The 69,725-nt window shown below is 49.6% G+C and overlaps 5 protein-coding genes across 8 annotated transcripts; 1 reads left to right on the forward strand and 4 right to left on the reverse strand.

The window, feature by feature from the left end:
• Window positions 1-3,141: 3,141 nt before the first annotated feature.
• LOC122369105 (ribosome biogenesis protein NSA2 homolog) lies at window positions 3,142-11,094 on the forward strand. Its single transcript, XM_043343539.1, has 6 exons — window positions 3,142-3,155; window positions 7,269-7,294; window positions 8,388-9,211; window positions 10,012-10,144; window positions 10,465-10,646; window positions 10,912-11,094. Exons 2-6 carry the CDS (start codon window positions 7,282-7,284, stop codon window positions 11,059-11,061), a joined length of 1,302 nt encoding a protein of 433 aa, XP_043199474.1. The 5' UTR covers window positions 3,142-3,155; window positions 7,269-7,281; the 3' UTR covers window positions 11,062-11,094.
• A 299-nt stretch (window positions 11,095-11,393) lies between these two features.
• Window positions 11,394-19,628, reverse strand: LOC122369102 (innexin inx2-like). Its single transcript, XM_043343533.1, has 6 exons — window positions 19,473-19,628; window positions 18,169-18,364; window positions 17,873-18,010; window positions 17,344-17,561; window positions 16,790-16,941; window positions 11,394-16,379 (listed from the first exon to the last, which is right to left on the reverse strand). Exon 6 carries the CDS (start codon window positions 15,284-15,286, stop codon window positions 13,793-13,795), a length of 1,494 nt encoding a protein of 497 aa, XP_043199468.1. The 5' UTR covers window positions 15,287-16,379; window positions 16,790-16,941; window positions 17,344-17,561; window positions 17,873-18,010; window positions 18,169-18,364; window positions 19,473-19,628; the 3' UTR covers window positions 11,394-13,792.
• LOC122369106 (androgen-induced gene 1 protein-like) lies at window positions 16,330-18,178 on the reverse strand. Its single transcript, XM_043343540.1, has 5 exons — window positions 18,169-18,178; window positions 17,873-17,979; window positions 17,344-17,561; window positions 16,790-16,941; window positions 16,330-16,379 (listed from the first exon to the last, which is right to left on the reverse strand). The coding sequence occupies exons 1-5, from the start codon at window positions 18,176-18,178 to the stop codon at window positions 16,330-16,332; spliced, it is 537 nt and encodes a 178-aa protein (XP_043199475.1).
• An 8,887-nt stretch (window positions 19,629-28,515) lies between the features above and the next one.
• Window positions 28,516-31,202, reverse strand: LOC122369107 (serine/arginine repetitive matrix protein 1-like). The gene is made up of 5 exons (XM_043343541.1): window positions 31,185-31,202; window positions 30,768-30,817; window positions 30,295-30,544; window positions 29,742-29,899; window positions 28,516-29,469 (listed from the first exon to the last, which is right to left on the reverse strand). Exons 1-5 carry the CDS (start codon window positions 31,200-31,202, stop codon window positions 29,223-29,225), a joined length of 723 nt encoding a protein of 240 aa, XP_043199476.1. The 3' UTR covers window positions 28,516-29,222.
• A 34-nt stretch (window positions 31,203-31,236) lies between these two features.
• LOC122369101 (serine/threonine-protein kinase VRK1-like) lies at window positions 31,237-35,972 on the reverse strand. 4 transcript variants are annotated; one of them, XM_043343530.1, is made up of 6 exons: window positions 35,812-35,972; window positions 33,251-33,763; window positions 32,812-32,910; window positions 32,211-32,526; window positions 31,720-31,886; window positions 31,237-31,635 (listed from the first exon to the last, which is right to left on the reverse strand). In XM_043343530.1, the coding sequence occupies exons 2-6, from the start codon at window positions 33,746-33,748 to the stop codon at window positions 31,438-31,440; spliced, it is 1,278 nt and encodes a 425-aa protein (XP_043199465.1). In that variant the 5' UTR covers window positions 33,749-33,763; window positions 35,812-35,972; the 3' UTR covers window positions 31,237-31,437. The 4 variants fall into 4 exon arrangements, with proteins under 4 accessions (XP_043199465.1, XP_043199466.1, XP_043199464.1 ...); XM_043343532.1 differs by having other exon boundaries at window positions 31,583-31,779; window positions 31,853-31,886; XM_043343531.1 differs by having other exon boundaries at window positions 31,237-31,886; window positions 33,251-33,616.
• Window positions 35,973-69,725: the final 33,753 nt, after the last annotated feature.

The raw sequence follows: 69,725 nt of genomic DNA on the forward strand, positions 1-69,725 counted from the left end.
CTCTAGCGGGAAAAGTATTAGGTGTAGGGTTTAACGAATTGCACCACGCGACTCTACGCCCCAAGTTACCCCTATATAGGGATTTTCAGCGGATTCCTAGGGGTCCGGCGAATCTGTCGCTGGAACTTTGCTGCCCTCTAGCGGGAAAAGTATTAGGTGTAGGGTTTAACGGATTGCACCACGCGACTCTACGCCCCAAGTTACCCCTATGTAGGGATTTTCAGCGGAATCCTAGGGGTCCGCGAATCTGTCGCTGAACGTCAATGTCAATAATTCGCTAAGTATACAGACGTTTCGAGGAGTCAGCTCCCCGGCATACAGTAAATTAAATACAAAATCTCCTGAAACGGAGGATCCCGCAATTTGTACCCAAGGGAAAATGCCCCCTTCCTCATTAAACCTCAGCCCACACAAGTTCTGGTTGCTGGGGCGTTTTTGCGGGTGAGTCTAACGAACGTCCCCATGTGACTGTGGCGAGCCTCAGCAGTGCCAGTTGGCTACAATTACGAGCCATTTCAGACGGGAGATCTCGCCGCGCGTGCGGCCAGTCCAGGCACCGATAAGGACTGATGCAGGTGGACCACGGTGACCATATTTGGTGATAAATGTGTGAAATTGGTGTGACAATATGTGATCCAAATTTGAAATGCCTACGTTTACAAATTTCTAAGCTACGGCGTTCTGAATGCAAATATGTATTTTGTCCCAATTTATCTGCCCAACCCTGTATATATGTTGTGGACGCTGAGTAATGAGTACTTACCAGGAACGTTATCAGGTAAGCAAATCGTTGTCAGTCAGACGAACTTGACCCTGGCGTCTAAAGGGTCTGTCCTTGACACTTCAGGCTTGTCAGGGGCACCAAAGTCCTTCCAGGGACACCACAAACCTGTCAGGGGCACCTACGGCCTTGTAGGGGCGCCACAGGCCCGCCAGGGGCACCACAGGCCTGCCAGGAAGCAGGGGCACCACAGGTCTAGCAAGTATACACGACAGGCCTGTCAGGGGCACAACGGGCCTGTTGGGCCCATGAGCACCCCTAGGGGCAGGGGCACCACAGTCCTTCCAGGGGCACCGCAGGCCTGTGAGGGGCACCAGCGGCCTAGCAGGGGCACCAGTCAACACAGGCCTGCCAGGGGCACCACAGACCTGCCAGGGGCACCAGAGGCCTGCCAGGAGCACCACCGACCTCGCAGGGGTAACTTGGGCCTGTCAGGGCCCAGGGGCACCACGGGCCTGTCGAGAGGCACTTCAGGCTTTTCAGGGGCACCATAGTCCTCTCAGGGCGCAGGGGTAGCAGGGGCACCAGAGGCCTGCCAGGGGCACTACAGGCCTAGCAAGGGCACCACTGGTCTATCAGGGGCACCACGAGCCTGTCATAGCCAGGCATCTCAGGCTTGTCAAGGCCCAGCGGCACCACAGGTCTGTGAGGGGCACCAGCGACCTAGCAGGGGCACCATTCAACACAGGTCTGCCAGGGGCGCCACAGACCTGCCAGGGGCACCACAGACCTGCCAGGGGCACCAGAGGCCTGCCAGGGGCACCAGAGGCCTGCCAGGGGCACCACCGGCCTCGCAGGGGCACCTTGGGCATGTCAGGGGCACGACGGGCCTGCCGAGGGGCACTTCAGACTTTTCAGGGGCACCAGTCCTCTCCGGGCGCAGGGGCACCAGAGGCCTGCCAGGGGCACCAGCGGCCTAGCAAGGGCACCAGAGGCCTGCCAGGGGCACCAGCGGCCTAGCAAGGGCACCAGAGGCCTGCCAGGGGCACCACAGGCCTAACAAGGGCACCACGGGCCTGTCAGGGGCACCTCAGGCTTGTCAGGGCCCAGGGACACCACAGTCCTTCCAAGGGCACCGCAAGCCTGTCAGGGGCACCAGAGGCCTGCCAGGGGCACCACAGGCCTAGCAAGGGCACCTCTGGCCTGTCAGGGGCACCTCAGGCTTGTCAGGGCCCAGGGGCACCACAGCCCTTCCAGGGGCATTACAAGCCTGTCAGGGGCACCAGAGGCCTAGCAAGGGCACCACAGGCCTGCCATGGACACCACAGGCCTGCCAGGGGCACCACCGGCCTTGCAGGGGCGCCTCAGGCCTGTCAGGGGCACCACGTGCCTGCCGGGGACACTTCAGGCTTGTCAGGGGCGTTACAGTCCTGTCAGGGCCCAGGGGCACCAGGCCCGTGGTGTCCCTGCTAGGCCTGTGGTGCCCCTGGCGGTCCTGTGGTGCCCCTGTCAGGACTGTGATACCCCTGATAGGCCGGTGGTGCCCCTGGAAGGTCTTTGGGCCCCCGGGCCTCAAGGGGGGGCCATGACCCATGTGACCCCCCCCCCTTGGATCCGCCCCTGTACACAGTCAGGAATGAGATGCATGTTCATTGTCCACAACAGCAACGCAGTTATAGCCGATTTAAGAAACTCACTAAAATGAGACCGATGTCAGACACGACACGGTGCATCTTTTTTTAGTTGGTTTTTCACTATACCTACCTAGTAGGTACCTACCTATACCTACTACCTATGATAGAGAAAGATTTTGAGCGAGAGGAGGGTTGCGTGCTGCCTTTGCTTGCTAGCCGACAGCAAATGTTGCTTGGGCCTTGATGTTCCTGGGAGGGGATCGGAGGAAAATGGCAGCTCTGCCTCTGACACGGTGGTGTTTAAGTACCGATCTCGCGATATCGACATATTTTTGGTTTGTTTTAGTAGGGATGAAAACTAACTTTTGATCTTCCTGGATTTTCCCGAGGCTGCAGAGCGATTATCGGGCTCGCTCTTCTGGAAAGAGAAGTCCGTACCAAATTTAGGTAGATAGAGTTTTCACAGATATACCCAAGTAAAACATTATAGTGACATATCAGTGTTTTACTACATTCCATGAAAAGATATTTACTTAATTTTCATGCAAAGGAGGTGTTTTTATTTTTTTAATTTCAATTCTAAATTAAATAAATTAAATTTTCCAGTTTTTTACAAATATAGCATATATGACTAAAAATCCCTAGCGAAAAAAAAATAAATAGAAATATATTACTACACTTGCTAACTCTGGAAACAGGCCGTCAACTTCCTTTTACGATTGTGGTGGTCCAGGAGAGGTATGTTCCTCATGAATTTGTCCGTTTATTTATTGTTGAAGACGCCTTCAGCCGTTTTTTCCGTGTATTAGTCTTATGATGTTTTATTCTTTCTCTTCGATTCGGTTAGGCACACGTTTTTACATCTAGCTGGGACAAACTACAGACTACCGAATCAGTCGGGCGCACTGTGGTATCTCCGATTCATTTATGGAGACGTTTCTATTATTGGAAACGTTTCCAATTTTGACTACTCTTCTGTTCCAAAAATGGAAACGCTCGTTCCATAAATAGAAACGCTAACATATCCGCACATATTTTCTTGCCAAGGGTGGCTGGATTCGATGTATAACAACTGTTTCGCGTAAAACAAGCTCAGATACACCAAAAGCACTTGTCTTCTTGCATGGAAAGCTGTCGTATGCATTAAAATTCACGTCTTTAAAATGCTCCTGAATCGTATCCATTTATGGAGACTTAGTTTCCAAAAATGGAAACGCCGATGTTCCAAAAATAGAAACGCTGAAGTTCAAATGTGTGCAAACTGAGCTTAAATGTGGGTCATACCGGCCACCCGTCCCGGTTCAGACATTAGTTAATTCCTATAATATAGACATCATTCTATAGAGAACCTCGCGTTTAGTAACAATACTGTGTCATGCAGTTAATCTGACCAACAATTTCCAGCTATAACTAACTTACCGTGATCTCACCACGATTTCCACCCGCAGTTTGTTTTCAACATGTCAGCTGTCGTGAGAACCTGCAGTCAGCTGTTGCGAAACATCTACGCAGAAATATAGTACCCTTTTTTTAGCCCAACATACTAGGGGAAATGTGGGAAATCGGGGTTTTGGGTGGGGGGAGGGGGGAATGTTTTCACATGGCGGTGATATTTGAAAAGAAAAATATTTTTGTTATAAACAACAATTGAACTTTTCCATTTAATGAGGTAGTACTGGTCAAGTACTGACAGTCCTGGTAGTACTGGTACCTATTTTTAGCCCAACACACTAGGGGAAATGTGGGGAATCGGGGTTTTGGGTGGGGGAGGGGGATTATTTTCACATGATTGTGATATTTCAAGAAAAAATTGTTATGAGCAACATTTCAACTTTTGCATTTAATGAGGTAGTACTGGTCAAGTACTGGTAGTTTCTGGTAGTGCTGGTAGGACTGTTTGATAATTGATATTCATAGCGAAGCTAAGTATTTTTTAGGCTCATTATAGCTATGATAATATTGATGAAGAAATAAACCTATATTTTTATGAGGTTTCAATCAGTCATCAGCACTTTGTGCCGGTTCCTTAGTATTTTTTTCGGGATTTTGCAGCACCTTAAAATGTCTGCTTTTGTACTAAATTTGCTCAGTTCGCATCATAAGTGGCATTTCTGGTTATATTATGCTACTTCAGCCTTCAATATTCCGTGGTAGGAAGAAAACAGTGGTAAAGGTTGTAGACTATCGGATATATAATGTCTGAATGTAACATTTTTGGAGGAAAATGGTGTTCTAGCGCAACCTGTAAGGTTAAGTATTGCCTCGTGCTCGGAGCGAAGCAGTGCATTGCCGTAGGCAATGCCTTAGGAGAGATTACAGGCAATAGTAAATCAAATATTTTTAGGTTAAGTGGTTGTGTATCTGGCTTCAGGCCGAAGGCCTGAAGCCTGATGCATAACCACTTAACCTGAAAATATTTGATTTACTATTGCTTGCAATCTATTCCTGCAAGTAACTTTCTCTCTCCCGGAAGGCAAAAATCAGTAGGTTAGGTTAGGTTAGGTTAGGTTTATTTATGCCCGCGGTAGGCAAAAATCAGTAGGTTAGGTTAGGTTAGGTTAGGTTAGGTTTATTTATGCCCGGTAGGCAAAAATCAGTAGGTTAGGTTAGGTTAGGTTAGGTTAGGTTAGGTTAGGTTAGGTTTATTTATGCCTGTAGGCAAAAATCAGTAGGTTAGGTTAGGTTAGGATCTTCGGTAGGCAAAAATCAGTAGGTAAGGTTAGGTTAGGTTAGGTTAGGTTTATTTATGCCCGGTAGGCAAAAATCAGTAGGTTAGGTTAGGTTAGGTTAGGTTAGGATCTTCGGTAGGCAAGAATCAGTAGGTTAGGTTAGGTTAGGTTAGGTTTCTTTATGCCTGGTAGGCAAAAATCAGCAGGTTAGGTTAGGTTTCTTTAAGCTCGGTAGGCAAAAATCAGGTTAGGTTAGGTTAGGTTAAATTTATATGTGCCCGGGAGGCAAAAATCAGTAGGTTAGGTAAGATTTGGTTAGGCTAAGTACTGTAAAACTGCATTGAACTTGACAACCAACTATTTTTTTCGTCGCTAAAATTTGCTTAAATTTGACAACATGGTCTGCTGCAAAACAATCAGCTAACAATTTAACATAAGGGACATTATTTTAGCTAATACGATGCCCTTACATATAATATATAATTCATATAAAAACGATGTGTGGTAAACCACAAAAAAACAACACCAAATGTCAAAGTATTTACATGTATACATATATTTTTAATTTCGTGGCCACCACTCATTGCCACATTTTGCTGTGTTTTGTATTCGCTGCGCAGCAATTGTCCACATGGCGGAGGCTGACCACTTGAAAGTAGATCGTAATGGCGCGGGTTCGTGTGCTCTGAGGCAGTCGGTTTTGCATCGATTTTTCTAGTGTTTAAAGGTAAGATTTTGCAGGAAACTTGGTGTAAATGTGAAGAGTAAGTGTTTTGTAAGATAGCATGACACTAATCAGATTGAATTAACTACAATGAAAACGCTTGGTTATGATGGCCTCTCCGACCTAAATGTGTTTTTAAAATTCACATGCAACTAAAAATTTGATGTTTTGGGACTGGCTTAGCATCTCGGCTCTCGGCAGTTACCTTGGACGTCGGGTTCGATAATAATACCTTACGAGCCGCAACTTGAGCACATTCAAAAGTCAACTAAAACTAAGATTTCCCAGAAACTACTGGACAGATGTGGTCCAAAGTGGGCAATACATAAAGCGTAGATATCATTTCAATATATAAAATTAATATCCATGTTACACATGAGCTAGAATGAATAAATTCATCGTCAGAATGCAATGGTATTTGGTGTGACGACGGTGCAGACCTTATTTCCATCCTGCTTTTTACGTATTTGCACGGAGATTTACGTTGATCCGAGCCTACGATCATATTCAGCACATTTGAAATATCATAAAATGCCCACTTAAGTCTCCAAATAGGGCTTTGCAACAACTTTCATGCGATTTAATCAAAGATTGACGACCACCAGGCCGCTGGTACACCGAAAACGCAGCGTGATAATGAATGAAAAACTGAAGTTCCCGGTGATGTGGTTGTTCCAATCAATGGGTCAGTCTTTCAGTAGTCTGTTAAAAAACGTTATTTTTGTTCAAAACATTCATAAATGTTATTATTTTCGATTAGAAAAACGTGTGAATTTTTTATCACGTCAACATGTTATAAGCATCGCCTCGTTAGTCAACTTTCGGTTTTCTGATCGGAAAGTCGGAGAACAGGAACATAAACTAGAATGCTGGCTGTCGATTGGTGGCATCCTGCGCATGCCAAATTGCACCAATCAATGCCCAGTTTGCTTTAAAGGTAGCGATGCACACAGCGTCTCCATTTATGGAACAGATCGTTTCTATTTTTGGAAACGGCGTATCCATTTTTGGAACATTGTTCCAAAAATGGAAACGTTTCCATAAATGGATCGGAAATACCACAGTGTGCCCGACTGGAATAGAAGGAATCATTTTAAGCAATTAAATTGGAATTCTTGAGGTGGAAATTAATCGTAGTTGATATTAGCAAGTTAGTAGAATGCTATCAAAAGATAGGGAATCAGGGCTTTGCAATATCAAGTCTTGAAGTCTTGGATATATGGAAAAAGGTGTACTGCCTGTAAAGGCCTGGCTACACTATGCGTTTTCTGCATGTGTTTTTTGCGAGTGCGTGATTTGTGGAATATCGTTGTAGAAAGAATTGACATTACGTTTTTGTTATGTTTTTCATATAAAGTTTTAATTGATATACACGTTTTATTAACTTGTATATAGATATTTAAGGTTTATTTATAATAACTTTTTCTCGAACGATATTCTGCAAAACATGCAAATTCGCGAAAAACACATGCAGAAAACGCATGGTGTAGTCAGGCTGTAACTTCCATTATTCCTTACTGATTGAGTGGGTATATGGCAGAGCTAGGTAAGGATAATTGTGGGATAATTCGATTCAATAATTCAATAATTCAATTCAATATGCAGTTTGAAAACAAGCAAACCTAATTTGTGGATGGCTTCCTTTTTTTGCTGGGCATTTTTTTTTGTAGCATCTCATTTTTCCATGCCCTTTTCCCTTTACAATGCTCAAATTATCAGTAAATGTGATAACTTCATGGTTAACAGTTTTTGTCCTAGACGCCTTGCACACAAATAGGCTGGCCATGCTGGCACTAGGTATGGTCTGATTCATGTTTGCTATACTAATGCCAGTGCCAAATCAGGGAGCAGTGCTGCAGATAGTCTGTTCCAGTTTGGAGCTGGATACATTTTTAATAGTTTTTGGTGAATCTTCTGCAAAGCAACTGATCAGTGGTTCTTAAGTTGCACTATGAAAGGATAAGCATTATGTTTTGATGCCTATGCTCAGATTTATGATCTCTCAAATCTCAATGGTTGATGGAGGGGCTTACGTTTATATGCAACCACATAGCATGGGCTCAGGAGATAGATGACATCATGGGATGTCAAGGTTTTGTCGATCTAAAAGACATTTCTGTGCAGCCAATGATCTTTTTTAGGCTCTAAAGAAGCCCAAAGGTTAATATCAAACTGCCTTAGAGGCTAAAATCCTCAAAGACAAGTATTGGCGAAGATTGCCAGACACCCGGCTGTTGTCATCTATACGGCCTTGGGTTGATGTGGTGTTTTGTAATTTGTAGTTGTGTGATATTGTGATGAAATTTTGATTTAAACACTTCCTGCAAGATGCTAGCTGAATCAATAAATTTTAACTGGCTTTTGGTTATGGATCTTGGGACAAATCACTCATTCAAAAATAATTGTCTGGCATCTTCTTATCATACCTAGCAGACTGTAGTACCAACTACATCAGCTTCTGTTTAATTTCCTTCCTCCATGAAATTGAAACATACTTTTGCTGATTGAGCAATACCTATCCTCATATGCCAGCACTGAAAATGTGAACAAATGAGTTTGGTGTGTAGTCCGTGTTTCAGCTGCCCGCGCGCGCACACTGGCCGTCTGCCTGCTCTGACACGGGCGTCACCCTGTTGCAGGGGCAGCTGGTGTGTGCGCGCGCGGGCAGCCGAAACACGCTGCCGCCATGCCGCAGAACGAGCACATCGAGCTGCACCGGAAGCGCCATGGCTACCGGCTCGACTACCACGAGCGGCTGCGCAAGAAGGAGGCGCGAGAGCCGCGCGAGCGCTCCAAGAAGGCGCAGAAACTGCGCGGCCTCAAGGCCAAGCTGTACAACAAGGAGCGCATGTCTGAGAAGATCCAGATGAAGAAGACGCTCAAGGCGCACCAGGAGAAGAAGACCAAGAAGAAGGATCCGGAGAAGACGCCCGACGGTGCTGTGCCGGCATACCTGCTCGACCGAGAGGGCCAGAGCCACGCCAAGGTGCTCAGCAACATGATCAAACAGAAGCGGAAAGAGAAGGCCGGCAAGTGGGAGGTGCCGCTGCCGAAGGTGAAGGCACAGTCCGAGGCGGAGGTGTTCAAGGTCATCAAGACGGGCAAGCGGAAGAACAAGGCGTGGAAGCGGATGGTGACCAAGGTGACGTTCGTCGGTGAGGGATTCACGCGGAAGCCGCCCAAGTTCGAGCGCTTCATCCGGCCGATGGCGCTGCGCTTCAAGAAGGCGCACGTGACGCACCCGGAGCTGAAGGCCACCTTCTGTCTGCCCATCATCGGCGTGAAGAAGAACCCGAGCAGTGTCATGTACACGGGCCTGGGCGTCATCACCAAGGGCACCGTGATCGAGGTCAACATCTCAGAGCTCGGTCTGGTGACGCAGGGCGGCAAGGTGGTCTGGGGCAAGTATGCCCAGGTGACCAACAACCCCGAGAACGACGGCTGCATCAACGCCGTGCTGCTCGTGTGATCGTGTCCGATGTCATGTGTCGTCAGCTAAATATACATTATCGAACTGGAACGCCCCGGATCGCTGGTGTTCTTTCCCGTCGGTCCGGTCCGGTGGCCGTCTTTCCACCATTCTCGCTCATCGTCTTACGTCACGGCGTAGTCACAGTCACGCGCTGTTGATGGATTCAAGATCTCTAAGCTTCGCGATCTTGACAGCATGTCAGTGGTTGACGCTCGTCAGCAGCGTCCTGCTGCACTGGGGCTGCTGGTTTGGCCCAATCGGCGTTCACCTATTGTGACTGGTTGTGTACCTGATAACATCAGCTGAAGGGTTCTTTTGATGTGAGCCATCATGCACATCTGAAATAAATGGATATAATATATCTGGGGCTATTTGGGTTGTGGACAAATGTAGAGGGGTTGCCATCACTTCTGTAACAGCCAAAGTGCTCAAGATTAATGACGACAATAATTCCTAGCAAGAAAGTTTGCCTTGCTAAGAAACTCGCCATGTCACAATCACCAGAATCTTGCGAATGAAATGCTTCGCCTCCTGTAGAATCGGCGAAACGTCCGTTTTGATCCACGTAATTACACTGCACACTCACCTCAATGAATTATGGCACGAATTTTGTGCTGGTACAAGTGCATATTGCATGAACTGACAGAACGCATTTAGCTGGTTACGGAATGGAACAGGCTAAATCAAATCGCATACTGGTGTTCGCTAGTAAATCTTAGTAAAACGTCGCATTCAGCTGTGATTCCAGGGCTCACTGGTGTTGGTCGTCCCGTTTCAGACCGAAGATGCAGATATTCGTGCAGAACCTAGACAATGCGACGTCGACGCTCGAGCTCGACGCGTCGGCGTCGGTGCTGTCGGTGAAGCAGCTGCTGGAGGCGAGGGAGAACATCCCCGCCGAGGACCAGCTGCTCTCCTACGCCGGTGAGTGCACGATCTGGCACCGAGAGCTCGAAGGCGCCAGCTGTCGCCAAACACTGGTTTACTAGCTGGGCGCCCCTGGACGCTGTATTTGTAAAGGAGGAGGGATCCCAACTCGTTGCCGCGATCCCCGTCGATGGAAAAGAGGGGATGGGGTGGGGGTTATTGTTTATTTTTTTAGAAAATGCATCTATCTTATACATCTTGTCGAACAATAGTTCTCATGTCACTCTTTTTTTTTTAATTTGACATCACTCCTTGCCCGGCCGCTACCGCACTCCGCTCCGCCCTTCGACTGACTCCGGTCCGCTGCGCCCACCCAGGCCACCAGCTGGAGGATGACTGCACCCTGGCCGACTACGACGTCCAAAAGGAGTCGACCCTCTACCTCTCGCTGAGGCTGCTCGGTGGTGGCAAGAAGCGCAAGAAGAAGAACTACACCACCCCCAAGAAGATCAAGCACAAGCATAAGAAGGTCAAGCTGGCCGTGCTGAAGTACTACAAGGTTCGTATAGGAAGCGCTGTGTCAATTTCCAGGGTTGCATTTTTATCGTAGCTTGATGCTTACCGTAGTCGTTTTCCGCCTCAGAAATTTTATGAATGGGTATCAAGCTGCGTTTCTTGCTGGTAAAGCTGTGTTAACACCGATAAAGACATTCTTTACACTAGCGGATTCTTTCGGCAAAAAGAGTGGGAAACATTCAGTATGAAATCGGATAGGAAAATTAGATTGTCTCCGACCGCTGACGTTAACCTTTTTCTCGCTCCAGGTGGACGAGAACGGCAAGATCGCCCGCCTGCGCCGTGAGTGTCCGTCCGAGACGTGCGGCGCCGGCGTCTTCATGGCCTCCATGCACGACCGCCAGTACTGCGGCAAGTGCTACACCACGCTCGTCTACAAGCAGCCCGAGGACAAGTGATGCGTGACGTACAATACACGATCTGAGGCGAGCGCCGGCGTGTGTCAGTGTGAGGACGGAACGGAAGTCGCAGACGCCATGTTCCCGAGCACTGTCCGGCCGCGCGCTGACGGCCCGCCGGCCCCGGATCGGTCACCGACGGTCACGGCCGCAGGGTACGGCTAGAGGTCACCGCCGCCGCTCAGCAGGGCGCCAGCAAACTATGGTTAGCTGGCGTAACTTTCCATAAAACGTCAATTATTTTATCGTTTACCGAGGTGCGCGATGCTCTCTTTCAAATTTGTGTGAAGTAATTGTTTTCTTTATATTCCCAAAGTGTGTTTATTATTCCAAAATCTACCTTTTAAATCGTCAAGAGGGAATACCAAAACGTTCTGTTTGTTGGTTCGCTAATGGGCACCAACAAGTACTATCATATCCATGCTGAGCAGCGGCTAGCCTCGTGTCCTGCCGGTCGCGGCTGTCGGCCGATGCGGGGGCTGCGGTGCTGAGCGCGGCCGGACAGCCGCGGTGTCCCTCCTCTCCGCCTTCAGAGGCGACTAGAGGAGGGGACCGCGGTGTGTCACTGTTGAAACTGGAGATGTGGCAGCCGGCTGCCGATGGCGGATGGTTGTAGGTGGCGCTCCGAGCGCACTTCTTGTAGGCAGGTGGCACCACTGGCGACCGGTTCCGGATATCTACTCCATTGCTCCGTATGACCACGGATCACATGACGAAATCTTCTCGCGATCACACGCACACGTTTCCAGGCAAGACAGTAAGACTTCTGGGAAACTTAAGGGCCGCTGGTGATACGTTATCTATTTGGAGAGGGGATCGTTTTCCCAGCAGCTGACCGTCTGGCCTAGTGGTGAAGACGCTTGTTTCGAAAGATTTTCCCAGCACTGGTGAGTGCCGAGTGGTGCAAGCCATACCAAAACAGGCGCAAAGGATCTGGATAAGTGGGAACACCGTTCCCGACTAAAACTACCGATAAGCAATGTAATGAATTTATGCATCTTTCAGGGGTTGGTAATAGAGTTGCAAAGTTTTCCCAATGGGCTGCTACCGGCACCGCCCCGCCCCACAACAATTTTCTGGGATACCGGCATGCTACCACGCCCCAAGCCAAAAAAACCGCCAAATTACCGGCATACCGGTAATTTGGCGGTAATTTTAATACGGCATATGGAACTTTTACCACAAAATGTATTTTGCAGTGGCTAAGATTGCTGTTATTACAATTCAATAGCCTCTTAGTGTCCAAAGTTTGAATCATATGCTGATAATTTTTTTGTGTGCAAAATCAAAAATACCGGCATGCTACCGGCAAGACATGCCAGATACCACGAAAAAACCTGCGGTAGTGAAAAATTACCGGCATGCCGGTAGTGCGGTAGGGAAATTTTGCAACTCTAGTTGGTAACTAACTCCAAGACCAATGGTTTGATGGTTATTGCAGGTGGTAGGAATCAATTTGAGCCATTAATTTGATCAAAACCGAAGCCAGTGCGCTTTGTTTTCAGTAGCACTGCGTGTCTCGTGCAATTTATGGGGATTTCATGCCGTAGGTCCCTATCCACTAAGTTCTTGATGCGATTCAGTCGTTGTTTTGTTCGTATTTATTGTTCAATCGAAGTTGGGGCTCTGCAACCGTTGAGGAATTGAGGGGCGCACTCTTCATTTTCCAACACCCACACTTCCATAATCAGCCACACCACACACTAGATTAAATTGTTACAAGCTCATGTGGCCTATCGTCGCTCACTGGTTTCGTCATTCACGGTAACTCGTTGCTGATCAGTGATCACACTCAATGCGGACTGGTGACCTGCGAGGACCTCTGCCCGAGCGGCTGTCGGCGGCACCGGACTTCGAGCACCACTCGACGCTTATCTGAAGGACCGGAGACGGCGTCTGCGGAACGGACCCTCGCACACAGGTAAGGAAGACGAGAGAACACTCGAAACTATCGTGAGTTAGAGTAAATAAGAGGAATATGTACTGAAGTAGTTCTTCAGTACATGCTTTTTACTAACTTTCATATTGCCTTGCACTCATTCTGTTCGAACTTTGGTCAATACAAGAAGTACCTGCAAACACTTGTTTTTATTCTCGCTGACGGTTATCGTCGAGGGACCTGCGAAGGCGCCTACGGCCTATGGAGCTGCCGCTGAATAAGACTACTCTCCGCCGAGCCGAGCCATGTGTTTTTCCTATATTCCCGGGGTCGGGTCTAATGCTGTCACAGAAGAACGAGAAACGCGGATGACGCCACTAATGTCATGTGTTGGGAATTAAATCAGGAACACTTGTCTGCCACACCATTTCATCTATCCGCTACTCCAAAGTCAAATCTAGAAGTTTAATTTGGTCCCTTGGTGGGTGGAGCGCTGAGCGGTCTGTTCAGAACTTCAGACGTTCAGTTTGGCCCCGGTTAGTTTGGTCTGATGATACGTAGAGCGCCGCTGACCGGTCACTATGGTCGGTCAGCCAGTCAGTTTGGTCTGGTGGTCGGTGGACCGCCGGTGGCCGGTCAGCTTGGTCAGCCGGTCAGCTTGGTCTGGTGGTCGGTCAGCCGGTCAGCTTGGTCTGGTGGTCGGTGGACCGCCGGTGACCGATCAGTTAGGGTAGATCAGCCAGTCAGTTTGGTCTGGTGGTCGGTGGACCGCCGGTCGGTTAGATCAGCCGGTTAGTTTGGTCTGGTGGTCGGTGGACCGCCGGTGGCCGGTCAGCTTGGTCTGGTGGTCGGTCAGCCGGTTAGTTTGGTCTGGTGGTCGGTGGACCGCCGGTGGCCGTCCGACCACTGCGACGCGCGCCGGGAGAGCGCCACGCTGATGGCCGGCAGCAGCAGCTCCTGGTGACTGGCGGCCAGGTGGCGCACCAGCTCGCTGAAGGCCAGCGCGTCCATGTGCCGGCCGATCTGACAGAGCAGGAACCAGTCGGCCACTGTGCACTGCTCGAACACCTGGCGGCCGTGGTCGCGCAGCTCGGGCACCAGCCGCGCCAGCAGCAGGTTCCGGCGCACCTTGGGCACCGCCAGCGTGACCGCCCGGAACAGCACGTACACGACCGTCAGAGCCGCCAGCAGCGCCGTCCACACCCACACGAACACGAACAGCTTCTCGTTGAACACGTTGTGCGGCAGCACGCAAACGGCGTCCACCCGCTCCAGGGTGCCCGAGGCGCCGAACTTGGCGAACGTGCACTTGGCGAGCGGCGGGAACACGAGGTCGGGCTCGGGCGGTGTGCCGGTGAGCAGGGCGGCTGCGCGGGATACGCAGTACCGGCCGAAATCCACACCCAGAAACAGGTCAATGAGGAACAGATTACCGATGACGTTCAGTAGACACGCGAGCTCGACGAAAAAGAACGTCTTGACGATGCTTTGGTTGACCTTGCCCATGCGTGCCGAGAGATAGCCGGCGAACGACATCAGTTTGGTGGAACTAGCATGCATGGTCGTGTCAGGCTGGTCTACCTGAAAGGCCAGGCAGTCGCGGAGCACGCTGCCTGTGCTGTGCTTCCACAGCGCGTACGGCAGGTAGAAGGCCAGCGCCTGCAGGCAGAACATGAACGGCACCCACTGGTAGTAGGAGTGTTTCCTCACCGTGCCCTCTCCTCCTCCGCCGAGGCCGGCCGGCGCCTCCCCGCCTCTTCCGCCGGTGACGCTGAACGTGGCCGTCACGAAGCAGTAGCTGTTCATGAGCTGACGCGGCACGCGCGCGTCCGTGGAGCACTCGATGGGCTCGCCGGCCAGGCTGCGCGTGCTCACGACAAAGGCAGCGACCAGCAGGAGCCGGGCGGTGGCGCGGTGGTGCAGGCGCATCACGAGCGTGTCCAGCTGGTGGTCCGTCTCGCGCGTGTGCAGGAGCGCGCTCAGCTTGGAGAAGGCCGGCAGCACGGCGCCGGCCATCCTGGCGGCGCTGGCACGCCGGCCGGCCGCGCTGCCGCGCTCTGTACGACCGGCCAGCCTGAGCGGCCGACGCCGGGCGCGCGCGCCGACCTCCGCGCCTTGGACGCGAGATGGACAGGTCGGCCGCTGAGACACGGAGGGACCGCGAGGCCGCACTGGAGCTCTCCGAGAGCGCAGCTGTGAAGCGGTTTGGCAGAGCTGGGCTCGCAGCCCCCGGTGCTGAGTACTCTGCCGAACCGCGTCAGCTCTGCCTCTGAGCTCCCTCCGAGAACTGCTGCCCGCAGGGGCGCACACCAGGCGCCTGACTGCCATCCGCCGGTCACGGCACATTTCGTCCGTGTCCGGTGTCGTGCTAAGGGAGATTCGGGCACCCTCCTGACATCCGGTACCGTGCTAAGGATATCGTCACAGAGCCCGGCCCCCTGGACGAGGGCGATGTGCTATCAGAGACGCTTCCTCGCTTAGTATCGGCCACGACAAGGCGCATGGTTAACCCGCACGCGATCAGATTGCGTTGAAGTTGGTAGGTCGAGGTTCGTAAGCGACGGACTGGGCTCCGCTGCCGATTCACGCTCGATTTAGTGTCTTAGAGAGTAGAGCACAAACGGCTGGCAGATTTATACTGCACCCTGCATCCCTCAAAAATCATCCAGCTTGGATGTGTTAAGGATTTATTGCTGTACCAGTGCAATATCGACAATCACCTATATCAAATATGTAACGATTATGAAATCAAATCGACTTCATCAGGCAACAATAAATCACGATGTGATTGTGATCACTTGTGCGTAGAACAATTAAGTTGATCGTTGTATATCTGACTAGTGGACGGCATACCGTCCGGACGCGTAATAGACAAACAAACTTAGGTCCACAGTTGCATGACGCGCACAAACTGAAACAGTAGCCAAACGACAGGGAGTCAACACCACCAGCATACACAACGCGTGCTACTGTGGTTTCGCTACGCCATATGAATCGGGGCTCGTTGCATCTGCAGCTATCCAAAGAACATCGCCAATCCTAAACGGCACGTATCGCCGGTGCATAATAATCATGCAATGATCTTATCCTTGAGTGAAATAATCTATCCGCTACCATCGAATTATAATCTCGCTAAATCAAAATCACTGTGCAGACTGCGGCCGGCCGTGCTCGGCAACAGACGTGCGACACCAGCACGATAATTCCACCTTCGCTTCGTCATCAGCCAGCGCAACTCAGCATGAGCAGGCGAAAACGCCGAAGGGTGACGCGACACATTTACCGACGAGTGTTCCTTTCACTATGGCTATCTCCGGCGCCCCGGCAGAAGGCTTACGGTATTAGCTGGCAGGGACCTTACCGACCAGAGGCGGAGAGAGAACGACAGATCAGCGCCGCTTTTTGGTCGAGTCGACCTGCGCCAGCGCCTTCTCGTTACCTGCGGGGACAGACGGGAATAAGTGTTACCGTGTTAGTTCTGGAGAGACCGAAAAACTGGGGAGAACACGACGTGACTTTACAGTTTACTCTATAGTGCTGTGTAGTCGCTAAGATTGCGTGAGTGTCGATAGCCATATTGTTGTGAACATTGATGTTGATCTTATTGACGTACAGTGACTTTACTTTGCGAACACGCTTATTCCACGAGCTATCAGCGGACAGGGTGACAATATGATCCCGAGCACATAGACACGTGCCGAGCTTTATCACGTCCGACACAAAAGGCAAGTCATCACTCAGCTAACGAACACGGCCCACAAATACATTTGTATCGCATATCAGGTACCGTTCACCCGATAGGCGCTATCGCCCCGCCCCACCATTCAGCCGCGCCGTCGGCCAACTCACCCCAGACGAAGTTATCGAATCCCTTGCCGAGGAAGAAGAGACAGACTCCGATGAGCAGATTCACACCCATAAACGCCACGCGCATGGGCCAGCTCAGCACGCGCAGGATGCCGTACACCCAGAGATTCTCCACCAGCGCCAAATGCAGCGTCCTGTCCATAAACAGATATGGGTAGCGAGGGGGGGGGGGGGCAATTAGTGACACAGTCGGCATAAGAGACAGGTTTAAATAGGGGATACCTTCTACCGGAAGATGAAACTATGCCAATTCACCTACCATTTTACATGTGTGACGTGACTGTCAGATTACTAGACACACAATTGACACGAGGCTCCGTGTTATCAGCAAATGCAAGATAAACGGCGCAAGAAATGCTTGCAGGTGATGCATGCTCCACTGAGTACCTATCTCTCTAAATCGTATAGCAGACCATATTCCATTATATTCCATTCTACATTGCCGCTCTGGAGCTCAAAATGCCCCGATACTTCAAAAGTACGACCAACACGGATCGCCGAGCGTCTGTAGTATGTAGTATGTAGTATGCACTGACCATCCGAGGTAGGTGGCGAGGAAGCCCATCAGCAGGCCGAGCGAGAGCCGGTTGCAGGCGTAGTTGTGCCGCTCCAGCGCCACCTCCAGCAGGCCGATCAGCAGCGGCATGGTGTGCACGCCGTGGTTCAGCAGCGCCGGGTAGTGCGCGTCCAGGATGGCCGGGAACACCAGCTCGCGGTCCACGAAAAACACGCCCCAGAACATGATGCTCACCAGCTGCAGAAACAGAACCGTGTCGATGGTGGTATCAAGGGAATATCGGGACGGCATCTAACCCAAATATCCGGCGACAAAACTCGAGCGGTTAAAATGTTCTCGACAAAATACACAGACAAGGGACATGTCTAGATGCCTAACTGTATAAAAAGCATTTTTCAGGAATCCTTGAAGTTGAAGCCATGTTGCTGTCAGCATTATCCTAGCCATTTTTATTATATAATAGAAATTGGTTAGGATAATACATAGCTGTGTTGAAACAGAAATGAGTACTACTGACAACCTTCATAGCTCGAGCTGCCAGTCCTCACCATTCCCACGGGAAGAGCAATGGATGTGAAGAAGACGTCACGGATCTTCTGCAGCTTGGTGACCTTGCTCTTGTCGAAAGTGTTGCTGCCAAAGAGATCGTTCACCACTGCCAAGCAGTAATAAACAAGCTGACAGGTCTGGAAAGAAGATGATGAAATTCAGCTTGAGAGGATAAATGTGTAATTTACAAACAGCAGACACTGTTCTATGATTGAACCCATTCAATTTAGGTAAGCTATACATGCTGACATACCAAAAACCAGCTGCTAGCTCACCACACAGTTGCAACACTCACCAGGCCCCATATGGTCAGATACTTCCATCGTCCACCCAACCGGTCCCTCTCAAAGGCCAGCTGCTTCACAACATGGTGGTGTGGGTCGTCTGGGTCCGTGAGGAACAGCACATGGGTGTCGTAGTAAGTGCAGCCAGCGAAGATGGCAGCCCCCAGGGCGTGCAGAAGACAATGGGCCACCATATCAGCCTGGAATCTGTTGGGAGAAAACCATATTACATAACTGCAGAAAAAGATGCACAAACAACTCTTCAAATTATTTCTTTCAGTATCTGTTTCAAGATCAGTGTGTTTGGATTTCCCAACAACCCATTCCCATAAGTACCTATATCTGTGAGAGTTAGGGGCATTACAGTTGGGGAAACTACGAGGAGCCAAACAAAAATTGGATTAGCCAATCAGCGGCTGGAGTGGGCGGGGCGATGACCATATATGGTCATAAAATCAGACAACTTCATCTTTTCAATGAATTTTAGCATTCAAATGAAAAAATAAGGCATAAGAATGTTTTTTAACCACACAAGACCTACAATCACCCGGTGCATAATTAACTGGCGGCTCTAAATCGCAGAGTTACAACGCAAGGTCAAACCGTGATTGGCAAATATGGCGGATTGAAACAGACGCGCCAAAAAATGTAAGCAGTACCGTGGTTTAAAAATGTCATTATTTTTATTATTTTCTTTATGGTTTTTCTAATTGTAGTTAAGTTATTATTTTAGAATTAAATATTTTTGTTTATTGTAATTAAATTAAATCTTTCAACAATTTTCTTTCATAAAACCAATCCATTTATTGAATGGCCAGCTGATTGTGACGCCCAGAACCTGCAGAAAAGCCGTTTTCCCATCGCCATTTTCGAGTCAATTCGCCGAATTTAATCAAATCACACCAATTGCTAGTGAAAAATGGAAGCCTTTTCTCTCCAATAAGTGGACGCGATACCGCAAGTACCGACTTGTTATACCGTTTTTTACCCTTAGTAGCGGGGGCTGCATTTATGCCCATATATGGTCATCAAAAGTCCATTTATTGACCAATCCATTTTTTGACATTCGCCTCGTAGTTTCCCCAACTTGAACTGATTATAGGGCCCACAACATTCTCTGGGTACCGGACCCACTGTAAGAATAACAAAATGCAAATGCACACAATATCAGCTAAAGCAAACTTCTAAAACCGACAAAGATAGTGGATAGAAACATTCTAAGCACACATCAAACAGAGTCGGCATCAAATTCATCACCATTTTAAGATACCTACAGAACTGAAAGATAAAATCGATAAAATGCTGAAGTACCTACCCGTTTTGCGGATGTGGATAAACAACGATTCTGCACCACCTTCACACAGTATATCAACTGATATCAATATAGAAATCCCACCTTAACCTATGTTATATTTCCGGTATCGGTAACCCTGGCGTCACCGGTAGCATTTTCGTTCAAGGTTAAGGTTTCCTGTATTAGGCAGCATTAGGCCACCGTGCCAAGCCGAAGCATGCTGTGACGTCACTGGGTAAGAGAACGTACCACGCTATCAGTATCGACTGAGACTCAGATAGACTCAGAACGACTCAGGCAGACTCAAACTGACTCAGACCCACTCAACCGACTCAAATAGATTCCAATCGACTCAGACCGACTCAGAACGACCCAAACTGACTCAGACCGACTCAACAGACTCAAATCGATTCTGATCGACTCAGGTCTCAGACAGACTCAGAACGACTCAGGAAGACTCAAACCGACTCAGGCAGACTCAAACTGACTCGACCGACTCAGGACGACTCAAAGTGACTCAGACCGACTCAAACTGACTCAGACCGACTCAACCGACTCAGATCGATTCCGATCGACTCAGAACGACTCAGGCGTACTCAAACCGACTCAAATCGATTCCGAGCGTCTCAGTCAGACTCAGAATGACTCAGGCAGACTCAGACAGACTCAGAACGACTCAGGCAGACTCAAACCGACTAAAATTGATTCCGAGCGACTCAGACAGACTCAGAACGACTCAGGCAGACTCGGGCCGATTCAGATAGACTCAGGCAGACTCAAACCAACTCAGGCAGACTCAGACTGATTCAGATCGATTCCGAGCGACTCAGAAAGACTCAGAACGACTCAGACAGACTCAGGCGGATTCAAACCGACTCGACAGACTCAAACCGATTCAGTTCGATTCAGCCCGACTCATAACGACTAAAACTGACTCAGACCGACTCAACCGACTCAACCGACTCAAATCGATTCCGAGCGCGACTCAGACAGACTCAGAACGACTCAGGCAGACTCAGACAGACTCAGAACGACTCAGGCAGACTCAAACCGACTCAAATCGATTCCGAGCGACTCAAACTGACTCAGACCGACTCAACCGACTCAAATAGATTCCGAGCGACTCAGACAGACTTAGAACGACTCAAACTGAGTCGGAGTCTGTCTGAGTCGATCTGAATCGGTTTAAGTCGGCTTGGTCGGTTTGAGTCTGCTTGAGTCTGCCTGAGTCGCTCTGGGTCTGTCTGAGTCGTTCTGAGTCGATCGGAATCGATTTGAGTCAGTTTGAGTCGGTCTGAGTCAGTTTGAGTCGTTCTGAGTCGGTCAAGCCAGTTTGAGTCTGCCTGAGTCGTTCTGAGTCTGTCTGCGTCGATCGGAATCGATTTGAGTCGGTTGAGTCAGTTTGAGTCGTTCTGAGCCGATCGGAATCGATTTGAGTCGGTTGAGTCGGTCTGAGTCAGTTTGAGTCGGTCTGAGTCAGTTTGAGTCGGTCTGAGTCAGTTTGAGTAGTTCTGAGTCGGTCGAGTCAGTTTGAGTCTGCCTGAGTCGGTTTGAGTCTGCCTTAGTCGTTCGGAGTCTGTCTGAGTCGATCGGAATCGATTTGAGTCGATCTGAGTCAGTTTGAGTCGTTCTGAGTCGGTCTGAGTCGGTCTGAGTCGATCGGAATCGATTTGGGTCGGTTGAGTCGGTCTGAGTCAGTTTGGGTCGTTCTGAGTCGGTCTGAGTCGATTGGAATCTATTTGAGTCGGTTGAGTCGGTCTGAGTCGATCGGAATCGATTTGAGTCGGTTGAGTCGGTCTGAGTCAGTTTGGGTCGTTCTGAGTCGATCTGACTCGATTGGAATCTATTTGAGTCGGTTGAGTCGGTCTGAGTCAGTTTGAGTCTGCATGAGTCAGTTTGAGTCTGCCTGAGTCGTTCTGAGTCTATCTGAGTCTCAGTCGATACTGATAGCGTGGTACGTTCTCTTACCCAGTGACGTCACAGCATGCTTCGGCTTGGCACGGTGGCCTAATGCTGCCTAATACAGGAAACCTTAACCTTGAACGAAAACGCTACCGGTGACGCCAGGGTTACCGATACCATATTTCCTTGCCTTCACCACTCTCTAGCAGATGGCCTTGCTCTCTAGTCCCTACCTACTACACTGAGCCAATGCCGTTTAAGAGCACTGAGCTTGCAGATCCACGCAGATTGGGATGAGCAGTGATTAGCATTCAAATGCCTTTGTTGTAGTAGAGCAGGCAGATAATGGACGAATCAAATTGTAGGATGGACAAAGTTTATGAAAAGAGCAGCAGATAAGTTATAAATAGAATGCGCTGCTTTTGCCTCTTCTTAAAAACTTTTCAAAATAATGGTGAAAAGATAAATTAAAACATGACGTCATTAAATATATGATTCTTTTTCATTTTGTCGGGTATTACGATAAGCATAACGTGCAGTTTGCATCAAATTTCTCAGTTTTCTGTTCACTTTTATATAATATGGTATAATTGAAATGAGCAAATCAAAATAAAACGTTTGAAAAGAAAACTATGGAAGCGTTTCTCAATACCTCTAAACGTCAGAAGATGGTTCTGAAGCAAGGATGTATAAGAAGGACCTTTTTGATTTGCTTATTGGTTGAATCGGTTGAATTCAAGGCCCTAAAACATATAAAGATAAAGGTTGAATCCGATTATTATTTATAGTCACCGTGCCGATTATTATCTATGGTTGAACAGCCTATAGTTTCACAGCCTGGGCCAAGAAAAGGTGGTACCCAAGGAGCAGGCCAACAATGACTGTGCAACTGCCCCAGACAACCATATCAGTGAGAGCACGCCCAGTCGGGAACAGCCAGGAAACATCACACCTGTAACAGCAGCTACAAATGTTTCTAGCCATGCCCGACCAGTGAGGCCTGCTGCTGCTTTCACAGAGACATCTGCCACAAATGTTTCGAATGATGCTCACCCAGCAGAGTCAGCCGCTGCTGGCTCAGGGACAAACAAGAAAACACAGTATCACAGCAAACAACCAGCTCAATGACTAAATGGGGAGGCGGCTGGAGGAGTAACGCAAGGGCTTAAGGTATTGTATACCAACGCAGACCAATTTGTAAGCAAACGAGATGACATGGCCATGCTTATCTGCCAAGATGAGCCAGACATCATCCTCATTACAGAAGTGATTCCAAAAGCTCAGCGGCTTCCACTGTCGCCTGCACTGCTGAGCCTGGCTGGCTATGTACTTTACACGAACTTTGACCCATGCTCCCCCAACCTTGGTACCAGTGGTATGAGAGGGATCTGTGTGTACACAGCTGAGACCCTCAAGGTGTCCGAAGTCACAATTCAGTACCAGTCCTCCGTTGAACATGTGTGGATCAAGATGGCACTTGCTGGCAGTGACTGCTTACTCATCGGATGCCTTTACAGGAGTCCATCAGGAAACACTGAGGAGAGCATCAGAGAAGCTGAACAGTTAATTTGCACATCATCAAGGTCCATGCCATTCACACATCTCCTGATTGTTGGTGACCTGAACCTGCCGCAGATAAACTGGGACAGTGGAACATCATCCGCCCCTCTCTCTCATGGTTCTCACTCATTTATCAACACTGTTCATGAATGTTTCCTGTTCCAACATGTACTAAGCCCAACAAGATACCGACCAGGCGAGACCCCAAACACCCTCGACTTGGTCTTCACTAACGAGGAAGGCATGGTCTCCAACCTGGAATACCTCCCCGGCCTGAGCAGCAGTGACCACGTCATTCTCAGATTTACTCTGGTATGCTACTCTCCAAGGAACTTAAACCAAGCATCTCACCATGTAGTCATCGACTATGGAAGCCTCCCCAAGGAATTGGAGGAGTGCAACTGGTCGCAGCTGGCAAACATGAACATGGAAGAATCCTACGCCACCTTTAAAGAACAATTATCAGCTGCTGTTGCTCGATGCTCGAAACGGAGGAAGAACGGACAGAAAAAGAACATGTACTTGAACAGGACAGCTATGCAGCTACGAAAGCAAAAGAGGGAGCTGTGGAGCAAATACCGTCAATCCGGCGACGCCCTGGATTACGCCAGGTTTACGAGATGCAGAAACAGGCTCAGAAAGTTCACAAGGTATCTCAGAAAAGAATACGAAACCAAGTTAGTTGAACAGCTGAAGCAAAACCCAAAAGCGTTCTGGAGATACTCGAACTCAAGGCTGAAAACCAGAAGCAGAATCGAGGAACTCCGGGACGTAAACGGGACCCTGACATCCGACAACCAAGAAAAATCGGATCTGCTGAGCAGGTACTTCAGCAGCATATTTACGCCAGTTGACCATTCCTGCCCTCACTTTGACTTAGGTTTCCAGGGACCCATGCTGCAAGACATTGAAGTGTCTGCTGAGGAGGTAAAGGCAAAACTGCTCGCTCTAAGGCCTAACAGTGCCCCGGGCCCAGACGCCGTGCACCCCAGGGTACTTCGCGAAGCTGCCTCGATGGTTTGCCTTCCACTCAGTGTCCTGTTCAGGAAGTCTCTTGACTCTGGTATACTGCCACCAGACTGGAAGACAGGTGAGATTACTCCCATCTACAAGAAGGGGAACCGCCAGAGACCAGAGAGCTACCGGCCAGTCAGTCTCACCTCGGTCCCATCGAAAGTTATGGAATCCATCATTCGCGACCGCCTCCTTCAGCACTTTTCTGATGCAGGGCTCCTCCACAAGGCACAACATGGGTTTCTCCCGAAGAGATCCTGCTCGACCCAGCTGCTTGAGGTGATGGAGGACTGGAGCGCTGCTGTGGAGGCCGGGGAACCGATCGATGTCGCATACCTGGACTTCTCCAAGGCCTTTGATTCTGTCCCGCACCAACGTCTCATCACGAAACTACATGGCTATGGCATCAGGGGAAAACTGCTGGTTTGGATCGCCGCCTTCCTGCTCGATCGCCGACAGAGGGTGGTCGTCGGAGGTGCGAAGTCCGACTGGACTCCGGTGACCAGCGGAATCCCCCAGGGATCTGTGCTCGGGCCGATCTTGTTTAATATATTTGTGAATGACATGCCTGGTCAGGTCTCCGGCTGCATCAAGCTCTTCGCCGACGATACCAAATTGTACCGCCACGTGACTGGAAACTCCGCCGAGTTCCAAGCCGACATCGACGCCCTCGTCCGCTGGTCGAGCAAGTGGCTGCTGCCCTTCAATGCTTCAAAATGCAAAGTGATGCACATTGGCAGACTCAACCCTGGGAGAACCTACCGACTGAACGACTCTGCCATCGAGGGAGTTACGGAGGAAAAGGACCTGGGCATCATCATCGACGAAGACCTGAAGTTTCACCAGCAAACAGCGGCTGCCATCGCGAAAGCCTCCCAGATGCTGGCTGTCGTGAAGCGCTCCTTCGCTACCATCAATGAGGTCACTCTCCCTCTGCTCTACAAGTCCATGGTCCGACCTTTTCTGGAGTATGGGAACCTGATCTGGGGACCCTTTGGCAGAGTTGACCAGGCAAAACTGGAGCGGGTGCAGCGCAGGGCAACCCGGATGGTTCTGAGCATCCGGCATCTCCCGTACCCGGACCGACTACGTCATCTTCGCCTCCCCTCGCTGTACTACCGACGACGCAGAGGCGATATGATCACCGTCTTTCAGCTGCTGCACGGCGAGATGGCAGTGGAACCCGAACGGTTCCTGCACAAGAGCACCTCCAACCAAACAAGAGGCCACCAGTGGAAACTGCTCAAGCCCAGAGCGAACACCCTGACACGAAGAAACGCCCTCAGCACAAGAGTGGTCAACGACTGGAACGCCCTGCCGTCCACAGTAGTGTCTGCCACATCGGTTGTTCAGTTCAAGGCACGACTGGACCGACACTGGGCGAACAAGATGTACGACATCCCGAATCCCTACCATTAAGAGCCTCGCCTTTACCTGTCACACACGCTCGATGGGAGCGGGACCTCCAGGCCTAGTGGCCTTATTACCCGATAACCGATAAGGTAAGGTAAGGTAAGGTAAGGTTGAATCTGACGAATCTCACCAAGGCCCTCTAATAGGCCAGGTCAAGCTCCAGACTGATCAGATCGTGAGCAACCAGAGTAAGACTGCTGTGACTGACCATGACGTTGCTGGTGCAATGTCTGCTCCTGTCGTCACAGTAGCCTCTACTTCAGAAGCTACGACTTCGACCTCGACTTCTTCGATTTCGACTGCTGCGACTGACATCACTTCAGCGCATACAGCTACTGCAAGAGCTGCTGCTGCTGTTTCCGAGAGTCAGCTAGCAACGGTCGCTGCCCATGACTCGCGCAACGCTTCGAACAGCTCCAACGACAGTTCTCCTAGTGATAAAGCTGAAGTGAGAAGGGGAGCTACTTCATATGCAGATGTCGTGTCATCTACAGCTAAGCGGGAGGAGGAGGAGGACTGGTTGACGATGAGACGTGTAAACGGTAAGCTAAAACCGGTTCCTGTGACTAAAAATGAGACTGCAGCGTCACCCAGCGCTAGTCCTTCCACAGCTGTGGGGAGGGCAACCAACGAATCCTCCGGGAGCGTAACTGGCGCGGCGAAAAACACTGGACTGTTAACAGTGGACAGTAGGTCCCATAGGAGAGCGCACATTTTTGTGTCTAGATTCCACACGTCTGTGTCCCCTGAGATGGTCAAAACTTTCCTGATAGGAAAGCTGGGCGCAGATAGTGATGTTAGAGTTGAGAGCGTTCAAACTCGATATGACACTTACAGGTCATTTCGTGTCAGCTGCAGATGCGAGGAGCCAAACATGCTAATACAGCCAGACTTATGGCCCGAGAACACCTATGTGAGAAGGTGGCGTGGGCCGATCACAAACGCTCAAAACCGGGCCACCATCAGCCCAAGCTCCTCTTCCGCATGAGATTGGCTAGTTTCAATGTTCGAGGTCTCCCAAAAACTAGTAAAAGCCTATCGTTACGCCCTGATGTTGATGTATTAGAGTGCGCGGACATAGCATGTGTTCAAGAAACGTGGTATTCAAAGCAGGAGCTAGGTCACCTGAATAGTCTTCATGAAGAATTTTATGGTTTTGGTTGTGCAACAGTAGATTTTAGAGATGGTATATGCACTGGTCATCCGTCTGGTGGTGTAGCTATCCTGTTTCGGAAGTCTATGGCAGCATTTGCGAAACCTATTGACTTAGAATTAGACTGGTGCTGTGCTCTGCGCGAGTGCTGAAACAGGCCCGAATGATTGTTTGTGTGACATTTGGTTGTCTTGCCACTGCACTGGCTGAAATCATCAGTAGAGTATGGACCCAGAGTCTGAAATAAAGCTTATCTATCTATCTATCTAATAATCTGCATAACCGCCTGTAACCGCCTAACCCAAAACAGCATCAAGTACAACAACTATAATTATCTGACGCACGTTTTGAGCTAGTCTTCTATATTTAGGGCGTTGCGGGCCTTGTTTATCTGTAAGAATCTTAGGTTTCTATATGCCTACGGTGTTTTGTTTGAGCATTTGTAATTTACTTATTGCACTTGCAGAATATCACACTTTGTCCATGTCAGTTTGAAAACTTTTCCATTCCGATCGTCAAAGCAGCACGTCATCATTCCTTCCATTCCATGACCCATTGGCTATCGAGTAGGTGCCGTGGTAGCTATATTTTGAATTTGTAAACTATGCCTCCGGAGCCTCCACATGCTCAGAACAAATTAAATGATTTTGAAAATGAAGATACAAGAAGGCAAGATGAGGCAGCTTTAGATGGATACCGACCACTGTCATCTCATCCAGTTGATGATCAAGATGCTTGTAGTGAATCCTCAGTAAGTGGCAAGCAGATATTTGGGTGAAAGTGATTTGTCTTGTCGGTGGTGTGCTTGTGCGTAGCCATACAGTCTGCATTGGAATGCTATGTGGATGCTACCAGGTAAACATTAAACTAAAAAAACTTATGAGAAAGTTTGATGTTGGACTGTCAATAATGCTATAGGTGAGGCAAAATGCAGATATATGCCTGCACTGTCAATGAATGACTGCCCTAAATAACCTGCTTTGCTTGTTTCACACTCCATAGGATAGCAGCAGTGATGATTCTGAGGTAGACAATGACAACCAGCACCACAGAATATTCATGACAATACAGTGGCCTGAAGAGAACTCTGAGGAGCAGGTAAGTATTTACAAGCTGTTTTCTGCCTTGTTCAATTGCCTAATCCTACAGGGCACCTGGAAAGAGTAATTGTTATTCCATTAACCACATTAATATATTGCCTCATGTTACCTCATTAACAGTCCATTTTGCCATGTATGCTATCCGCTGTCCAATGTTTTAAGACCGTTTCCTTTCACTAGGCTTCAGATGACAACCCTGAACCAAGCTCAGAGTCAGAGCACACATCTTGTTCAGCTGCGGTGAAGCTGGACCCCTCGCAGGACACCCAAGCTCGCACAGCTGCAGCAGGAGGTCCCAAAGAGATCACCGCTACTGCCGATCACAAGCGCCTTTCCGCTAGAAAGGAGTGCAATGCCACCGATCTCAAGGACCGTTCCGGGGACCAGGAGAGCTCCTCTGGGACGGGGCACATGTCTGAGGACCAGACGGAGGCGGTGCGGCGGGCGATGCAGGCGGTTCGGCTGCCGGAGGACGCCATGCCGGAGTGGGCGCGTGGCCTCTCCGAGCTCCAGTGCCAGCAGCGTATCGGACAGATGGTGGCGAAAATAACGGGCCAGAGGTAGCGGCGACGTCTGTGATCACGTTGAACTTTCTGTGCGATGCGCGTACATTCGTCCTTATTCATTCCCAGACGCAGTACTGGCTCTTTCGTCGCCAGCGTGTGGACTTGTGAAACCAACGGAATGGTGAAAACGGCGATGTCTCTTTCAAGAAATGTAACCGAATGCTTTTTTCCGTCAATGGAATGGCTTATTTTATGTATTCGTGTCATACCATGTGTAAGGTGTGGTCAAGCGTCGATGTAACGCCCCCCCCCCCCCATGCGAGTCCGCCTTGGATGCGCTGTGACCGCCCCTGCGAAGAGGCTTTATAGCCTGCGTGTATCCCATCGCATCAGTGTCGTAAAGAACATTTATTTCATTTGAGTAAAGTTTATTATACACAACTATGAAATAAACTATCACAGAACAGAAGAGAGTGGAAGGATATCCGCACTCCCGGAAAACTCTGGAGCTCTCCACGATTCACTCTGGCCGCACGTGCACCATTGAAAAAATAAACAACCGGGGAATTACGCCGGTTATAACGAACCGATAAACCGCGCGCCGCGACGGAAGAGCTGACCGGCAGTCGCCTCCTCCGGCTGCGGCATGGGCCGGCACTGGCGCACGAGCGCAGGCCGCATGCCGCAAATACGTCAATCACCAGCTCCTGAGCCGTAAGTTCATGATTTCGTTCGATGCCACTCACTGAAATGGCGGCCGCCCCAACATAAATTGCACACACCAACGCCATTCCGCTTTGACTGTGACGCCAGCGGTGGCGCGACTCTTGCCAGCTCGCGGCTGGTCCTCCGTCGACCAGAAGCGCTGTACCGCCCAGCGCACATCTCGCCAGTCACCGCAGCAGCACGGAGCGCACCGCTATCCGCGCAGATACTGCGTCAATTCCGGACACATTTGAGGAGTCGCACAATTAAATCACGGATAGACACTTCGTCGACGCGTTGTAACACTAGAGGGACCGCCACCGCGCGCGGCCAGCTCGGTCGCACTGTCTGTCGGCGCCAGTCGATAAACCTCTGTAATCTCTGGACTCTGCGCCGCCGTCCGTCGCCGCTGCGCCGCTCAGACCGCTCGCGGGCTGCACTGGAGCGCCCGCAGCCGGCGGCTGGCGCGCAGCGTCGGCCGCGGCTCGGGCGTGCACAGCAGACCGGCCACGCGCCGCTGGCGGCCACCGGACGCCTTGCCGAGCCGGCGCGCGGCGGCCGACTCCTGGGCCGCCGCCGCCAGCCGACGGGCGCGGATGAGCATCACAGCGGCCATGGCAGGCGTCACTGGGGAGCCGACGCCCGTCCACTCCGGGCAGCTCTGACTGCAACACACAACGGGGCACAGGAGCGGAACGTCAGCGTACTGCTGCTCCCGCTGTGCAGCGGCAAAACAACGCACAGCTGGATCCTTAATCAGTCACCAGAACACTTCAACAATAATTTATACTTGGAACAATTTTTACTCCGCCAGTCACCAGAACAATTAAATCATAATTTATACTTTGAACAATTTTTACCAAGTGAAACCACTGAAAATCTTAGCTCACGACGTTAGATAATTCACGACGATAACACAAACCAATGAAATGCTCACCTGACCGTTCTACTGCGTTTCCTGCCGCCCTTCTCCGGGGAGCGCTGCTGCCGCTTGGCCAGCACCTCTCGCATGGCCGGCGTCAGGCTCTCGTAGACGATGGGTGCCGGCTCCGGGGAGGTGTCGCCGCCGGCACCGTCACCCTCGTCGGCCGGCCGCTGACGAGGAAGGGAGTAAGGGTAAATAGGTCAGTCCCTCTTCATGGATGGGATGGAGGGACTGGAGGCGACCCACAGCAACATAATAAAAAAGCCAGTTGTACTGTATCAAATCAGACTGATTGGTCCGAGACTGGCACGCGTCAGTGCACTGTGGCATCACAACCTGGCCTACATAGATGCGTGCCAACTGCAGAGCCGAGGGTGAAACAAAAACCCGGCGCTAGCATAAGTACGCCTCAACGGCGAACCTTCGGATGCTATCATTTTACTCAGAAGCTACGGCAGAAACACGCACAGCAAACGCTTCGTGCGTTATAGAAGCATGATTCAGAAAGACGTGGCGCACGGCAAGGTACACTAAACGTGTGACCGCCGACCAAGTAGACACCCACCTGAGCGGCGGTGCGGCGACGGCCCGCCTCCTCCACCATCTTGTTGAAGTGCTGCCAGTCGAAATCACGCAGTTTGCCGTCGGAGCGCAGCGAGGGCGTCGTCACCGGCGACTCGTCGGGTGGCGGCGGAGGAGGGGGCGGCGGCGGTGGCGGGCCGCCATTGTCGGTGACCAGCCGGAGCGGGGGCCGGCCGCGCCGCCCGCCCGGCCGCCGCTGCGCGCGGCCCAGACTGTTCTCCTGACCGCTGCCGCTGATCGGGAAAACACGCAGGTTAAAGGCCAGCTCAAGGGAGAATGCGAATAGACACAAAGGGGGGCTTTTGCATGGCTTGGGATTCGAAAACGAACACTTGAATCAGCGATTAGCAATACTCTGATATTTGAATATAATAGCGACACAATGCACAATTTTATGAAAGAAGAGTCCTGGCTATTTTCCCGGCAGCACCCCGTTCCCCGTCCATCTCTACTGACCTGCTGGCGCGGCTGGCCGGGCCGGTGCGGCGCCGTTTGGCGGCCGGCAGCTGGCGGCGGCCCGTTGAGCGTGAGCGCGGGCGGCGGCGGCTGGCAGTGGCGGCGGCCTGAGGGCGGGGGCGGGGGCGACCGGTCAGACACGGCGGTGGCGGCGCGGCGTGCGGGCGGGGGCGGCGGCGGCGCGCGGCGGGCGGCACTCACCGTCAGGGCGCCGGTCCGAGCGGACGGCGACGCACTCACCGGCGCTGCCCGGCGGCGGCAGCACCAGCAGGAGCACGAGCGGGGCGCGGCGTCCTGCAACACGCCACACCGAGCCGGACGGTCAGACCCTGCCTGCGGCGCACCGGCGCGCGGCGCGTCTCGCTGGCAGCTCGGCGGTAGTGCTGAGTATCCCCGGCGGCAGCTACAGCCACTGACCGCTGCTCCGGCGTTCATGCTTGGTCCAGCTGTCCCCAACAAAACGACACGCCTCGCAAACGGCATGTATTCTCAGAGCTCACATGTTAGTGACAATCATATTCACCCAGTCACCAGACTATCACAGCGAAATATCACAAAATAAAGCAAACCCCCTTCCGTTGGAACCTGAAAGCCAGATGGTTTACAAGCGTCCGTCGGCAGCGGTAGTCGGCTGAGGCACGGCTGGCGGCCGGGGTCCTCTCGCAGTTGATCACCGAGTCGGCCAGCGCTGCTCGCAGTGACGCCGCCCGCCACTCCGGCCACCGTTTGTGGTCCGCCACGGGTGCCGGCGGTCTCGCAGCACAGCTCGGTCTCCGGTGGCGGCAGCGTGCACCGCGCCGCGGCGCCCGGCGGTCGGCCGAGGGTCGCTCTCGGCAGCACGCCTCCTCCACCGCGGGCCAGCCGGTCCCTGCAACTGGCCACCGGTCACGGACAGGGCGGAGGGAGCGGCGCGAGCGGCGGCGACAACCGACCCGCACACAGCCCCACTTACCGCTTTGGCGGCGGCGGCGGCAGCGGCAGCGCAGGAGAACTCGAGGCGGGCACAACCGGCGCCCGACGGGCCGGCGCCGGCCCTCAGAACGTCCCGCAGCGCGTCGTAGTCGGGCGCCGTGTCGAACCCCAGCACCGAGACCATCTGCATGTACTGCGCCAGCACCTCTGTGGACGGAGAGGGGAGATATTAGAACAATGGGCCACTACGCATTGCAAACTGATCAGGTGGAGCAGGACGGACGGCCGAAGTCCTCTCGCAGCCGCTAAGCCTAGACGGCCAGCGCTGCTCGACTCGACACCATCGTCCTTCGACCATGTCGATCAACCATGATCAACGACATAACTCAAGCAACACTTTCTTCTTCACACTATCCCACAAAACGCAAAACTAAAATCTACTTGACCCCCTTCATCCCAGCCACTGTGAGCGACATAGAATCCAACCGAGGCCGTCCACCGATGACCCTACTCTCTCAGCACCGCACTCACCGGCCTCAGGCGGCGGCGAGTCGCCGTAGCAGGCGTACACGAGGCCGGGTATGTGGCGCATGTGGCGGTTCTTCTCGGCAGCCACCAGGTCGGCGTCATGCAGCAGGTGCTGCCAGGGCAGCCGGCCGGCCGTCCATTGGAGCAGGTTGTAGCCCAGGATCTCCAGGTCGCCGCGCCGCGAGTGCGCCCCGATGTGCGCGTCCCGGCTGGTGAACTCAATGGTACCGTCGTGCGCCTTGCGCAGGTCGGAGCCGTACGGCTTGTGGCGGCCGTTCAGGGAGTAGCGACACGCCAGGCCAAAGTCCACAAGGTAGACCTGCGGCGGCGGAGGCGAGTGACGCCAGTTTAAAACACCGATCAGCATTCAGCACATCAATTTACACACATAAGATGGGTCTCAAAGGTAAGACGCGCAACGAAATATTACATTTTCTCTTTTGACAGAAGGTTGCCGCTACTGATGCTTCCAAGCAGCAGCAGCACAACAGACACATTAGACTGTCCAAACTGGTGGTCCTACACGTGGTCAAGACACCCAGAGGCCACGAGCAGTGAACCGAGCATACGAAGTAATTCCAACACCCGGAAATAAAAACCTTACCTGGTTTTCGGTGCCTCTTTTGTAGCCCAGCAGAAGGTTCTGAGCTTTAATATCGGCGTGGATATACTCCCGGCTGTGAATATACTCTAATGTGTCCAGCTGAAACAGCACACAGTCTGTGTCAGATGAAATGGTGATTAGAGCACAACCATCCTCACGAGGTACAATGAGCTGCCTACTTGTTAGGGTTTATGGGGATTTAGATCAGTATGTGCCCATGGAAACCGAGAACTGCTAGACTATCCTGCAAGGACAGCCACTGGGATGGTGGATGAATAGATGGATTTATCTGAAGCCGAATATAATACGTGTGAAAACTCACAAAGGTATGAAAACTCACAAAGATATCAAAATCGCTATCCAATACGATGCTGTCCTGACATCTCATCGGTCCAGCACGCACTATCTCCCGGCTGCCGCCGCGACCCGCGCTACTTACCACCTGGAGTCCGATGGTGAGCGCGGTGCCGAACGGGAAGCGGCCGCCGTGCCGGTCCAGCAGGCGCTGCAGGTCCGAGCCGAACCGGTCCATCACCATGAACCGGTACCGCTCGCCGGCGTGCTCCACCGAGCCGCTGCCGACGAAGCGCGGCATGCCCAGCCGCCGGAGCCGGCGCGCGCGCTGCCAGGCGGCGATCGTGTCGGCGCGGCCCACCCGGTGGTAGCAGTGCATCTCGGAGAAGAGCGGCCCGCTCCAGTGCGGCTCCACCTTGATGGCGTGGCTGGCCTCTGCGGACGAGTCGCGCGCCGCCGAGTAGATCTCGCCGAAGCCGCCGGAGCCGATGGAGCGGCCGAGCCGCCAGCGCTGCTGAGACACGTCCGTCAGTGTGAGGCCGGCCGGCAGCGGCGCCGGCAGCCGGTGGCCGGCGGCGGCGCGCCGCGCAGGGGACGGAGGGCCGCCGCCGCCGCCGCCGCCGCGACACTTGCGCACAGGCATTGCAGCGGGACCCCTCTGAAAGCACACAACAACAGCAAACGTCAGCAAGGAGAGAGAATATGGCCTGCTGCTGCAGCATAGCTGAAATATAAGCATTTAATGCTTAAAGGAAAAGGGCCACCTTCGTGAAATATGAAGATATCGTTGTTTTTCATTTTGACATTATTATTTTTCATTTTCTTTTTAAAACTGGTGCCAGAAGTGCACAATTCGCGAAAAAGTATGTAAAACTATTTAACATATTGGTGCTATGTTGATACTCTCTACGGCACCTACTGTATGATGGCATAGCGATGATGTCACACTCAAGCCAATCAGCGTTCAGAAGACAGACTCGTCGGATTGTGTCAGATAAGCTGATTGGTTAAAGCTGAGCTGGTTGGAGCTGATTGGTAAAAAACCAAAGCCTCGCCGCGGGTGGCTGTATTGTCGGATAAGAACGCATTCCTGGGATAAGGACGCATTCCTGGCGTATTTTCTTTTGAAATTGCCGATAACTACGAATGGAGGCCGAAATCGGCCGTAAGGAGGTAGACAGATAGGTTTTCGGACACGGGCTACAAGATGGCTATCTCACTTTCAATCCCCATGTTAAAGGTGGCCCCTTTCCTTTAACAATGAGCAGCTGCAAATGGCAGCAAACCAGTGCCTTTATGAGAGAGGTATGTTGAAATAGCAGAGTTGAACTCCTTATAGTTATGGATAGTTAGTCTCAGACCTAAACATGGAATAGTGAGGACACAAAGAAAGTATGAAGTGTAGCTGCTAGCACAAAGCACATTACCTAATTCAGAGCACCAGTAAATAACAGCTAGTAGTTTTCCCACCCATCAAAAAGTTATGTGACCCAAAATATTTTTAATTTAGGGAATTTTACAGTACACAGACTAATAAAAGTTTCATGAAACTTCCACAGAGTAACCGATCCATTGAAAATACCCCCATGTAGGATTTATATATGAGTCAATGGAGTTAAGGTGCACAATAGAGCCTTTTCATTTATTTTGAGGAACATCAAATATTGATGTCTAAAAGTAGAAGTATGCCTAGTCATTTTTGGGTTCTAAGGGCTGTATAAGAAAAACTGGTGCACTTTAGAATTGAGTTGTAAGAAAAGCATATCCAAAGGGTTAATATTAATAAGTGCTGCTAACTAGACAAATTAGCTGAAAATCCAGTTATTTTTAAAAAGTTAATGATTTTGTTTAATTTGCTAGAAAAAAACACTGAACTCAAAACACATTTACAGGATTACCAAATTATTTTCAATGCCCTATGCGATTAGATAACTCACAGCCCTGGTTATCAGCACCAAAAAAATGTTGGACAAACTAGTTAGAATTTGACAATTCATATGTGCTGTGCATGTTGTTTTTCTTAAGCATGCAAGATTTAGTGCACATTTCTAGCTACTTGCAAACTACAAAACAACAAAAAGAGAAACAAAACAGACATAGCTTTATTAGGATAAGTTAAAATTGAGGCTAACTTCAAAGAACAGCATTAACAGCTAAATAAAATGAAATGATAAATGGTTGTTACATTCAGAAAACAGCACACCATTTTCACTAGTATATACAAGCATAACAAAAACAACATTGACTTTACTTTTCTTTTTTTAAGCATACTTGTAACCTTTTCACATATCTAACGATGCCTTCGTGCAGCTAAAAGCAATGAAGCTCAGCATTCTATGTAGATTACCTACTAAAGCTGGCTGACAATGACATTAGTTCAAGAAACTTTGAATTACCAATGGAAAAAATAAATCAAATCCTGAGCTACACATTCATTCTGGGAAATATATGGCAATTCTTTGACAAGAAATCAAAAAACTTGAAAGGGGTATAGCAGTACTGCGTAGACAAATACGACGCACATCAGGGAATGCACATCACTTAATCACAGTTTTAAGAAAAATCATACAGAAACGTGCACACAGCTTCACTATGCTTCAAAAGACATTAATGATTTAGGCTGGATGCAAAACAGCTTAAAACCTACAAGAGAAAGTTATTCAGTGTTCAAGGACAACAGGTCATCAACCGCCCAAAAGAGCTTACCTTTTCGAGGCTGAGACGTTCAGCTCATCGCAAGAAACACCAACCGATTCGAGGATATAATATCAATTTACCAGAACTAACCAGTAAAGTAACCTAGTTAAACATAAACAGGCTAAATTGCACTGAAATTAACTACCACGACGCGCGCGCATCCCCCGCCGCCGCCGCAAAACGCATCGCGCCACAATCGTAAAAACACAAAAGGCGACTAAAGCGTCAAATCAGGTACTGCTAAATTATTCAATGGGGTATTTTCGACATAAAAGCAAAAATATGTGAACATTCGACAGCAAAAACCAGGCAAGAGATCTTCAAATCTAAATACACACATTATATGAAATTACGTGAACCAGTGTACATAAAATTCGTAATTTAGATCGGTCCCTGAAAAACCGTAACTGTCTCAATTTACCTACGAAATTCTAGTAGGTAGCTCCCGATTTCCTGACCTCTAGGCAGGGCTGCGGAGTCGGAGTCGGAGTCGGAGTCGGAGTCGGAGTCGGTCGGAGACCGGAGTCGGAGTCGGAGTCGGAGTCGATTTTAGAAACCCGAGCCGGAGTCGGAGTCGGAGTCACCGAACACCTGTCGACTCCGCAGCCCTGCTAGGCCTGCGGAGTCGGAGTCGGGAGTTGGAGTCGGTCGGAGTCGACAATTCTGCCCGGAGTCGGAGTCGGAGTCGGAGCTGGTTTTTGAAAGCCGGAGTCGGAGTCGGAGTCAGAGTCGCCGAAAATCCATCGACTCCGCAGCCCTGCCTCTAGGTCATCGACCTGGCCTCGAAGGTCAACCAATGACCTACTACGACCTTGTCACCTTAATTAATGTCGGGTGCACGGTATATAGAGCACTATATATCAATCGGCTTCCTCTCGTCAATACAAGGGCAACACGGCGTTTTTCGCGAAATTCTAGCTTATAAGGGACCAAGCCGCTGGGTAAGGGGTCTCCGTCCCATATCATCCCAATCCGGACCGGACCAGGGGGCTGTGGACCTGCCCAAGGCCATATAACCGACCTGCCGGCGGCAAGCCTGGCGCAAGCAGGACCTGTGGGGTTCCTAGTTCCTACATTTGCCCCGGCCGGGGGGGGGGGGGTGAGGAGGGGATGAAGACTTGGAAGCCCCTTGCCGTTTCGCCCCTAATTGAGCTAGAGTTTGCGCAAAAAAGAGCGCCGTTAAAGGAAATAGTTCACTTTCACGAAATTATTTTTTTTTGCAACGATTTATGATTTTTTATGTTCAAAATAATCAGCAAAGAAAATAAAACCTTTTTATAACAAAATTTTTTTTTCTATATTTTGATATAGGAAGAACTTTTCAGTTTCTGTAAGGCACACGCGATCCAGTATGAAAAGAGCATGGGTCCCGAAAATTCTTCAGAAACAGAGAAATTATCGCATCGCAGCCACCGGCATTTGGGCGATCTGCTCGATCTGATAATGTTCCCCTGAATGTCCTAATGGGTGCAGTTATTTTTTTACATCTTAGTTTTTGTTTGCGCGTTTTTAGACGTTTCTCGGCGCACTGTTGTTGAAATTATACAGGCCTATTTTACAGCTATTTTTGATTCACAAAACTGCTGCAATTTTTATAACTTTCTCTTGCATATTAGCGTTTTGATGGAATTATTAAGATTCTTATTCTTAAATCTTGAATGCCAATATAATAACAATGTGAATCGAGCCACGCTTGTAGCGAAATATTACGAATCAATGATAATAACAGTAACTGGCAGAAGATATGTAGTTACCGCGATTGTATAAGATATATGTTCCGCGTGAAATTGACAGGAGATACCACAAGAATAATAGCCTAAACAAATATTGAAATAACTGAAAGCTCATAATACCCGATTAGCACTGCTAATGCTGACCATTTTCTTCGAACCATACCATAACATCTGAAGATAATGAACTTAACCTCGAAAAGCGTGTCGTCCAGTTTCAGTCTCAGTTTGTGCGGTACTGGGACACATTTATTATCAGTGAATCAAATAAAAATTGTCCGGGGCATCATGCTGTGATTATATGAACCAGTTAATATGTACAAAATCTAGTTATTGGCCAAACGTAACGGCCACGGACCGTAGGTTGACGACCCCGAAATTTAGCGAAATGAAGTATAGGTTCAAGCAGTTTAAATAATGCTGGTGCGTGGAGTTGAATAGTGATGTAAATGTGGCCACAGTCTACAACCACGATAACAAATATCGATTGCGCTTCGCTCAACCAGAGCCATGCTCGTTCTTGCTCATGAAGCAGCGCATCCCTATAAAATGAAAAGTCTGAACGAATGCATTCAGGTTCCTACCTCTGAATCACCTTATATTGAGATCCGTTTCTTAACAGGAACACAAACGCGGCCCATCAATTCGTCAGTACTAAGGCAACAACGTCTGACAAGTGACAACGCATCAAATGGCCAACTTCTGACACTATCTACCAATACGGTAACGGCAATAAAATTGCATTGCAAAATGTAAATAAAATTGCACGATTTCCAAGCGCAGTTTGAAACCAAGTGCGAGCAGCTAGTGTCATTTTCACAACCAAGTGCGACCAGTTAGTGTCTCGAGACACATTACAACTGCATAGGTACCGCAGTAACACATTAGGGGCGAAAGGAAACACATGACTTGTGTACGACCAGCGTTCTGTCAGCGTACGACGCATAAAGCAAACTGCTCAAACAACTGCGGTCCCGAACAACACAACACAGAGCTCCGAAACAAATGGTTTACAAAAGTCTACGACTGACGACATCGAAACAGTACGTTCATCGGGACTAGTCACATGACTCGCTCAACCCAGCTGGGTTATGGGTACTAATTGCGCTTCAAATTGACCTCTGACAGCCATTTACTTACGCTAGTTTGATGCATAAAACTGTATATTGAAACCACTGGCGGTCGCAGCCGCTAGCAAAAGGGGGGGCCAAACTCACACTCGCGGGACATAACATTTATCCGTCACCGGAGGAGGGGGGGGGGGGGGGGGGGGTGATCGGCTAATTTTTACGTCCACGAGGCGCCGCGCAGTTGGCACTAATTATGCTTCATCCATGCCATTCTTGCGTGGAATCTTTAAGCACAATTTAAGGCAAAACATCCAGTTCCATTTCCCGTCCCACGGTGTTTCCACCGGTCGGGCCACTGCACCATGGCGACGGATCGGTGTAGCATATACTGGAAGGTCGGGCACGCGGATTTATGACCTTACCACTATAAAACAATTCGGAAAGTACAGATACCTACCTCTTGCTTTGAACAAGCATGTGAAACCCAGAGAGCATTTTCAGACTATGACATTTACCCATATACTCGTATGTAGTTGTGTGGCGGCGGGAGAGAGTAGGTACACCGACCTCTGGAGACCAAAGGTTCCTGGCTTTCAAAATTGGCATTTGAGGGCCGCGCGCGACTCCTGCGGGCTTCGTAACGGCTCTATTGGGGCTCACTCAACCTGCCTAGTCCTCATGCTGAAAAGACTGGCCCTGAGCCCTGAGGATTTCATCAGTCTCTGCCAGCCCCAAGACCCACAACGGCTCATGGGGTCCCGATGTCGAAATATGAGGGAATCTACGCGGGACCATCAGGACGTAAAGTGATCTCGATCAGGACCAACGTAAGGCTGTACAGGAGTCTGCGTAAGCCCTCTGATCTTCAGAAGCCCACCCATGTATGTTTTCACTTAGAGGCCAGATTGGGGCCCTCAGAAACCAGTACAGGGCCTGCAACCTGCAAAGGCCAATAGTTTGAGACCATCAGAGACCGAATTGGGCTCTCAGAGGCTAATGTTGGTCCTTACTCATTACAGGCCAACATGGGGCCCTCAGATGTCAGCGTGGGGCTCCAAAAGACCGGCATGAGCCGTCGTTGGACCCCAGAGGCCAGCAGAGGGCCCTCAAAGGCCAAGATGGGCCCTCCTCAGAGGCCAATGCAGGCCTTAGAGGCCGGCATCGGGTCTTTAGCAGCCAGTGCGGGGCCCTCATTGGCACCTAAAGGTTCGTCTTAGGACACCAGAGACAGAAATAAGGCCACCAGAGACCGATGTGAGACGCTCAGACGCCGGTTGGGGTCCCTGAGGCCGGTTAGGGGCCCTCATAGGCCAGATGTGGGGCTTAAGAGGTCGATGTGGGCTCTTAGCGGCCAACGTGGGTGCTTGACCGCCACTGAAGTTCCCTAAGAGGTCAGTGTAGGACGCTCAAAGACCGGTGTGGGAGCTATATTAATAGCTTGGAGTGGGTTTTTGAGCCTCGTGACGATCGAATAAGGGCCAGGGCCCCATACACCTATGGAGGCCCATCGGTTGTCTGAGGGGGGGGGGGGGCACATGATATGGTGGCCCCTTTATTGGCCTTTGGGGGGGCATGGCCCTGATGTCCCCCCCCCCCACGCGACCGCCACTGTGTACACATTACACACAGGCCTCTGAGATTGCATACTAGCTCATGCAAACTCTATGCAGGCCCCGGAGGTCCCACGCTAATCCTTAAGACCAAGCCGGCATACGGCGTCACCACCGGGCTTCTGAGGTGCACCGCACCAACCCATGAGGTCTTACTTTAGTGTCGTAGAGCCACGCTCATTTGGCAGGGCCCACCCTCCACGGCCGAAGAGGGTCTCATGCCAGCCATTGCTGGGCCTACGAGAGCCTCAAGTAAACCCACGCTGATATTCCATATAAGATCCGGCCTTACTCGTGAACCGGTGCCAGCGACGCTGACCGCCAAATTGACAGAATGCGAAGCTGAGCCCACTCATGAGTAAAATTTACGTCCTTTGATGGCGCAAGAAAGAAAATGAAACATACAAAAAGCTTTCCAGGACTTTTGTTCGATCTGAAAGGTGGGGCCAAAAGATAGTATGGCCCCACCTTTCAGCACCAAAGGGGGGGCCATGGCCCCCGTGGCCCCCCCCTGGGACCGCCTATGATTGAAACTCAAGCGGCAGCACATAGGTCTCCATCAAGGTGGTTATATACAACAGAGCACCACGCTAAAACGAGCGCGAGCCGCACTGTCACACTGACAGAACACTGAGCCGCGAGTCGTGACAGTCGCACTGCGTCATATGCACGCAGATGTCGCACTCACGGCACCGTTGCTGGCACTGCGCTGCGGGTGGACACGCGCGGTGCAGTAGCTCCACGGTGTGCGGCTCACCGGAGGGATTACCAGTCTCCGACCGGACAGTCCAGGCGGGAAATGCGGTGTCTTCAACCATGACCACCGTCCCCGTCTCCGCGGAGTGCCGCACGGCGGCGACGCGGCGGCGTCGGATCTTGAGCTGGTGGACACTTGTACTCCTGCCAGAGCTACCAGCTTCAGCCCTTCAGCATCCTGTCATCAGCAAACTCCAGCAGAGCTCCAATGCAACTGGGAAAATAAAATGTATGCTGTTAAGCTAAATCATGCAAAACATTTCCTTCCACAGGATTCTCTTGCGTAGTTCAGCAAAATCTTCTGTGATATCCATGGCCGTGACAAGAGGACTTTATGCCATTGTAAAAAAACATAGGTTCATTGGTTCTCATTTACCCACATCGAGCTTCTATAGGTACCATTCATTTGTATATCATGAAGTATGTTAACTACACAATATTTATGCAATAGACTGACATGAAATATGTAGGAATGGCAAGAGAGATGGGTAAATAAGCCAAATAGGTTGCAGGATTTATTGGCACCAAACAGGTCAGAAAGTAGAAGTTCAAACAATCTTACAAACTACACCAGAGAAAGTCTTTGAATTAGGTACAAAATTATGCCACAGAAATAAAAGCAATGCAGTTTTGTAGAGCATTTCCCAAAAGATAATTGTGATTCACCCTTGCTCCCATTCTGAGATTGAATAAATACAAATTATGGGGTGAAAGTTACTAAAAAGCAGTTTTTTTTAAGAAAACAGCTTCAATCCATGTTTGCCTGATTTCAAACTCAAGGCAACATATCATAGCTTTGACAGCATGAAATTACATTATTGAGGTTACAATTTCCATAATCTTGTCACAAACAGTGCACTTTAATATGGATAACTAACATCAAATCAGCCAACCTTGTATCTTTATCTGGTGAAACTCAAGAAACCAATAAAGCAAACAATTTCTGAGCAAAACATTTAAGTATTCGACAAGCTCAAGCACCATGCAGCCACTGGAGTATGATGGGGTCTCGTAACTTGAACGTTCAGTCTGTAAGAGCATGCCTGACTTGACTTAACAGATTTGAGGCATCACAAAGACCTTTGCAGCAGCTCCTTCTATTCTTTTTTTAACATAAACTTTAACTATCATTACCATGCTATGATTGATGATGATGAGATGGCTGGTTTTGGGAGCATGAAAAGAAGCAGCCCTTCTTTCATTCTATTTCCTTGTTTTCACATGCTGCACAAAATGTTTTTCTTCCACGTTCCTTCTGTCATTATAAAAATAATAGGTATCTTGCTTCACTTCTTCCTTATATTTCAACTATTGCACGGTCATAGAATACTAAACTATTGCTGCCGCAATTCATCACATCTCAATCTCCCGTTGGTAAACCATTGCCCTATGGCCGCTAAAGTAAATAAGTGGAATGCGCCAGGAATTGTCAAAATCGCGCCAAAATAGCAAACTAAGATGAGAAAAAATAACCGCACCCGTCCTAATTGATCAGTACGAGAATTTCTCGAGTTCTCGTAGATAATTTCTCTAGTTTCTGAAGAATTTTCGGGACCCATGCTCTTTTCATACTGGATGGAAATATATGCAAGGCACACATCCTCAACGCAAGACACCTTTTTCGGGACGAGAAATAGAATATCTTTGCCTAGGGTGATCGTTGGGCTGTAAAAGCTCCTGATTTATGCTCGTCTCAGCCCAAGCTACGGAACTGCTATTCCAGTTCAAAACCCATGTTAAAAAGTGAACTATTTCCTTTATGAAACGCAGCAAATGCACCCAATTACCCTACCTATTAGTCCAGGGGTGTAATTTTCCTAAAATGATTGTGGGACGTGGGTGCCCAGCTGTAGGTGCGCCAGGCCGCTTTGGGGCGCAAATGATTACCGTAAAGTGGGGCTATTTGAGACAGTGGGGCTATTTGAGACAGTACGGCAGTGGCTTAGTAAAAGTGCTGTAAAACAAACACCGTTTGATATTTTTGATCAATTTTTGCTTGAGCTGATGTGGAATTTAACAACTAATTCCATGGATAGGGTTTTTTGAAAATTTTGGAAATTTTTGAAAGAAATTTGGCATTAGATGAGAAATACAGAAAAACCACAATTTAACCCGGCAGTTGCTGGGGTATTTCGCCACCCACCGTTTGCTGGGGGGGGGGGGGCGTTAGACGCCCCCAGCCGATAACTCGAGAACCAATAGGCGCAGCGAAACGCACGAGGCGGCAAACAAAAGAACGCGACGAGACGCTTCAGATGAGTACTTTAAAGTTGAATTTTGAGGTCACAGGTCGGGTCAAGGTCAGGTCAAACACCTGAAATCGAGCTTTCAGCAGCATGGACTTCAGGACTTCGCAATGGGCGCCTCTCGTCATAAACTCTGTCAAAACGGTGCACAATCCATCATATAAGGCCTACAAGAGTGTCAGCTCCATGTAGGGGTCAGTCAATCATAGGTCAGGGTCAAGGTCAGGTCAACCGGGTAGGCACATATCCCCGAAAATCAAAACTGATATTCGCAGCCTGTGACACATGTTTTACATGGTGTCATTCATCTGAAGCGTCTCGTCGCGTTCTTTTGTTTGCCGCCTCGTGCGTTTCGCTGCGCCTATTGGTTCTCGAGTTATCGGCTGGGGGCGTCTAACGCCCCCCCCCCCCCAGCAAACGGTAGCATGTGGAGAGTGCTCCGGCCTATGATTGGCTCCAACAAGAGCTCGTCTCCAATCAGCGGCATCACGGCTGACGCCTTAAACGACTACTACGTCTCGATAGCGCCAGACCTGGCCGCCGCTGTTCCTGCACCGGCCGGACCAGTCGATGTGCGTTTGCCCCGGGTCTGTGCTGACGGGCTCAGAGTTCAGCCGATTAGCATGGAGACCCTGTGGGCGATAGTGCAGGGACTGAAACCATCTGGGGCAGAGTGCAGTGACGGGCTCAGCGTCAACATGATAAAGGACTACTTCCATGGACTTGGACATATCGTGCTGGATGTGGTGAATGCCAGCCTTGAGACTGGCAGAGTACCAGCATCATGGAAACATGCCATCATAACCCCGATACCCAAGGGGAAGTTCACTGCATCTGACCCGTCTCGCACTCGGCCCATCTCCATTCTCCCTGCCATCACCAAGATCGCGCGCGCGATGGACAGTAGTGAGATTGCCCTCTGGGCAATGGTGGACTTGTCCAAGTGTTTTGACATGGTGCCGCACGATTTTCTGATCGACAAGCTGTCGGTGTATGGTATCGATCCCTTCTGGCTTGACGACTACCTCCGAGGTCATACACAGCAGGTCCAGGTCAGAAGTCACGAGGGCCAGCTGGTGCGATCGTCCGTGAGATCGAACTCAATCGGTGTATATCAGGGCGGATCGTTAAGTTGCATACTCTGGTGTATTTTCGCGAACGACCTCTGTCTCCATGTGCCCGATAATGTAAAAATAGTTCAGTTCGCCGATGATACCCAGATTTGGACAACTGGCAAAAAGCATGACCTCCCGTTACTTATAAACCGGCTCGAGACAGCTCTCCAATCGATGTTTAACTGGTTCTGCGCACACCGTATGAAAGTGAACGAAGCAAAGACTGAACTGATGGTCATGGGAACGAAGCAGATGCTGAGAGGTATTTCTCATGTGAACGCAAGGCCCTAAATACATGTGAACGTTCAGTTCAACCAGGCAACAATCAGATCGTCAAACCATGTTCGTAACCTCGGTGTGATTTTCGACCGTAGCCTTGACTTCCAACCTCATGTCGATCAACTCGTTCCGAAATGTATAGGAATGCTCCTCGGCCTAAACCATGTCAAACATGTCATACCGATCGCGACCTTGAAACATCTATCACAGCTCTAGTCTTCCCCGTGCTGCGCTATTGCATGTCAGTTTACGGCATATGTAACAAGGCGCAAGTCCACCGCATTCAGAAGGTGATTAACTTTGCCGCACGAGTGCTCAGTGGACGCCGCAAGCATGAGAGCATATCAGATGTTGTGCGATCGCTCGGGTGGCTAAATGCTGATGAACTGATCACTTACCATAGAGTCATCACCATTCACCGACTGCTTACCGATGATGTACCGAGGCCAGTAGTCGCGACTATCCGCCCTCCCGCTCGTGAGCAGCACAGCCATAGTACTCGCACTGCTGATCTTCTCACAGTGCCGCGTATTCGCACAGAAGCGGGACGCAGTCGGCTGTGCTTCAGTGCCGTGAAGTTATATAACTCTGTGCCTAGGAAGCCTGGCATGTCTATCAAAACAGCCACCAAGCAACACCTGTTTGCGTGCCGTGACGAGTGAGTTGTGGTGACGTTTGATTTGATTTTATTTTATTTTCCCATTGTTTTGAATGTATCGGGGTAAATGCTTCCTATATCCGTATGCTTGTATTATTGACGTGCGATGGTGAAAAGCCCCTGAGAGCAGTGGACCTTCGTGAATATACATTCTGATTCTGATTCTGATTACGGGTAATTTGGGGCGTAGAACACGATGGTGACATTCATTCACTGGCGGATCCAGGGGGGGCCACGGGGGCCATGGCCCCCCCCCCAAAGGCCTAAAGTGGCCTGTTTGGCCCCCCCCAAAACGTAAGAAAAATTGCTAAGAAAATATACCTTGATGGAGGTTTTTAGCCACTTGGTGAAGTAAAGCTTTCCACAGCATAATATGGAAGCAATATGGTAGCAGTGAGAGTCAGTCAAAAGTTGCGCGAGTGGAGTCGACCTTCAAAAAAGACTTGTTGGCACGTGTTTATGGCGCGGTAGCTGGGAGTTGGCGGTGTTTCGCGTGGTGTGGCATCACTGGCGGATCCGGGGGGGGGGGGGGGGGCACGGGAGCCTGAGGTGCCCCTGACAGACCCGTGGTGCCCTTGGTAGGTCTGTGGTGCCTCTGGACCCTGGCAGGCCTGTGGTGCCTCTGGCGGGCCTAGGGTGCCCCTGCTAGGCTGCTGATGCCCCTGGGACCTGACAGGACTGTGGTGCCCCTGGCCTAAAGTGCCCCCAACAGGCCCGTGATGCCCCCGACAGGCCCAAGGTGCCCCTGCGTGATGCCGTGATGCCTGCGAGGCCGGTGGTGCCCCTGCGAGGTCGGTGGGGCCCCTGACAGGCCCATGGTGCCCCTGCGAGGCCGGTGGTGCCCCTGCTAGACCGGTGGTGCCCCTGGCAGGCCTGTGGTGCCCCTGCTAGGCCGCTGGTGCCCCTGGGCCCTGACAGGACTGTGGTGCCCCTGACAGGCCCAAGGTGCCCCTGTAAGGCCTGTGGTACACCTGCTAGGCCTCTGGTGCCCCTGACAGGCCCATGGTGCCCCTGCGAGGCCGGCGGCGCCCCTGGCAGGTCTTTGGTGTCCCTGACAGACCTGGGGTGCCCCTGACAAGCCTAGCCTGTGGGGCCCCTCACAGGCCCGTGGTGCCCTTGTTAGGCCTGTGGTGCCCCTGGCGGGCTGGTAGTGCCCCTGCTAGGCCGGTGGTGCCCCTGACAGGCCTGTGGTGCCCCCGGGCACCAAGGGGGTCATGACCCATGTGGCCCCCCTTGGATCTGCCACTGGTACATATTATATTGATTTGTAATGGCGTTATGGCTTATGCAATATGCAATTGCAGGCACTTGGTATCCCTCACTTATCCCTCATTGGGGGCTCTGGCGGGCTCCTGAGGGCCCACGTTTATCTCCGGGAGCCCTAGACAGGCTCCTTTGGGTCCTTTCAGTCCACTATAGCATAAGAGGTCTCCATGCGAGTCCTATACATCTGAGGACGTACCCTGACGTCTGAGGTACTCAACTGCAGCTCCAATGGTCTCTTACACTGGCGGATCCAGGGAGGGGGCATTTAGGGCCATGCCCCCTTCCCAGAGGCCTAAAGTGGCCCGTTTGTCCCCTCCCCCAAGCGATAATGAAGCACAGTTCAATCAGTGCCTGGCCCAGGAGCCGAGTTAGACCACCTCCCGTTTTACCACCTCCCGGCCCGCAAAGGGACCCAAGCACTGACTCGAAGCGGGTTAACTGGTCGACAAAAGCAATAGTAAGTGTTTACAAAGTAATGTAAAGGCATGGGTCGGGTGGGCTACCATTTATATATTTTTATTTTTAGTTAAAAAAAAATATTCATAGTGTCAGGGCTGTGACGAAAAATAAGTGGCCTAAATCCGATGAGAAAACAGGATTTGGGGGTACCCTAGGTTTGGCTCCTGCATGAGTTGGCCCCCCCCAAAACGCAAGTCTGGATCCGCCAGTGCATTCATTTTATCATACGTGTACGTGTTTGGCTCAAAAAGCTCAATTTGAGAAATGCATGTATCATGGTCGTGAAGTAGTCACGAGAAATTGCCAAGATTCAGTTCAAGATTTTGGAAAAATCGGAACGATAATCAATAATCGAAGATAGCCGTTTGATTGTTCATGGTATTGGCAGTATAATGGCGTTTACGGCATGTCTGTATGTCTATCCTGTGATTTTATATGATTTTTTGAACATATGCCGTTTTTGGTCGAAAACTCAGAAATCATGACGTCACTAAAACCTCGATATCTCAGAAAATTTCCGACCGATTTTTTTGAAACTTTGTCACAATAAACTTCAATCAATTCCCTACAGGTACCCGAAATTCGGCGCGCCTGCGGCGCGCCGTTTTTATGCTATGGCCCGGCGAAAAAAGTGGGGGCGTTTAACGCCCCCCCCCCAGCAACTCGCGGGTTAAGTTAGGGGAGAGTGGGGTGGGTTGTATCAGTTTTTACTCCGAGACCCATAACCTCGTAACTATCCGTGATAAACTCATTTTTTCCATACTATCTCCTTCCTTGATTCTTCTGCTTTTTTGTGCAAAGTAACTTTTCCGCTACCTCTACCAGTTTTTCTTCTACGGTCTGCCGAATAGAACAATGTTTTTGATACAACTTGCCCCATGGCTTGGGTGAGTTGTATCACATAGTGGGGTAATTTGTAGGGGAGAGCGGGGCCAGTTGAAACACGGGGTCAGATGAAACATGGCTTTATTTTCAACAGTATGCAACATATGGCGTTGCCGACACCACTGCGCATCCGCGCTCGACCACTTCCTTTGTCAACGGCGTTTGGTCGGCAAACGGACGGTAATTTTGATTTGACACTTGTTTTTGTGTTTTTGAGGGGCGTTTGGGAGAAATCGTTTTTATGAATATTTTGTGATATCTCATATACCTACCTTTGTTTGCTGAAAGAAGAACTCCTGGCTCCGGAATAACACCTTATTTGGCCCTTCATTCAGCATGATGCCGTCCCTCCAGCTCGTTTGACATGCGCTTTACGGCGCGTGCGAGATGGCGGGAGCGGATGGGGTCATTGAAACGCTTCTCTGAGGGTCAGTTGAAACAGGGCCAGAGGCCGTTTCAATGGACCCCGGTGACCTTTGCAATGGTCAGGGGCGTCGTTTTGTATAGGCCTGGGAGTGCCCGAGCACTACCAATGTTCAGCTGAGCACTACCAATGTGTTGTTGAGCACTACCAACATTTTTCTTCACTTATTGAGAAAGTTGCATTCAAACATGTCATACAAATAAAATGAATGAGGTTCTTATCTATAAAATCAACATGATAGCAAGTAACTTCAATGGTAAGTGGTAACTATTGATGAAAATCTATAGGCTTACTCCACAAGTAGATTGAATTTGAATTGGTTGACCAATTCAATCTTCTTGTAGCGTACCTAAGTCCATAAATTTCCATCAATACCTAGGTATCATTTTCACTTTCCACATCATGTCATTACGTCAAGTAATTTCAAGTTATATGGTACCTACCTACCTACCTACCTACCAAGTTTCACAATAGTCACGTGAATATAAAAGTCTATGCAGACAACTGCCATAACCATCAAGATGCTGGAAAAAATGCTGTCACTCTGGGGGTAGGTACTAAGTATATAGGCACCAAGTTAACTGCTCATCTCATTTGTGACTAGGGCCGAGGCTTAGGTACCTACCTACCTACCAGACTCACGCTGCATACTGCTGGTGCTGAGCTGAAGCTTCAACTTAGATTAGGTAAATAGACAATTTTGAAACACACCAGCCATCATTCAACTTCAGCTTAAAGATTCTTTCCTGCAGGGACGTAGTGCTGCATCCTATCTGAGGACAAATCCAAGCGAAACGTTGCAAATCTTGTCGCATTGAATTTAGGTGCTTAATATTTATGCAATCGCTTCATAGTGGTGATGACGTCATTAAAGTTGACGAATCAACGCATTCAATCCAATTAAAGGAATATTTCATTACTACATTACCTTTAATAAACATTTTGAGTTAAATATTTTTTGTATTTTGATTATTGTTTAATTTATAAAAACAGATTTTTTTCTCACTGTTTTCGAATTTTCGAAACGAGAGACTCGCATAATCAATAGTACACTCGTTAGAACAATGCTATCAGAAATATACAATCCTATTGTAACAGCCCCTGTGTTTTTAGCATGGTTTAGCATGGTTCATTGCAGGTAAATGGTTGCATGCGCTTGCTTAGGCTGCGCTGCTCGTCGGCGTTGATTGGCGTGCTGATATTCGGAAACGTTGCGAGCCTGATGTCAAATGTTATCTAATACCTATCTATGACTCAAGAAAAGATGAAAAATGAGCACTTTTTGTTGCAAATTACAAATGTATCTTGTCTGGAAGCACGCAGTGCAGAGGCGGAGGTAACTATCGGGTTCCTCAAAGCCATTCATGAGCGTCTTAGTATGTGGCGAGGGCCTGTGCCCTCGCCGGCACAGGCCATTTTGAGTCCTTCGACGGCACAAACAGGCCGGTTGGTACGACCCCCCTCGCTTTTGGCCCCTGATGGAGCTAGAGCTTCGCGGAAAAAACGAGCGTGTTGCCCGTCACGAGAGGAAGCTAATGATACCCAATTTTAAGGTCCTAGGTCATCGGTTGACCTTCCAGGTCATGTCAATGACCCAAAAATCGGGAATATCGGGACCTGTTAGAAAGTCGCAAAGTGTGGCTGCTAAGGGGGTTTCCGGGGTGCTGATCACGAACATCGTGTTAGTTTGGATCACAGGTGGTGTCGTTAAGCGTTTAGACCAGGTCGGGTCAGGTCAGGTCAGGTCAACCAGTAGGGGTCGTGACAGGTATTCTGACAGCTTCGTAACATATTACGAAGGCACCAAAACTACTTCGTAAATAACAAAAAGACGTATATTGAGGCACAGAGCAGCATATTTTAATAAATCCAACCGGTTTCAAAGACCTCTCGTCTTCGTCATCAGGGATTGAAATATACAGAAAGGAGAAAGGTTACATATTTAAGCGCTGAAGAGAATAGCTATAATCATGCTTTATCATTTGAATCATTTACTTCGTAAATGTTCAAATGGTTGCTAAATTCGAATTCAGCTCCAAAAACTAGCCTAGAAATATGTAAAACTCGAAAAAGTGAACCGAGGTCACCAAAGATCAATGACCTGACCTGACCTTCAGGTGACCTTGACACCCACCCTAATGCATGGGAGCAACATCAATTCACATGTTTGAACGTTTGAAACCACGAAAAGCTTGCAAACGCGCGGCTAATGCGAGCCGATATACGCCGAATCGCGATTCCGGCCAAACATGGTCTCGGAAAAGAGGTCACAGGTCAAAGGTCATTTGGGTCAGGGTCATGAAATTCTCAGGGTAGGTGTAAAATTGATCGATGCGAGGGTGGTACTGAAAGTTTCGTCGCGATCGGCCGCTTTTACGCGAGTTATTCGCGAAAACCCTGGGGGCGTGGTTGCATCAACCCCAACCCCCTTTGCCGGCGAGGGTTAAGATCTTTGCAAGATGTATCCCCCGGTTGCTGAATCTGCAGAGAAAAGGCAAGCTCGAAAGGAGGCTTAGCGCGAGTTTTCGGCCGCTTTATCGAAGAGAAGATGTCATTTGAATACAACGAGGTGAAATTAGTCGGCAAGGTGATAAAGTGGTTGCATTTTGGGATGATGACGGGGCTCTGCTTGTCACTTTTCTTTTCTAAAACAGGGGCGCACAATTGATGCTGTGCGTCCATTCGATAGACATCGAGGAGAGGCTATAGGGAAGCTGACATAAAGAGTGCACCTGATCCACGACCACGCACCTGCGATACATACATGCGCGGGGTGACGATCAGTGAAGCTGTGAGCTGTGGCTTCGAGTTGTTTCATCCACTTTTTTTTTCTCCGAACCTTGCACCCTCTGGTTGCCACCTCTTCCCCAACACAAGGAAATTAGCAGTGGCAACTGGCAACTTCACTGACAGCAGAAAGACGAAAGCAGCCGTCTTGGACGTGCAGGATGGGTCCAAAACCCACTTGATTATGGAGACCTTGAGGGCTCTCGCGAAACGCTGCGTAAAATGTGTTTGCCTTAACGCTGGTTATTTGGATAAATGAACTTTTTGGACTGATAAGTCGATGCTGTATCTCTCTGCTCCTTCTAGTCGGGCCCGTAACTTCTGAACGCCCCTCGTACTGTCATTCTTTTATTTTGGCAAGCAGGTCTTTCTAACTATCGTGGTGTTTCGAGACATCGTTAGTTGTCGACCCCTTCAATTGGCGTGGGTCTTCAAAGCCATCCCGGCCCCGCAGCCGTCTTTTTTAGTCGGCTTGGGCCCTCAAAGCCGTTCCTGGCCCCTTTCAGCACAGCCGTCCTTTCAAGTCGGCGTGGGCCTCTTTCAGAATGGCGTGCATTTCTCAGACACTATTGCCTATACATATAACTGCACATGTTGTGCATGGGGCTCGGTGATGACCTAGACTTCCAAAGTTTTTTTTTTTAGATTTTGGTTTGTCTTGTCAATGGCCAGGGCGAAAAAATAAGTGGCCGAAATCCGATGAGAAAGGCAGATTTGGGGGTACCCTACCTTGTAAGCCCCGTCACAAAAGGCCGGCCGCCGCCTTTGGGCCCTACCAATCATTTTCGGAAAACGACACCCCTGGCAATGGTTATTGTTCAGGGGCTGTAAACATTAAAGGAAATAGTCCACCTTTGAAATGAGCTTTTAAACTGAAATAGTAGTTTAATAGAGCTCAATTTTTGACCCCTTTTTCTCCAGCCTTTTGCTTGAAAGCACACTATAGCCTGAGATATTTCTCATTTTTCTCATCCGCCCATTTTACCATAGTCTATGTACTTTATGTCACCTATTATGTGGAACTTTGCACTTTTAGCTTTCCAACGACCTATTGAATGTAGCATTTGGAAAAGTAAACCAGACAAAATATCTCCTTAAGAAAGTGGCCTTAAAGGGACCCTCCCACCTTCAAAAAAGTTAATGAATTGGCACGAAAGTGATCTCGCTCGGTTCAGAAAGAGCGAAAACGAATGTCTACCAAATTTCATCGAACAATATTCACCGGTTTTCAAGATATTAGACTTTTACTTTTGTTTACTTTTTGGGATCTCCGCTGTTCCTAGCGACTTTATTTGAAAGTGCGGCATTTGTTGCGCGCAAAGCAGCATATACCACCGCGTGCTACCAAACGTTTTAGTAAAAGATTTAAAAATCGTTAGATCTCCGCTGACGTCACAAATTCTAAGGGGGCATACCAATGCACTAGCCCCTTAGAATCCGAAAACTGCAAGTTTGAAATTCCATATCTCCGAATTAAAGCATTTGTCGATGTTGTGAGTGCCCAAACCGGTATTTGCAGGCCATGGCCACCAATTTGGCTATCTCAACTCAAAACTAATGTTAAGGTGGGAGTGTCCCTTTAAAGAGGAAAACATCCCATTGTTAAGGATAGGTGCAACTGACCCCATGGGCTGGTTCAATTGACCCTCGCATCGGGGTCATTTGAAACGGGCGTAGAGCTGTTTTATAAGCATGCGTTTGGCAACAAAATATGTTTGAAACATAATTTTACATATCTTAAAATAAAGCCAAAGGAGCATATTTTTCCATGGCATTGTGCATTTTTCGATATGACAACTAGATCTCGCTGTGCATGTCAATATATAAAAAGTGGTTCAACTGGCCCCGCTCTCCCCTATCACTATTTCACGTTTCAGGGAGTGTGCTTGCTACTGGTTTTGAACATAACAACAACATTAAATGGGGTTAATACAATGTATATGCTCAAAGGCTTCACTTTTATTAGACCAAACTTAGGTCAATCCGAACGATACATCGAAACGAACGAAACATCAACAGACTAGACGCAAAAGTGGCCCGTTAAGAGCAAAGAAGCCAACACATTGTGCCGAAATGGAACGAGTATTGACTAGCTACCTACAAACGCGAGCCAGGGCTTAGCTTTCGCGATCAAAAGCAACATACCCATACATACATACATACATACATGTTACAACATACCCCACCCGGCTCTGATACAACATGTACCTCGCCGCTATCTTGGAAAAAACATCCTCGTGCTCAAAAACAGCGGAAAGCTGGAGAAATCCATTTTCACTCACGCAGCCTTAGAACCTACCCTCACCACCGCTACGGAGATCTTTCAAATTCGTGCACATCTACTATTATAAATCTTAAAAAGTCCGCCGCCGCCGCCGTCGGGGTTACGCAGTCGGTGTTACTCCCAAAAACGCTTATTGCGGCGCCGTCGATTGACGCAGGAGGGTGAAATTTTCACGACTCGTGGGTCACGTAATTCAACAGGTCGTATTAAATTTTGGGCACGATGCGGCCAGGGGTGCACCCGTGGCGCGTGCTCATGTGCGCCATAGGGTTAGCATTAGAATCGCGACCGGCGCCGAGCAGAGGGCACGTGCTTTAGGCTCAGTTGTTCGCTTAAAAAACTGAGTAAAAAGCATCAGAGCCGGCAGGTCGTTGACCTTTGACAACGAAGGCCGACACAGGGCACCGCTCGCCAAGGGGATTCGCCAGTAAATACAATTAATTTGTTTTTGCAATATCTCAGCCGTTTCTGGGCCGATTTAGCTGAAACCTGGACTGTCGGTGGTAGTGTAGGGTAGTGTAGGGTAGGGTAGGGTACGGTAGGGTACGGTAGTGTAGGGGTAGGGTAGGGTATGGTAGGGTAGGGTAGGGTAGGGTAGTGTAGGGTAGTGTAGGGTAGGGTAGGGTAAGGTAGGGTAATAGGGTAGGGTAGGGACTAGGGTAGGGTAGGGTAAGGTAGGGTTGGTAGGGTAGGGTAGGGTAGAGTTAGGTAGGGTAGAGTTAGGTAGGGTAGGGTAGGATGGGTAGTAGGGTAGGTTAGGGTAGTAGGGTAGGGTAGGGTAGGATAGGGTAGAGTAGGGTAGGGTAGGGTAGGGTAGAGTAGGGTAGGGTAGTAGGGTAAGGTAAGGTAGGGTAGGGTAGTGTAGGGGTAGGGTATGGTAGGGTAGGGTAGGTTAGGGTAAGGTAGTGTAAGGGGTATGGTAGGGGTATGGTAGGGTAGGGCAGGGTAGGTTAGGGTAGGGTAAGGTAGGGTAGGGTAAGGTAGGGTAGGGTAGGTAGGGACTAGGGTAGGGTAGGGTAGGGTAAGGTAGGGTAGGGTAGGGTAGGGTAGAGTTAGGTAGGGTAGAGTTAGGTAGGGTAGGATAGGGTAGGGTAGTAGGGTAGGTTAGGGTAGTAGGGTAGGGTAGGGTAGTAGGGTAGGGTAGGGTAAGGTAGAGTAGGGTAGGGTAGTAGGGTAGGGTATGGTAGGGTAGGGTAGTAGGGTAGGGTAGGGTAGGGGTAGGATAGGGTAGGGTAGAAGTAGGGTAGGGTAGGGGTAGGGTTAGGGTTGAGTTCAAAAAGGGCCCAACATACAAAACACTTGAACACCCCGCAACTATCACCATCCCTTACAGTTCAATTAAAAACAGCTACCCAAATCTACCCAAATAATACAGCAAAAAATACAAGTCAATCCTCAATACTAATGCACCCGTAACATAACATAAATCAAAACATACAGTTATCGCGTAAACCTGTACCTCTAGTCTACTATTATAAATCTTAAAAAGTACCACGCCGCCGCCGTCGGGGTTACTCCCTAAAAGGCTTATTGCGGCGCCGTCGATTGACGCATGAGGGTGAAATTTTCACGACTCGTGGGTCACGTCATTCAACAGGTCGTATTAAATTTTGGGCACGATGTGGCCGGGGGTGCGCCCGTGGCGCGTGCTCATGTGCGCCATAGGGTTAGCATTAGAATCGGCAAAAACAGGCTATTGCTCGGAAACGGTAAGTGCTACGGGGGTGAAATTTTCGCTGTAAGTCGGTCGCGTGCACTCATTTGTCGTATTAAATTCTTGAGGGGGTGGGTTCAGCGGTGTGCACGTGATGGGGCCGCGACCGGCGCCGAGCAGAGGGCACGTGCTTTAGGCTCAGTTCTTCGCTTAGAAAACTGAGTGAAAAGCATCAGAGCCAATGAAGGCCGACACAAGGCACCGCTCGCCAAGGAGATTCGCCAGCAAATACAAATTAATTTGATTTTGCAATATATCAGCCGTTTCTGGGCCGATTTAGCTGAAACTTGGACTGTCGGTGGTAGTGTAGTGTAGGGTAGGGTAGGGTAGGGTAGGGTAGGGTAGGGTAGGGTAGGGTAGGGGATTGTAGGGTAGGGTTGGGTAGGGGATTGTAGGGTAGGGTAGGGTAGGGTAGGGTAGGGTAGGGTAGGGTAGGGGATTGTAGGGGATTGTAGGGGATTGTAGGGTAGGGTAGGGTAGGGTAGGGTAGGGTAGGGTAGAGTTAGGTAGGGTAGAGTTAGGTAGGGTAGGGTAGGAGTAGGGTAGGGGTAGGGTAGGGTAGGGTAGGGTAAGGTAGGGTAGTGTAAGGGTAGGGTATGGTAGGGTAGGGTAGGGTAGGGTAGTGTAAGGGTAGGGTAGGGTAGGGTAGGGGTAGGGTAGGGTAGGGTAAGGTAGGGTAGTGTAAGGGTAGGGTATGGTAGGGTAGGGTAGGGTAGGGTAGTGTAAGGGTAGGGTAGGGTAGGGTAGGGTATGGTAGGTTAGGGTAGGGTAGGGTAGGGTAGGGTAGGGTAGGGTAGTAGGGTAGGGTAGGGTAGGGACTAGGGTAGAGTAGGGTAGGGTAGGGTACAGGGGCGCCGCCACCACTACGTACAGTACGTACACTGTACGTAGTGCAATTTTTGACTTGGAAATCCACTACGTACAGTACGTACTGCTCAAAATGTGAAAAATAGTTAATTTATTTAAAAAAAAGTTTTTAATTACGTTTTTTTGAAAAGTTTTTTTAATTGAAAAAAAATCACCAAACTTCAGTTTGTTTTGACCAGTTTTGACATACCAAAATTACATTTGTCATTTTGAACTGCTAAAAAATATGTCCGTGAAGTTAGCGTCAGCAACAGCAACGAATACAGCGTCGGATTCAGAATCGCTTGAAAAACTCCTATCAGGTCAATTGGGGAACGGGGAGCAAGAATATGACATTTATTTGGCCCTAGCTCTTACCCCTTACCCCTTAATCGGCCCTTAAAGGAAGGGGCGCGTCAAAAATGCCTCAAGGGTTCGTCTGATCGCCATAATAAGGGTCGCAATCGATTCCTCGGGTCAATATCTAGCCGCAGCCTCGGGTTCCAGATGTGTGCAACTTACCCCTTACCCCTTAATCGGCCCTTAAAGGAAGGGGCGCGTCAAAAGTGCCTCAAGGGTTCGTCTGATCGCCAAAATAAGGGTCGCAATCGATTCCTCGGATCAATATCTAGCCGCAGCCTCGGGTTCCAGATGTGTGCAACTTACCCCTTACCCCTTAATCGGCCCTTAACCCGCGCCCCACTGGGGTCTGTGTATAACACGCCCTACTGGGGGGGGGGCTATTCATAGCCCCCCCTCCTAACTCCGAAACTACTGGGCCGATCGTCAAAATTCAAACGGCGTCTGATAGCCCCGGAAAAACTGTCGAGCGAAACCTAATTTCATTGACCTCGAGGTCACCGATGACGTCACAGGTCAGGTCAAAGTAAAAATTATTAGCACTTTGGCTTGTTCACATTTTGGGCTCTGGCCGCCGTCTTACAAGTCAGATCAGGCTCATTTTTGGTTTCCAAACTCGTGAACAGATGCTCTAGATACCTTGAGGGTACCAAACTTGTACTTTGATTTTCAGGTCAGGGTCAGGTCATCACAGGTCACGAAAATATTATATCATGCGTCGGTCACGTGACACATGTTTTATGGTCCATTTAGGCCATAGATTTCGAATTTGATGTCGTCTGTGTCATTCAAGGTCATTTTGAGTCGAAATTAGCTTAGGTCAGGTCACTTTCAGGTCAAAAAAGGTCAAATTTTGAAGTTGAAATTTTTCAACAAAAAAGGTGTCTTTTGGATGCAGTTTGAGCTCAGGAACACGATGGTGCCATTTATATTTGTGTGCGATGCCAAATACGTACTGAAAAATTGATTTGAAAAATTAATAATTGTGAATTTTTTGCAATAATGCGTATAACTTGGCCATTTTTGAAGATATTTAGCTAAAACTTGCTAGAGTTAGTCATAATCATGCGTTCTGTCACATATATTCCGGTTTTTTTCGAAAAGTCAAAAACTTTTTGAAAAAAATATAAAAATATAAATTTTGAATATTATTATATAAAATTTTCGAAATTTTCAGAATTTTGAAAATCCGAGATAGCAGTTTGATAGCGCGGTCAATTCTGAGTTCTTTCATGCAAAGAAATTGGATCTAGCTTAAAAACTGAGGGGTGTTCACGGGCACCGCACACTGCTGCGTGCGGTGTGTGCGGTACGTCCAGCAGGCGTGGGGGTAGGGGATGGGTAGGCGGCTCTGACGTCACGGCTGCGTGCGGTGGACGGTCCGCTGTGGCCAGTCCCGACCGGCCACAGTGGTCGCTGTGTGCGGTGACGCAAGGCTGACGTAGGGACGCAGTGGGCGGAGCTTGGAGGCTGTGTGCGGTCCGACCGCACACAGGGTCCGTGAACAGCACTCTGAGCTCTTGGGAGCGATTGCCGTGGTTCAATGTTTTGCGTCGAAATCGGCCGAACATGACGTCACTCTGACGTCATTTTCGGCCGACCTATGGTAGCTACGAAGTTCAAATTTTGACACAAGGTGTCAAATTGATGCAGCCGAAGGTACTGAAAGATTGGCGTCGATTCGTCAAGCGGTTTGGAAGTTATTGCAGAAAAACGGGAGGGGGGGCTATAAATAGCCCCCCCAGTGGGGCGCGGGTTAAAGGAAGGGGCGCGTCAAAAGTGCCTCAAGGGTTCGTCTGATCGCTAAAATAAGGGTCGCAATCGATTCCTCGGGTCAATATCTAGCCGCAGCCTTGGGTTCCAGATGTGTGCAACTTACCCCTTACCCCTTAATCGGCCCTTAAAGGAAAGGGCGCGTCAAAAGTGCCTCAAGGGTTCGTCTGATCGCCAAAATAAGGGCCGCAAACGATTCCTCGAGTCAATATATAGCCGCAGTCTCGGGTTCCAGATGTGTGCAACTTACCCCTTACCCCTTAATCGGCCCTTAGGAAGGGGCGCGTCAAAAGTGTCTGGTGGCCATGTCTGGTGAACTCGTTGAGAAAAACACACTTCTGAGACTGAATTAGTGTTCATCGTCTCGCGCATGGTCTCGGTTCGGTAAATGTTTTGGGCCAATTTGGAGCAACCCTTGGAAATACCAGCAGATGCCCGAACAAGTATCTCTAAGCGTTGGCTTCAATGAAACAAATGAGAAGAGCATATGTCAGATATATTTAGGGGCAACGCGCATTAAAACTTATTTGTTGGTCTTGGGTCAAATAGATGAGCAGTAATCGCCACGCACTTTGAGAATGTGGATCGCTTATGATTGTTCAATACAATACAAATATAATACAGATGCATCACTGGAAATATATATGTAAGCCTCGGAAGGTGGCATTTTACTATGTCCAAAGTGGTTTGTGAGGAGTAATTTTGGATAGAATAGGACACGTACGTACTCGTATGTAACTTTCATTGATCCTTTGTATGACTGAATTCAGTGGATAGATTAAGAATTACCAGACTTTTGAGACAGGATTCGAGTTCACTGTTCAGTGTGATTAACTTGGCCTGCGAGGGCAAAGTCGCGTATCCCAGTCTGTTGCTATGCTGACGGCTTACTGCTGTCCATCCACTTCAGGAAGCAAAAGTTTAGCACCATAGAGGTACTTTTCAATTGACTAATTTTCAGTACCCTAGCGGTGCTAAGCTAAGCATTTTATTCGTACTTAACTGAGATCTAGTTTAGTATCAAGGTGCTAATATAAGTACCCATATTTGTTTAGCACCCGTGTACTAAATGTAGTACCCTACACCTGCTAGACCAATTTTCAGTACCCTAGCGGTGCTAAACTTTAAAAGGTGCTAAGAATAGCATGCAGCTAGTACCTTCCGTACTCACATATGAACCGTTTTGGCGCTATTGTTACCCCACGACAAGTAGAATAATGCTAACGAAAGCATTGGGGCTGAAAGTAGAATATCTATACTAGTTAAAGCTGCTGCATGAAAAGTACGCAAAAACTGCTTTCTTTAGCAGCACATACTTTCACTAGTTACTGCAAAAAGGACTAATCAATTACCAAAAAGGAAATTGTGTAAGGCCGAAAAGACGTGCAAAAAAGGTTATATCCTAGATAAGTGATAACTACAAGTCTCAATGATTGTGTTTTGCATTCTGCAATATTCCCGTGTAAGTGCATCTTTCAAGCATCCAACACATTATAAAATTAAAACATAATAATGGAACATTTATTAACACTTCATATCATCTGCATGAAAAACAAATGTAAATATATACACAAACAAACGCACGGGAAATAACGAAAGGTCGCTCATATGCACACTCGCAGTGACCGACGATTAACGCGAGATCGACTGGGGGAGGCGGGGGGGGGGGGGGGGGGGTCGTTGAACCGACGTTCCGTTCATGGCCATAAGTTCGACCTCATCCACGACCAGACGGCGTTTAGTGATAGACGGAACCGGACACCCCGTGTTGTTGTCGTAGTTGTCCTCCATTGTAAGTGGTAGTCGACGGAAGAACTGACCAGGCCCCATGCCTGGAGCAAAAAAAAAAACTGGATCAGTTCCAAGATTTTTTTCTGTTGGGAGCTATTTTCGCAAACAACACAACTTTCCTTCAGACCAAGAAGCGCGATTTGCCAAAGTCGGAATATGAAGCTCTTAAACAATATAAGATAATGTCAAAAGATACAACGTGTCAGACTCACCAAAGTCGATCAACGTCGGTGCCGGTGGCATGTGTCGGTGGCAAATGCTCATGTACCACCCGGCCCCGGAGCACTTCACTTCACTTCACTGCACTGCTGCACTGCACTTCCCTCCGAAGCAGGGGCACGCACTCCCATGCCACGCACGACGGATTCCACCGATAATAGCTGATTTAAGCTATCATTCCAGAGCTATCACTCGGTGGCATGTGCCCGGAGCACTTCACTTCACTTCATTTCACTTCATATACCCGAGCACGTGCACACACTCCCACCACGATCAACGGACTCCACTAAAATGGCGCAACACGTGGCCCGAAACAGCTGGCACGCGCATGCGCATATCGCTCTGCGCCGTCAAAACGTGCTAAAGGGCTGGTGATAAGACTCCCAGAGATTTGTAAAGCAGGGCTTAGCTACTTTCTTTGGCGCCAATTTCAAGTTTGTTTCCTCTGTAAGCATGTCCGGTTCTATTGTGATACTAACGTAAGCACCATATTCAGCAGTACCAACTTCTAAAACACTTCAAATGGTTCTAATTAGAAATCCAGCTTGAAAGAGCACTCACTGATGAACTGGGTACTAGCAGAAGTAGACGTTAAGCTCAGTAGAAGAATAGGTGATCTAAACTTATAATATTTGATGGGAATGTTAGCTATCATTAGCACAGTATTAGCACCATGCTTCTTTGTAAATACGTCGTAGGGTTCTTTTGACGCTAAAAGGTGCTACGAATAGCAGCCGTTAGTACCCCAAATGCTAAACTTTTTTTACAGTGTATAGGTAGGTATTCACGGAGTTGTGAGGACGACGCACTGAGTAGTTTGTCTAGCATGCATGTTTGCCGATCGCGTCCCAGAGGCGATTTTACAGGGACGAAATCAGTTGCAGAAAGGGGGGGCCAAATCCCATTTTAGCCCCCCCCCCCCCAACCTGATTTTGACCCGGTTTGCCCCCCCCCCCCTGGATCCGCCAGTGTACCTACCTGGTGTAACTCGACGCCCAACAGAAAGGCAGTGTCCAATGTATGTACATATAGGTAACATGAAAATACAGCGTCTGAATCTGAGTTGCTTTGTTTTGTTTATTGTATTCAAGCCATTTCGACTAAACAGACAAAAGGATTAAGTAGGACTTCGGATTAATCTGACTACAGAATAGTTGTACAAATGTTTTCAAATAACAGTCGAAATTGCTATTTATGAAGGTGGTCCCGAAGAAAATTTTCACCATCACAAACTCGCCGGCTGGAAAGGCATGCTTCTGCCCCAGGCCCCCATAGTGTAAGTGCAACTGTAACTACATACATCATTCTGCAGACTGCAATCGGTTCGAAGCCAAGGGAGGGACGGCAGAGACAGCCGTCTTTCCCTTGGTCAGCTAGGTGCTTATTAGATCATTCGTTTTACTCATTTTGTATTATTTTAATGAAAATGTTGACTTCTCGACAATCAGTGGGACGAATCCAGAGAGTTTTCAGGTTTTGGTGATGTTATAAATAGGCACCTTGGAACTTGGGGAGATTTTCATCCCACCCTGGGTGTCGTGCCTGAGCCTACCACTAACCTGCATGCGGGTGTACGTAGTACCCATAAAAGCGTGGCGGCGCCGCTGGTAGGGTAGGGTAGGGTAGGGTAGCGTAGGGTAGGGTAGAGTTAGGTAGGGTAGAATTAGGTAAGGTAGGGTATAGTAGGGTAGGTTAGGGTAGTAGGGTAGGGTATGGTAGGGTAGGGTAGGGTAGAGTAGGGTAGGGTAGGGTAGGGTAGGGTAGGGTAGGGGGTAGGGTAGGGTAGGGTAGGGGTAGGGTAGGGGTAGGGTTGAGTTCAAAAAGGGCCCAACATACAAAACACTTGAACACCCCGCAACTATCACCATCCCTTACAGTTCATTTAAAAACAGCTACCCAAATCTACCCCAATAATACACCTAAAAATACAAGTCAATCACCCAAACTAATGCGCCCGTAACATAACATAAATCAAAACATACAGTTATCGCGTAAACCTGTACCTCTAGTCTACTATTATAAATCTTAAAAAGTTCGCCGCCGCCGTCGGGGTTACTCCCTAAAAGGCTTATTACGTCGCCGTCGATTCATGCAGGAGGGTGAAATTTTCACGACTCGTGGGTCACGTCATTCAACAGGTCGTATTAAATTTTGGGCACGATGTGGCCGGGGGTGCGCCCGTGGCGCGTGCTCATGTGCGCCATAGGGTTAGCATTAGAATCGGCATAAACACTTATTAAACAGGCTATTGCTCGGAAACGGTGAGGGCTACGGGGGTGAAATTTTCATGCCAAGTCGAGCGCGTGCACTCATTTGTCGTATTAAATTTTCGACGGTGTGGGTTCAGCGGTGTGCACGTGGTGGGGCCGCGACCGGTGCCGAGCAGAAGGCACGTGCTTTAGGCTCAGCTGTTCGCTTAGAAAACTGAGTGAAAAGCATCAGAGCCAACGAAGGCCGACACAAGGCACCGCTCGCCAAGGGGATTCGCCAGTAAAAACAATTAATTTGTTTTTGCAATATCTCAGCCGTTTATGGGCCGATTTAGCTGAAACTTGGACTGTCGGTGGTAGTGTAGTGTAGGGTAGGGTAGGGTAGGGTAGGGTAGGGTAGGGTAGGGGATTGTAGGGTAGGGTTGGGTAGGGGATTGTAGGGTAGGGTAGGGTAGGGTAGGGGATTGTAGGGGATTGTAGGGTAGGGTAGGGTGGAGTTAGGTAGGGTAGAGTTAGGTAGGGTAGGGTAGGGTAGGGTAGGGTAAGGTAGGGTAGGGTAGGGTAGTGTAAGGGTAGGGTAGGGTAGGGTAGGGTAGGGTAGGATAGGGTAGGGTAGTGTAAGGGTAGGATAGGGTAGGGTATGGTAGGGTAGGGTAGGGTAGGTTAGTGTAGGAGTAGGGTAGGGTAGGAGTAGGGTAGGGTAGGAGTAGGGTAGGAGTAGGGTAGGGTAGGGTAGGGTAGTGTAAGGGTAGGGTATGGTAGGGTAGGGTAGTGTAAGGGTAGGGTAGGGTAGGGTAGGGTAGGGTAGTGTAAAGGTAGGGTAGGGTAGGGTAGGGTAGGGTAGGGTAGGGTAGGGTAGGGTAGGAGTAGGGTAGGGTAGGGTAAGGGTAGGGTAAGGTAGGGTGGGGTAGGGTAGTGTAGGGTAGGAGTAGGGTAGGGTAGGGTAGGGTAGGGTAGGTAGGTAGGTAGGGTAGGGTAGGGTAGGGTAGGTAGGGTAGGGTAGTGGTAAGGTAGGGTAGGGTAGGGTAGGGTAGTGTAGTGTAGGGGTAGGGTAGGGTAGGGTATGGTAGGGTATGGTAGGGTAGGGTAGGGTAGGGTAGGGTAGTGTAGGGGTAGGGTAGGGTAGGGTAGGGTAGGGTAGGGTAGGGTAGGGTTGCGTTCAGTAACATCTTAACTTACAAAGGGCTCGAAGAACTCGCATGCATCACCATCATACTTGACAGTTCAATTAAAAGCAGTTACCCACTTCTACAAAAATCATACCAATAAAAATGCAAGTTTCTACACCCAAACTAATGCATCCGTTAATCATACATATCAAAACATACAGTTATCGCGTAAACCTGTACCTCTAGTCTACTATTTATAAATCCTAAAAAGTCCGCCGCCGGTTACTCCCAAAAACGCTTATTGCGGCGCCGTCGATTCATGCAGGAGGGTGAAATTTTCACGACTCGTGGGTCACGTCATTCAACAGGTCGTATTAAATTTTGGGCACGATGCGGCCGGGGGTGCGCCCGTGGCGCGTGCTCATGTGTGCCATAGGGTTAGCATTAGAATCGGCAAAAACAGGCTATTGCTCGGGAACGGTAAGGGCTACGGGGGTGAAATTTTCACGCCAAGTCGATCGCGTGCACTCATTTGTCGTATTAAATTTTCGACGGTGTGGGTTCAGCGGTGTGCACGTGGTGGGGCCGCGGTCGGCGCCGAGCAAAACGCTCGTGCTTTAGGCTCAGTTGTTCGCTTAAAAACCTGAGTGAAAATAATCAGACAACGAAGGCCGACACAAGGCACCGCTCGCCAAGGGGATTCGCCAGTAAATACAGTAAATTTGTTTTTGCAATATCTCAGCCGTTTCTGGGCCGATTTAGCTGAAACTTGGACTGTCGGTGGTAGTGTAGGGTAGTGTAGTGTAGGCATGGGTGTAGTTTTCCAAAAATCATTGGGGGTGCTCAATAGCTTTCAGAAAGGCATGCCATAGTTTTTGTAGTTTTTTTAGCTGTTCTTTTTTACTGTAGCCATCAGGCATCATGCAAGAAATGATGTTTAATCGGTTCGAGAGCTTGTTTTAATAGCGCCACTGTAAAACAATTTTGGCTCACCCAATGCATTAACCCGCGCGGGGCTGGGGTCTCCAGCCGAACGCGCGGGGCTGGGGGGATAAATTTTACCCCCCTGTTATCTCCCGAACTAATGGTCCGATTTGGAAAATTCAAACGCCAATCGAAAGATCTTATCACGAATAACTAAAAACATGTACTTAATTTAAAGTTTGAGGTCAATGTCAAGGTCAGATCAAGGGTACAAATTGCAAGTTTCTACAGTATCGGCCTTGCACCGTATAGTTGCCGAAGAATGGAGTCATGGACTGAGACTGATTGCCCAAAACGTGTTTGGGCCTGACCTTGGCCATAAGTTTGGCAGGCCAGATTTTGTACTGGACCATTTTGAGTCAACTTTGAGAAATACATAACGTATGTACAACGGTGGTAAAATCGTTGCTATAGGTATAACACAGTTTACCCGCTCCGGGTGTGAGGGAGGGATGTGGGGCAATGAGTGCACTGACGTGGCGCCCTCGGAGGGCCGGTATGGGATTAAAGCTCAGGCTGCTCAGCTACACTAAGGGCTTGTGTGGTGCCTTCAGTTATCGGTGGCACCCTCAGAATCACCGGCGTAAGGCCCTCAGAGCCGCCGGTAAGGGAGGCACCGGTGTGGGGCCGCCATGCAGGTGCCGGTGTGGACGATCAGAGGTGCTAGTGTGATTCTCTCAGAGGCGCCGATGAGGGTCTTTACAGGCGTTGCTCCGGGCCCTCATAGACGCTGGTGTAGAGCCGTTACAGACGGGTGTGGGGCCTTTAGAGCTGCTGACGCGAACTCTCTACAAGCCGGCAGGGGGTCTCAGTGACCGGCAAGGGGTCCTTAGGGCTTAGGCCGGCAGAAGAAGTCCTGCGGGGTCCTAAGAGACCGGCATGGTACTGTCAGACGCCGGTGGGGCCCTCAGGGTCACCGTTGTGGGGCCCTCAAGTCATCAGTGGGTGGCCTTTAGATGCACAGGTGTTGGGTGGGTCCTCAGAGCCGCCGATATAGGGCTTTAATAGGCACTGGTGTGGGCACTCGGACTTCGGAGTTGGGGGTGTGAAACCCTCAGAGACACCGGTGTGGGCCCTCATAGGCACCGACGAGGGCCCCATAGTTGCCGTTATGGGGCCCTTAGAAAAATAAGTGTGGGACCATCACAGGTAGGAAATGCCCCTAGAACTGTCCCCTCAAAGGCCGGTAAGACCTCTCAGAGGCCAGTAAAGGCTGAAGCAGACTCTTTCCGCGTTCAGGAAATCGCATGCGAGAGCCTATTCAAATACATTGTAATTCCTCTCGCATCAATCGCTCGCGGGAGGTGCGTGCGATTGATGCGAGCGTGCTTCCATGTATTTGAATAGGCTCTCGCATGCGATTTCCTGACAGCGGAAAGAGTCAGTTTCAGGCTTAACAGGCCTTTGAAGACCACCGAGGTGTCCTTAAAAGCCGCAAGAGGCCCTCAGAAGTCGGCGTGGGGCCCTTATGGAGACCTTAGTGTGGCTATTTAGGGCCCATGAGGTGCTCTAACGAGCCCCACGGGGCCCTTCTGAGTAGAAATATGGCCATCGTTAACCCTCAGCGGTCAAATGGCGCCGCAGGGCCTCTCGGACCCGAGAGTCCCTTTGAACTCGATGGGGGGGGGAGGGGGTACGAGTCCCCTTAGACCCCTAGCTATGCCACTGTTTCATATGCATCATGTCAGGTATTTTAGGCTCGCCCCCCCCCCCCCAACTTGAAAATGGTTCCCGGGCCCCTGATAATATCAGATGTAAAGTTAACACAAATGTCATGCATCTTAATTTGTGGTGATTTATTCAATGTATATTCTCTTAGTCACTGAATTGAGTAAGCATAGTATTTGCATGATTCACTGGGCTCATTACAGTACTAGGAGATGGACATTCTGATTATTGAGGGCCTTGAGTCAGCTGGGAATGTTTTGAGGAGGCTGGGGGTGCTTTAAGAAGGCAGGGGGTGCTGAGCTCAGGATTGGGGGTGCTTGAGCACCCACAAAGAGATATAAAGTTACGCTTATGAGTGTAGGGTAGTGTAGGGGTAGGGGTAGGGGTAGGGTAGGGTAGGGTAGGGTAGGGTAGGGTAGGGTAGGGGTAGGGTATGGTATGGTAGGTTAGGGTAGGGTAGGGTAGGGTAGGGTAGGGTAGGGTAGGGGTAGGGTAGGGTATGGTAGGTTAGGGTAGTGTAGTGTAGGGTAGGGTAGGGTAGGGTAGGGTAGGGTAGGGTAGGGTAGGGTAGGGTAAGGTAGGGTAGGGTAGTAGGGTAGGGTAGGGAAGGGACTAGGGTAGGGTAGGGTAGGGTAGGGTAGGGTAGGGTAAGGTAGGGTAGGGTAGGGTAGGGTAGCGTAGGGTAGGGTAGAGCTAGGTAGGGTAGAATTAGGTAGGGTAGGGTATAGTAGGGTAGGTTAGGGTAGTAGGGTAGGGTATGGTAGGGTAGGGAAGGGTAAGGTAGGGTAGAGTAGGGTAGGGTAGTAGGGTAGGGTAGTAGGGTAGGGTAGAGTAGGGTAGGGTAGTAAGGTAGGGTAGGGTAGGGTAAGGTAGTAGGGTAGGGTAGGGGATTCTGAGTAGGGTAGGGTAGTGTAGGGGTAGGGTAGGGTAGTGTAGGGGTAGGGTAGTGTAGGGTAGGGTAGGGGTAGGGTAGGGTAGGGTAGGGTAGTGTAGGGGTAGGGTAGGGTAGTGTAGGGGTAGGGTAGGGTAGGGGTAGGGTAGTGTAGGGTAGGATAGGGTAGGGTAGGTTAGGGTAGGGTAGGTTAGTGTAGGAGTAGGGTAGGGTAGGGTAGGGTAGGGTATGTTATGGTAGGGTAGGATAGGGTAGGGTAGGGTAGGGTATGGTAGGGTATGGTAGGGTAGGGTAGGGGTAGGGTAGGGTAGGGTAGGGTAGGGTAGGGTTGAATTGAGTAACATCCTAACTTACAAAGGGCTCGAACAACTCGCATGCATCACCGTCATACTTTACACTCAGTTCAGTTAAAAGCAGTTACCCAGTTCTACACAAATAATACCAATAAAAATGAAAGTTTCTACAACCAAACTAATGCATCCGTTAATCATACATATCAAAACATACAGTTATCGCGTAAACCTGTATTCTAGTCTACTATTATAAATCTTAAAAAGTCCGCCGCCGTCGGGGTTACGCAGCCGGCGTTACTCCCAAAAACGCCTATTGCGGCGCCGTCGATTGACGCAGGAGGGTGAAATTTTCACGACTCGTGGGTCACGTAATTCAACAGGTCGTATTAAATTTTGGGCACGATTCGGCCGGGGGTGCACCCGTGGCGCGTGCTCATGTGCGCCATAGGGATAGCATTAGAATCGCGACCGGCGCCGAGCAGAGGGCACGTGCTTTAGGCTCAGTTGTTCGCTTAAAAAACTGAGTGAAAAGCATCAGAGCCGGCAGGTCATTGACCTTTGACAACGAAGGCCGACACAGGGCACCGCTCGCCAAGGGGATTCGCCAGTAAATACAATTAATTTGTTTTTGCAATATCTCAGCCGTTTCTGGGCCGATTTAGCTGAAACTTGGACTGTCGGTGGTAGTGTAGGGTAGGGTAGGGTAGGGTAGGGTAGGGTAGGGTAGGGTAGGGTAGGGTAGGGTAGGGTAGGGTGGGGTAGGGTAAGGTAGGGTGGGGTAGGGTAGGGTAGGGTAGGTGAGTGAAAAGCATCAGAGCCGGCAGGTCATTGACCTTTGACAACGAAGGCCGACACAGGGCACCGCTCGCCAAGGAGATTCGCCAGTAAATACAATTAATTTGTTTTTGCAATATCTCAGCCGTTTCTGGGCCGATTTAGCTGAAACTTGGACTGTCGGTGGTAGTGTAGGGTAGGGTAGGGTAGGGTAGGGTAGGGTAGGGTAGGGTAGGGTAGGGTAGGGTGGGGTAGGGTAAGGTAGGGTGGGGTAGGGTAGGGTAGGGTAGGGTAGGGGTAGGGGTAGGATAGGGTAGGGTAGTGTAGGGGTAGGGTAGGGTAGGGGTAGGGTAGGGTAGGGCAGTGTAGGGGTAGGGTTAGGGTAGGGTAAGGTAGGGTAGGGTATGGTAGTGTAGGGTAGGGTAGGGTAGGGTAGGGTTGGGTAGTGTAAGGGTAGGGTAGGGTAGGGGTAGGGGTAGGGTAGGTTAGTGTAGGAGTAGGGTAGGGTAGGGTAGGGTAGGGTAGTGTAGGAGTAGGGTAGGGTAGGGTAGGGTAGGGGTAGGGTAGGGTAGGGTAGTGTAGGAGTAGGGTAGGGTAGGGTAGGGTAGGGTAGAGTAGGGTAGGGTAGTGTAGGGGTAGGGTAGGGTAGGGTAGGGTTGCATTGAGTAACATCCTAACTTACAAAGGGCTCGAACAACTCGCATGCATCACCATCATACTTTACAGTTCAATTAAAAGCAGTTACCAAGTTCTACACAAATAATACCAATAAAAATGCAACTTTCTTCACCCAAACTAATGCATCCGTTAATCATACATATCAAAACTTACAGTTATCGCGTGAACCTGTACCTCTAGTCTATATTATAAATCCTAAATAATCCGCCGCCGCCGCCGTGTGCGACGTAGTCACTTTGTAGCGCTTATTGCGGCGGCGTCTGTTGACCTACGGCCGTGAAATTTTACAGCGATGTGGGCCACCTTTACACGTAGGTCGTATTAAATTTTGGGCATGATGCGGCCGGGGGTGCGCCCGCGGCGCGTGCTCGCGTGCCCATAGGGTTAATATTAGAATCGGCAAAAACACGCTATTGCTCGGGAACGGTAAGGGCTACGTGGGTGAAATTTTCACTGCAAGTCGGACGCGTGCAGTCATTTGTCGTATTAAATTTTCGAGGGGGTTGGTTCAGCGGTGTGCACGTGGTGGGGCCGCGACCGGCGCCGAGCAGAGGGCACGTGCTTTAGGCTCAGTTGTTCGCTTAAAAAACTGAGTGGGCCGGCAGGTCATTGACCTTTGACAACGAAGGCCGACACAAGGCACCGCTCGCCAAGAGGATTCGCCAGTAAATACAATTAATTTGTTTTTGCAATATCTCGGCCGTTTCTGGGCCGATTTAGCTGAAACTTGGACTGTCGGTGGTAGTGTAGTGTAGGGTAGGGTAGGGTAGGGTAGGGTAGGGTAGGGTAGAGTAGGGTAGGGTAGGGTAGTGTAGTGTAGTGTAGTGTAGTGTAGTGTAGTGTAGTGCAGTGTAGTGTAGTGTAGTGTAGTGTAGGAGTAGGGTAGGGGTAGGGGTAGGGTAGGGTAGGGTAGGGGTAGGGTTGAGTTAAAATAGGGCCTAGGCCCTAGGGTAGGGAAGGGTAGGGTAGGGTAGGGTAGGGTAGGGTAGTGTAGTGTAGTGTAGTGTAGTGTAGTGTAGTGTAGTGTAGTGTAGTGTAGTGTA

The sequence above is a fragment of the Amphibalanus amphitrite genome, unplaced genomic scaffold (assembly GCF_019059575.1).
Source record: "Amphibalanus amphitrite isolate SeventyFive unplaced genomic scaffold, NRLGWU_Aamphi_draft 001006F_arrow, whole genome shotgun sequence".
Taxonomy (NCBI): domain Eukaryota; kingdom Metazoa; phylum Arthropoda; class Thecostraca; order Balanomorpha; family Balanidae; genus Amphibalanus; species Amphibalanus amphitrite.

Coding starts and splice junctions, on each gene's coding strand:
- LOC122369102 (XM_043343533.1), bottom strand. CDS start 15,286: ATGTGCCGTGACCGGCGGATGGCAGTCAGGCGCCTGGTGTGCGCCCCT.
- LOC122369107 (XM_043343541.1), bottom strand. Junction 29,900..30,294: donor GTCGCCGCACCGCCGCTCAG/GTGGGTGTCTAC, acceptor CTTCCTCGTCAG/CGGCCGGCCGACGAGGGTGA. Junction 29,470..29,741: donor AAACGCAGTAGAACGGTCAG/GTGAGCATTTCA, acceptor TGTGTGTTGCAG/TCAGAGCTGCCCGGAGTGGA.
- LOC122369106 (XM_043343540.1), bottom strand. Junction 17,562..17,872: donor TTGCTCTTCCCGTGGGAATG/GTGAGGACTGGC, acceptor CTGTTTCTGCAG/CTGGTGAGCATCATGTTCTG. Junction 16,380..16,789: donor ATTCGATAACTTCGTCTGGG/GTGAGTTGGCCG, acceptor CTGTCCCCGCAG/GTAACGAGAAGGCGCTGGCG.
- LOC122369105 (XM_043343539.1), top strand. Junction 10,145..10,464: donor CCAGCTGCTCTCCTACGCCG/GTGAGTGCACGA, acceptor GCGCCCACCCAG/GCCACCAGCTGGAGGATGAC. Junction 10,647..10,911: donor CCGTGCTGAAGTACTACAAG/GTTCGTATAGGA, acceptor TTCTCGCTCCAG/GTGGACGAGAACGGCAAGAT.
- LOC122369101 (XM_043343529.1), bottom strand. CDS start 33,748: ATGCCTGTGCGCAAGTGTCGCGGCGGCGGCGGCGGCGGCGGCCCTCCG. Junction 32,527..32,811: donor AAAGAGGCACCGAAAACCAG/GTAAGGTTTTTA, acceptor CCGCCGCCGCAG/GTCTACCTTGTGGACTTTGG. Junction 31,887..32,210: donor CTCGCCGCCGCCTGAGGCCG/GTGAGTGCGGTG, acceptor CTCCGTCCACAG/AGGTGCTGGCGCAGTACATG.